Below are 67,965 nucleotides of genomic sequence, written 5' to 3'. Positions count from 1 at the left end.
TTTTGTACAAAGTATGCCTTGTGAGGTATCATTCTAAAAGTCTTGATCCGCTAGGCCAGGGGTTCTCAAACTGGGGGTCGTGACCCCTCAGGGGGTCACAAGGTTATTATGTGCGGAGTTGTGAGCTGTCACCTCTACCCCCAAATCCTGCTTCGCCTTCAGCATTTATAGTAGTGTTATATATAAAAAAATGTGTTTTTTACTTTATAAGGGGGTTGTACTCATAGGCTTGCTGTGTGAGTCATCAGTACAAAACTGAGAGAACCACAGAGCTAGACAGTAATATCTCATTGGATTGTATGTGCTATCGTTGTATGTGAAGTTATGTGGTTCAGCTGTGTATGTGTTACTGAAACATGTTGTGAGGTTGAAAACACCCACAAGCAGCCTTTCAGGTACAACAGTAAAAAGGCCAAACCATGTTAATGGCTCACTGAGGAAATGCACACAAGCACAAGGATTACCCCAGGAACTGTGTACAATAGAAAACCCTCAGTGATAGCACTACACAATGGGAACTATGTAGATTACAGCAAAAGAGCTTTCCAGAAAGTGAGAAGAAGGTATAAAAAAGGGGACAACGACATCATGATGGTACCTCACTCTCCCTACAACAACACACCTGGAAACACCTGAGAGGCAAGGACTGAACTGTAGGAAGTGATGGTTCCAGGTTAGAAGAATTTTTAGCCTCTGTATTAAAACCTGGGAAAGCCAAGGCAACTTGTGCTTTAAGAATCTGCCAGCCTGTTTATCACTCAGGATGAGAATTTGCTAATTCATATCCTACCTATGTAACGTGTTAAGCTCAGTTTGCAATTTTGTTTATTTACTAAGGTAATCTGCTTTGATCTGTTTGCTATCACTTAAAATCTATCTTTTGTAGTTAATAAACTTGATTTTGTTTTATCTATAACGAGTATGTGGAAATTATAACTTGGGGAAGAAAGCTGTTACATATCTTTCTGCACCTTGAGGGAGGGGGCAGAAAGATATGAGCTTACATGGTAGTTTTCTCTGCAGCGCAAGACTGTATAATGTTGGGTTTGCCTTTTAGAGGGGTGTTTGCACTTGAGTACTGGGCAATTCCTTAGCTGAGCCTTCCCATGCAGAGCTGATCTCAGCATGTGTGTGTAAAGCTACAGCAGGGTATGTCCCTACCTGTATGTGTGCTGGTAAAGTGCAGTCTGATGCCTTAGGGAGGGCTGGGCTGGTTGCCTCAGCAGTACAGTGTATAGGGAGCCCAGGCTGGTGGCTGAGGTGGGCTCAGTGGTAACCCAGTTCCAAATGGCACCCTGGGGGGAACCCGTCCCAGTGACAGCTTGTATTTTTGCTAGAGGGAGATAGTATGCTGTCCTGTTGCCCTTGTGTCTTTTGCTAAATTCTCTGTCTTCTCTTCTTAATATGCAGTTGCTGATTAGGATTGCTTCCTTTCTTAGGATGGCTGGAGAACCCTCTTCATAGCTGCTTGTTTCGTACAGCAAGGATGCCCATCAGATATGTCCCCTGTAGCTTTCTGTTCTAGTCCTCCAGAGACAGTGTCTTCCAGAGTTGACTTATTGAGCATCTGATAATGTTTTGATGCTTCTACTTGGGCTGAATATCTTCTGGCTCTCTTTCCTCTGTTGGTCACAAATCTCCAGTCCATTTCTCTGGTTTCTTCTCTCTCTGATTCCTTTTTCACCGAACCTTCACCTTGTGGCATCTCTGACAGCAGCTTCCAAATCTGGTTGTCCATGAAGTCTTTGTTTTCTCAGATCCTGCACAATGTTGAATCTTGTGCTTCCCCAGCCTACATATCTTCTCTTTCAATATGTCCACCAGCTTGTACTTCATAAACCTGAAATCACTTCTGTCTTCAAGCAGAACAGAAAACATGGCACACTCAAGGCAGGTCACAGCAGTTCTCTCATCATTCATATTTCTTACGTGATATAGAGCCATACCTAAAACAAGAATCACACTCTCTCTCTAAACTCCCACGGAAACTTGAATGTTTATCACTCCTGTTCACCTGGCAACCAATCTATATACCAAGACTTGCTTGTGTGCTCTACCCCCACATTAAGAGGAAGGGATTAACCACTCAGACTTCAAACAATGGTTCTTTTAAAAAACCCAAGGGTCCCAGCCACACAGGCCTCAGTGACACAAACAAACAGACCTGCCTCACCCGACCTGTCCAGGGGCTTACAACCCAGCTACACAAGCTTCACAGAGAACACCTCAACGCACAGGGGCTGCAGCTTCGCTCTCTGAAACGCTCCTTTGTTCCTTCTGTTTACCCTAAATGGTTTGTCTGTCACTGGAAGGAGGAGGGCTGGTAACGTAGGCCACAATTTTGGGGAAGAAAGAAGCTTTGAGTGAGGAAGTGGCATATCCCAGTTCCTTCCAAACAGTCCTCAGCAGCACGGATATGTCACATGGGGTTGTCACAGAGTCATCAAGCCGATGCTCTGGAACTGCTCCGTATGAAGCTAGCCAGGACTCTGGGGTAACATGCCTCCTCTCTCTGAGCATACTGTCGCCAGAGCAAGAAGCTTACGCCGCTTCGGCCTTCCGGAGTCTGACCTCAGAGCATTCAGCATCCCTATTCTCACTGTGCGCTTCCTCAGTGAATCTGCTTGTGTGGGGTTCCTGGGGAAGCCAAAGGGCCCTGCACCCCTATTCCGCAGTCAGCAATGACTCTCAACCAGCATCGTAAAACAGAAGGTTTATTAGTCAACCGGTACACAGCGTAGAACAGAATTTGTTAACACAGAAATCAGTGACTTTCAGTGAAGTCCATCTTGGCAGAATCCCGGGCCAGACGCCTTAGACTCCCCACTCCAGTCTCCCACAGCAGACTGCCCTGGATCCCTCTGCCTGGCCTCCAATATGCCCGTTGCTTCTTCTCTGGTCTTTGTCCTTCTTCCCCAGCAAAGTGTCATCTGGTTGTATCCCTCTCCTGGTTCTCAGGTTGTGAAGGGCGTTGTCCATCATCTACATGCAGGCAGCCGGACAGCCTCACCTAACCCTGAAGGCCTCAGCAAAAGTCACACACCCAATTCCTATCACTTAGGCATTGGCGCCATACACAGGGAAACTAAGGTATTCACAGTGTTAGTTTAGGACAGTAAGACTCAGATGCAACATAACAGGATGAAAAACCTCATTTCGTCACAGGAGTGACCCAAGATATATTTTGTCATGTACAGTTAGTCAAAACCTGGTTCCTTATTCTAGTGAAATTTACACAACAGAGCAGGGAGGAGGAAGCATGATATGAGGAAGCATGTTGTGCAGTGGTGGATTTAGAGTTAGTCGGGTCCTATGCACAGCTTCATTTGCGCGCACACACCCCCTTGGGATCCAGCCAAGAAAAAGAACACTATCTCTTATCTCCCCCTCATCCCACTTTTCATTCTTTTTTTCTTCCTCCTTCTCCTATATTATAAGTAATAGGAAGTAAATGAAATAAAGTGAGGTACTTTGATTGGGGCAGTGAGTTGGGGTATGGGAGGAGGGGTGAGGGGGGCAGGCTCTGAGAGGAAGTTTGGGTGCAGGGTGTGGGCTCTAGGCTGGAGCAGGGGGTTGGGTTATGGGAAGGAGTGAGGGGTACAGGGGCTGAGAGGAAGTTTGGGTGCGGGGTTTAGGCTCTGGGCTAGGCCAGATGGCTCAGGGATGGGAGGGGGACAGTGCTTACATTGAGCGGCGCGGCTCCCAAAGCGACCGGCACACACCACCCTCTGGCAGTGGCTCCTAGGCAGGGGGACAGGGAGTCTCCATGCACTGCTGACCACCGACGCAATCCCCGCAGCTCCCATTGGCCACAATTCCTGGCCAATAGGAGCTGCGGAGTTGGTGCTCGGGGTGGGGCAGCGCGTGGAGACAATCCCCCCCCCAGGGGCCACAGGGACATGCCAGCTGCTTCTGGGAGCAAAGCGGCACAGAGGGAGGGAGGCAGAGCGGGCAGGGAGCTGCCTTAGCCCTGCTGCTGGCATGTCTCTGCGTGCCCCTTGGGGGAGGGGGACAGCAGGTCTCCGTATACTGCTCAGGGCAGGGGCATCACATGGAGCCACCTCCTCCCCCACCAGAGGCGCACAGAGATGTGCCAGCAGCCGGCCACTTCTAGGAATGGCGTGGAGCCACCGGCCACAGCATGCAGGCAGCCTACCTGCCTAAGCCCTGCTGCGTCGCCGGCCGGGACTCAGGGGCAGGTTGTCAGATATTTGTCCTACATTTTGGGGGGACCCCAGTCGTTGGGGGCCCTGTGCCATTGCACAGTTTATTTCATGGTAAATCTGCTCCTGATGTTGTGCAGAAATATAGCTTCAAGTTGAGGAGTAACATGTCTCAGCTACTTAAGGACAGTCTAGTGGTTTCATGGATGTGTCACATGAAGACACGTGCAGCCACTTGAAACCCAGTTCCTTTTTCAAGGAGATTTTGGAAAAGGTAGGGTGGGGGCATGACACATGGCAGCATATTTCTCAGAAATAACCCCTTTGAGTCAGGGAGTGCCATAGGCCAGCTTCTTCAGATCAGAAGATTTGACATAGGCATGTGTCACTTGGGGTGACCCGAGACACATATTGTCACTTACAGCCAGGGGCGTGCCCAGGAATAAAAATTTGGCCTCTTTTGGAAAGGCACTTTCTGTGCCCTCCACGGCTGGAGGAGATGGCTCTTCCTTCCCCACCCCACATGGCAGGAAGAGCTGGCTCCCCCACCCAGCCACAGCTGGAGGAATGTCAGCCAGAGGAGCTGGTTCTCCCTGCCGCAGCCCCAGGGCCGGTGGAGCTGGTGCTCCTTTCCGCTCCCCATGGCCGGAGAAGCTGTAATTTCCTGCTGGCCAGGGGCCAGAGGAGCTCACTCTCCCCACCCCAGCCCTGGAGCAGTTCTGTGCCCCCACTGATTGGAGGGGCTGCTTCCTTCTGCCCTTGTGCACACCCCTGCTATTAGCCAGTTTAATACAGTTCCTTATTCACTGGTCATGCACTAAAGGGAAGTGGGCTGGGCACATGACATGTCACAATATACTGCTCTGGAATAAAACTTTGGCTCATAGAGTTCCATGGCCATGCTACTTCAGAACAGTCACAGAGACATGTTACTTGGGGAGACCTGAGACATATATTGCCACCCAGGGCCGTCCTTACCCGTACATACAGTACTCAGCACCAAACTGTCCCAAATTTTCTGGTGCCCTACGCAGCTGCTTGCTGCTCCACTGGCCAGCCTGATCTCCTGGCTGGCTGAGCCGCCCAGGAAAGCTTCCTCTGCCCCCGCCCCGCCTTTTCCTGCCCCTGCCCCTCCCCAGCCCCACCCCTGCTCCACCCCTTCCCCTGAGGACTGCAGCAGGGGTCAGGCCTGCCCTGCACTCACTGGGCATCAATAAGTGGAGTGACCTCACCCCAGCCCGCCACTGGTGAGTGCTGGGGAGTGCTTCCCTCCTTGCCCCACTAAGTCTCACGGCTGGGAGCTGGGAAAGCAGAGCAGAGCAGGCTGGGGCTGGGTCACTCCACTTCCTGCTGCCCCATGAGTGCGGGGTCAGGCCTGTCCTGCAATCACCGGGTGGCAGGAAGTGGAGTGACCTGGCTTCAACCCGCTCTGCCGGCTTGTGCTGGAGGGCGGTTCCCCTCTGCCCCCCAAGCCTGCTCCTTCCCCCCCTGCAAAGGCCTGGGACCAGCCCCGCCTCCCATGGGGGGGGGCTGTGTAGGGCACCAAAATCGCTAGGGACGGCTGTGTTGCCATGTATTGCCAGTTAAAACGCACTTCCTTTATTCAAGTGGCATTTACAAATTGGAAGTAGGGCAGGGGGTGTAACATGAGGCAGCATGTTGTTCAAGGCTAAAGCTTTGCATCATGGAATTCTGTGTCCCAGCTACATCGGTACAGTGTAATGGTTGCAGGGACTTGTCACTGGGGACAACCCAAGACATATTTTGTCAGTTACAATCAGTTTAATCTGGTTCCTTATTTGAATAATTATTCAATACATTATTAAATAATTGATTACTAATAAATAGTTATAAAATTCGATCAAATTTTATGGTGGAATATCTAAAAAAAATATTCTTACACTAATGAATTTTTTAAAAATTTGATCTTTGAATCAAGAACTGGGAATAAAGGACCAACTTCAGCCTTGTCCAGGGAGCAGGAGTGATGAGCGTGGGCAGAGCTGGGAAGCCCAGGACTGGAATATCAGGGAGGCTTCAGGGCAGGACTGAGGGACATTGGCAGAGCTGGGGCAGTGAGCAGCCATGCAATAGCAGCTGGTGCAATGGCAGAATTGTGAAATTAAAGGACTGGAATTCAAAGGGCTGGTCAGGATTAATATATTCAAGCAAAACCATGTAGGTAGGTGAAGTGGAAACATAAAAGATTTTACTGAAAGTGAAAAGAAAGGTTTGGGCACTGGAACCTCAGAAAAAAATGAATTCTAATGATAATTATACAGTACAGGGGAAGGAATTTCAGATACTTCAATAACTTTACATTTTAGAAGCATACAACCTATATACATGTCATGCTTCAAAACTACTCCATCATAACACAATAAGAATTTCCTTATAGCCAGACAATAGCACAGAGCCTTGTTTATTACAATGCCAACAGTAAAGCTGTGGGGAATTTTACAATACTGTGTGTGCTTGGGGAGCAGGCCAAAAACCTCCTCTGCCTGTCAAACAGAGGATATGTCTACACTGCAACATGAACCCAGGGTTAGTGGGATTTGAGTTAGCTGACCCTAGGTTAGAGGACCCAGGGCTTGAGTATCTGCCCTGATTGTTAACCCAGGCTTGAACTTGTGGTTCTGGCATACACACTGCAGCATACAGAGCTGAGTCAAACCAACCATATCCAACTCCCTAGTGCCCACATCAAATGTGGCCACTCTAACCCTTTGACTGTGGTGCACTGTAGGAGAACAACTATCCACCCTGCACATTACAGCCTGCCAAGGAGTCATTTTGGTCAGTGCACTTCCATGTACCAGAGCCAGGAACATGGATGAGGCACTTTTTGAAGACCTTCTCTTGCTGGCACTTTCAGTCCTGTGTCAGGAAATGGGCAGACCTTTCGTGACATACTGGTGGACAATTCAGAGACATTTTCTGAGCTTCCAAAGGCATCTTGATGGAGCTTCTAATGGAGCAGGAGGAAGAGAAGGAGTACCCATGCATGGCAAATAAACTAGCTGATGCTTCTCAGTATGCTCGGTACAGCTTCGGATGCCCCTTATGCAGACCGGAGCTCCTGGAGCAGAGCCACAAGCACAGACAAGTAGGATCACATCGTCATGCAGAACTGAGATGACCAGCAGTGGTTCCAGAACTTCCTCAAGAAAAAAGCTACATTTCTGGTGCTTTGAGAGCAGCTTGTCCTGATCCTCCAGCATAAAGACACATGCATGAGGCCGGTCCAGAAGCAGGTCTGCTGCCCCAGACCGTTACAGGTCTCTTGCAAACCAGTTTGATGCTGGAAAGTCAACTGTGGGTAAAGTGGTTGCAGTGATTTCTGAGGCAATCTGGTGTGTGGTTTACCCCAAAGTGGCCTGGGCCATTGATGGGACTCATGTGCCCATAGTTTGCCCTCCTCAAGAAGCACATAAACTGCACAGGATACTACTCCATTGTTATGCAGGCCCTTGTGGGCCACAGAGGGTGATTTATGAACATCAGCGTGGGTTGCACTGGGAAAGTACATGATCAGGAGTCTACATTCATGGACAACCTGGGACACTATTCCCACCAACTGATATCATAAACGGATTTACTGTCCCCACCATTATTCTGGGGGACCCTGCATACCTCCTTTTGCTTTGACTTATGACACCATATCCTGATCTCAGAGGCCCTGGCAAAAGAAAGTTTATTACACTCTCAGTAGATGCAGAATGGTGGCAGAATTTTTGGCACACTGAAATCCCACTTGAGATGTTTACAGACCCCTTTGGGTGCCAGCCAGTGTCATCAGTGCTGTCTGCATTACTGTGGCTTGCTGTGCTCCACAATCTTTGTGAAGCCTGAGGTGAGCCTCTTCCCACTGAATGGACTTACGACATGCAGGGGCTGCTGAATTGGTACATTCACCTAGAAAGTGCACCTTCCGCAACTGGACGCACATGGGCAACAGAAATCTGGGATGCTTTGTGCTCCCATGTTTTGGACTTACATGATCTAATCGTTTTTTAGGTTTAAGGGATGCGAGAACATATTTTTAGAACCAAAGGGGTGCAGGCTGCAGTAAGGTTAAGAACCACTGGTCTAATGGAAGATGGTGATTAATACCTTTATGAATGTGCTTGTGTCGGGGGAGGGAAGGGGAATAGGGCTCGTTGATTGCGGGGAGGATATGGTGCTTGGGGTGGGGGGTGGGATTTTAGTGCCATGCAATGTACTTATGAATGACATGACCATCTATGAAATAGGAAAGGGGAGTTATTCACAGTATGGATTGATGAAAGAAAGTGATTAAAGTATGAATTCCAATATTTTGAGGAATAGTCTTTGAATACTAATTCCTAATTGGCCCTGATCATGTGTTTACCTTTATTATCTTGAAGACATATCATATTCATATGATGTGAAGCTGTGACACCATCAGCTCAGGATTGAACAAAGACTGTGAATGGCTTGCCAATTACAGAACCAGTTTCTCCTCTCTTGGTTTTCACACCTCAACTGCTAGAACAGGGCCTCATCCTCCCTGATTGAACTGACCTCGTTATCTCTAGCTTGCTTGCTAGCACACATATATATACTTGCCCCTGGATATTTCCATTACATGCATCTGAGGAAGTGGGTATTCACCCACGAAAGCTCATGCTCCAAAACGTCTGTTAGTCTATAAGGTGCCACAGGATTCTTTGCTGCTGTGATAGAAATAAACTTCCTTGATGAAATAAAAAAATGTATAAACATGTATTAGAAAAGTACTGCATTCACCCATTCCCAGGCAGGCCAGCTGCTGTTACCATGCCAAAACATGAGTAACAACAGATCTTTACAGAAACAAAACAAAACAAAAAAACCCCCAAAATGCGTGAACAAGTGCAAACAGTGAAACCATGTACAAGACAGACAGAAATTCCCTACCATGGCATGTCCCCAGGCCACCTGTTCTTCTTTCCCTTCTTTTCCCATTCGTCATGCATGCAACACTGTAGGAGGGAGATGGAGACATCCACAGTGGCGGCGGTCAATATGGAGGGCTGCATGGGGTAAGGTTGCCCTGCCAGCCACTCACAGGGCCCAACTGCATGTGCCACCAGCCATAGAGTCTTCCAATCTACTTCCAGACTGCAGCAAAGGGTAGTACGCAGGGTACTCAGGCCTGTGGTGTGGGTAATGCAGCAGGAGCCGCAGTCACTAGTGACATGAGCCACTCAAACTGCACTTTCTGCTGAGCTCTGTCCTCCTTCCTTAGTCACCTTTCCTGTTGCAGAATCTGCAAAGCAAGTGCCAGCTCCCTCAAGCTGTGCAGCCAGCCTGAACCTTTCCTCTTGCCATATGGAATGCCTTTTCTCTACCTGTAAGCCCATCTGTCTTTGGTAGCAGACCTGCTTGTTGGCCCTCTCCAGAATTTCAGCTGTAAGTTTATCATGGAAATGCTTCCGTGAAGGTCTGTTGAGCCAGGCTTCTGCTGCAGTGTGGGTGAGCTGTACAGGTGCTGCAGCCTGCAGAGGTTGAGGGGCCTGGAACAGGACAAGACTGGTCGAGGAGGGTGTTAATTTTCTCAGATAGCTCACTGCAGGAACACAAAGAAAATCCTCATGGAATTTCAAGGACATAAAATGATACTTTTACAAACTGAACTTCAGTATATTGTGAGAAGGATGCTTCAGACCACTGAAGCTCCCTAGACACATGCTGGTTAATCACTTAGAAGGCATCCTCAGCTTTTGTCCCCTAACGCCCCTACTCTGCTTGCGCTACATTGATGACATCATCATCTGGACCTATGGAAAAGAAGCCCTTGAGAAATTCCACCAGGATTTCAACAGTTTCCATCCCACCATCAACCTCAGCCTGGACCAGTCCACACAGGAGATCCACTTCCTGGACACTACAGTGTGTCAAAGTTAGAATCAGGACCTACAATTTGTCAGACCACTCTGTTTTATTAGCGCAGCGGTCTGCCAATAACACGCAGATAATGTGAGTGGCCAATGCAAGACCCAAACAGTCTTATTTATACAGATAAAAGAGCAGGAATTAGACAAAGGGACAAAGGAAGGAAAACAGTAAAATTCACCAGGGGCATAGCATGCATATCCTATTTCCTTACTAACTCTTATCAATCTAAGGCTAATACTTCACCAATTGCCCTTAAATGGTGCAATTGTTCTATGTGAATGTCTGTATTCCTGACACCTGGATTGCAGCATTCCAACAGTTTTACTTAAAGGTACAGACAGCATTTCTTTAATCCTTTCTATTTTCACAATATAATTCATTCTACTTTCACAAGTGCTAATAAGCAATGGTCACATAAACACCACCCTATACCGGAAACCTACTGACCGCCTCCAGCTTTCATCCAGACCACATCACACAATCCATTGTCTACAGCCAAGCTCTAAGATACAACTGCATTTGCTCCAATCCCTCAGACAGAAACAAACACCTTCAAGATCTCTATCAAGCATTCTTAAAACTACAATACTCACCTGCTGAAGTGAAGAAACAGATTGACAGAGCCAGAAGAATACCCAGAAGTCATCTACTCCAGGACAGGCCCAACAAAGAAAGTAACAGACCACCACTAGCTGTCACCTACAGCCCCCAACTAAAACCTCTCCAGTGCATTATCAAGGATATACAACCTATCCTGAAGGACGATCCCTCACTCTCACAGATCTTGGGACACGGGCCAGTCCTTGCTTACAGACAGCTCCCCAACTTGAAGCAAATACTCACCAACAACCACACCACAAAAACTGGAACCTACCCTTGCAACAAAGCCCGTTGCCAACTCTGTCCACATATCTATTCAAGGGACACCATCATAGGACCTAATCACATCAGCCACACCATCAGAGGCTCGTTCACCTGCACATCTACCAATGTGATCTATGCCATCATGTGCCAGCAATGCCTCTCTGCCATGTACATTGGCCAAACCAGACAGTCTCTATGCAAAAGAATAAATGGAAACAAATCAGACATCAAGAAACCAGAAACCAGACATTCAAAAACCAGTAAGAGAACACTTCAACCTCCCTGGACACTCAATTACAGACCTAAAAGTCACAATTCTCCAACAAAAAAACTTCAAAAACAGACTCCAATGCGAAACTGCAGAATTGGAATTAATTTGCAAACTGGACACCATTAAATTAGGCTTGAACAAAGACAGAGTGGATGGGTCATTAAACAAAGTAAAAACTATTTCCGCATGCTAATTTTTCCCCTACTGTTACTCACATCTTCTTGTCAACTGTTTGAAGTGGGCCACCCTGATTATCACTACAAAAGTTTTTCTCTCTCCTGCTGATAATAGCCCACCTTAATTGATTAGTCTTGTTAGAGTTGGTATGGGAACACCCATTTTTTCATGTTCTCTGTGTATATACATCTTCCTACTGTATTTTCCATTGCATGCATCTGATGAAGTGGGTTTTAGCCCACGAAAGCTTATGCCCAAATAAATGTGTTAGTCTCTAAGAGCAGCAAAGAATCTTGTGGCACCTTATAGACTAACAGATGTCTGTTAGTCTATAAGGTGCCACAGGATTCTTTGCTGCTTTTACAGATCCATACTAACATGGCTACCCCTCTGATACTTAGTCTCTAAGGTGTCACAAGTACTCCTTGTTCTTTTAGTGAAAGAATTACAGGCACAATGGAGAATTAAAAATGGAAAGCTGATTTTTTTGATGTTAGAAAACTGCAAAACAACTTGGTTTTGGGGCAGGTCGGAGTGGAAGGCTGGCTGTGCTACAAAAGATTTTTCTACAATTTCAGGCCTTTCCAATTTTGGAGGACATAACAGTTCTTGTGGTGCCTGATTGGCAAAGGAGGTGTTATTCCAAGCTATTGGTGGGAAACCTGCAGTTTATGCAACAGAAGTATTAAAATGTATAGTAACTGAACAGCAAATTTATGAGTGGTGTGGATTGGTCAGCTACTGAGGTGGCCCTGGAAAATACGCCCTTCCCTGAAATATGACTACCTAACCGGAGTTCCTGCTTCAGGAAAACTTTACAGCTATCAGCACCCAGGAATGGGTCAGAATTCCTGAGGGAATCAACAGGATGCTTTGTTGGATTCCACATGGCATAGCCTGTTATGACAACATGCAAACATGAAGAAATTCACAGCCTTCCTCCTCCCCACCCCCAGAAAATTTCAGACCACAGTCATATTTGGGGGGGGGAAATTGTGATCAATGGACTGCACTGACTACAATGGACTAGATTTGTGAATGGAACACATTTCTCCAAACACTCACAGAGTTCACTGTTTCCAGGCAGCTCAATAGACTGTAGAATGGTTACAGAGTGGCGTACTTACTTGCATGGCAATGTAAGGTTATTGTTTTTAAGAAATAGGAATGGCCTAGCAAAAATCTGTGCCTTTCCAGTAAAAATACTTTAAAGTTGTTCTTTGCCGTTTGCAAGTCCTGGTTTGCATTTTGAACTCAATGTGGTGGCAGTGGTTGGGTGGAAGAGCCATACCGCTGGCATATAATCCACCACTAGCAGATACAGGCTGCTAGCTGGGGTTCTTATAACTTTTGCATTGGCCACATTACTGTATTAACAAACATTAAAATGGAGCCAGAAACTTCCTGGGGCTTAGGAACAGCTTCGGTCCCATGTGTATCTGCTGCAGGCTCCGCCGCGGTCTGCTCCTTGTGGAGTGCATCAGCCCATATGAGCACAGACCCAGAATGTATTGCTGCTGCTCCTGCTCCAAAGTCTGTTCTGGAACAGGTCTCAGCAACAGAGTGACTTCACTGTCCCCACTTGGAGATTGCTGCAGGTTCCCATCAGTCCCTATGGTGGATTCTGAAGACAGTGGGGCCCCATCCTGGCTGACCAGATCATCATGCACCACTGTTGGCTCAATCCTCAGCACAGTGCTCAGCAACCAGACTTCTCATAACACTCATGATTTTGGCCTGAGGTGTGGTTCTGTTCCTTGAGTTTCTGGTACTCACTCTTGAACTATTTAAGCCACTCCTTTGCACTGGGCACAGGTTGGGTAAATTTGCAAAGCTGCCAACTTCTTCACTATTTACTAATATGCGTAGTCATTCCTGGTATTCTTACTTAAGTCCACAGTTTTGCTGGCCTTGCATCAGAGATTTACCAAAATCAGGCTTTGTTCCCATGACCACAAAGCAGTATGCTTTCCAAAAGGCTTGTTCTGTTCAGTCATTATTGCAAGCACTGAAAGCTCTCTGATGGTGTGTTTGCAGCTCGGTGGTCAGAAGACAATGGAAGGGTTAACACTAACTAACTGAGTTGCTGCCGTACACCACGGGTGGTTGCTTCTGTTTTCAATAGAGTAGATTCAAGATTCTTGGGATAGAGAGGACAAAGGAAGTTGGCCCACGGGATTGTGGGATACTTTTTGGTGGACTCCTAGGTCCAGGTCAAGCGAGGCTATTCTGCACTGCAAAGCAATAGAGCTTGAACCCTCGGTTAAGACTTGACTTGTGCTCAGACCCTGCAGCCCCGCAGGCTTCTGGGGCCCTGGGTCTGAGCCCTGTGTTAGTGTCACGTGAATAGACAGAAGGAGTGTTAGGTTGGAGGCTGAGTCTGAGTCCAGCTTACATTGCAGTGTAGACATACCCAGAGAATGCTCTTCATTCTTCCTTTTAACACAAAAGGATACAATAACAAGTCAGATGACTCTTGTCTCATGATGTTTTTACAGCTTGTCATTGTGCTGCAATTCATGGCCACTCAGAACTTTGCAGCAGCAGCAGATCTTCCTCCTATAAGTGATCACTGGAGCTAAAGGAGAATCATCATTAGTTGTAAGAAGTATAGGGCCTCTGAGACATAGGTGAGCAGTTCTGATTCTATCCATTGTAAAGCAGTGTCACTCTCTCACACTAGAGTGTAATAATATATATATTTATTTTCCAATGTATAGGACATGTACCCATTGTATAGATGTGATGGATTTACAATTAAAAAAGATCAATTAATTAACCACACCTTGGCTACAATAGCTGCCATTTGACTAACACTCCCCTAATATTCAGCAGTCCTCAATCTTACCTTCCTCCCATCTTCCTTAGCAGATGCCTGAGTTAACAGACAGGCTTATAACCAAGCCCAGAAGTCAATATAGACTATGGCTGTTTCACTCTGGTAAAGGGATAGATGTCTAGGGTGTGGCCTCCCGTCACCTGTACTGATACAATTTTTCCCTACCCTTTTGGAAGTGGCCATCGTGGGGAGGTGTGAGCTGTTGGAATGGAAGCCCCAGCCTTGGTTTCTATTAGGCAGCCTGCTATCTCTCCACCACATAGTGGCCTGCCTTCAGGGAGTCTCCAGGATGCTTTTTTGCAATTATTCAGTCTTATCTGGCCATTTCCTATCTAAATATTACATGGCACTGATTTCTACCCAGAATCCTTTGCATTCACCTTTACTCACTGAAACCTCATTATTCTTTGGTCTCCCTTCTGTCCCCTCTTTCCAGGTTCTGTGTAATTAGCAACCAATCTTCTCCCGGATCCCGGACACCCCTTATCTACGTCTAGGAGGAGGAAAAAAATCCTTTGTTATTCTACAAAAACCCATATCTTTGACTTTGAAGCAGAAATGATAAAAGCCTGGGAATGAAAAACAATCAAAGATTAACACACACAAAGAGCGAAGTACTGAAGTGGAAAGAGCAAAATGATCCCCTTAGGACTGGATGAAACAACACCCTGCAGCTGGAAGAGAGGCCATGTTTGTACCGTACCTGGGGAGGTGGAGAAGTATAGAATGTCAGGGTTGGAAGTCATCTAGTCCTACCCCCTGCTCAAAGCAGGACTAATCCCCAGACAGATTTTTGCCCCAGATCCCTAAATGCTCCCCTCAAGGATTGAACTCACAGTCCTGGGTTAACTGTCTAATACTCAAACCACTGAGCTATCCCTCCCCATCACAAGGAAGGGGCCACTGATGAGATTTGGGGAGAGAAGAAGAGAAAGCGAGACAGCAGGAAGAGAAACTCAGAGAGACAGCGAGTCAGAAGCTGACAAAGAGAGAGAGAGGTGGGAAGAGACAGAGAAACTCATGCCAGCTCTACTCTATAGAGTTAGGTTGATACAAGGCAGCTTACATCAACCTGTGTAAGCATCTACAGTACAATGTCGCTCCCACTGATGTAACTCGCCCATTATGCCGACTTAATAACTCCACCTCCATGAGAGGCATAGCACATATGTCAACATAGTTGGGCAACAGTGTCAGTGCAGACACTGCGTTACTTACGTCGAGATTAGTGGTTTTCACTAGGTTTCCCACAATGCCGCACCATGACCACTCTGGTCAGCGTTTTGAACTCTGCTGCCCAGCGGCCAGGTACACAGGTACATGCCCCTCCCCTTTTAAAGGCCTACAAATTTTTGAAATTCTATTTCCTTTTGCTTGGTGTGAAGAGCTCACATAGCAACTGCCTAGGGTGACCAGACAGCAAATGTGAAAAATTGGGACAGGGTAGGGGGGTAATAGGAGCCTATATAAGAAAAAAGACCCATAAATCGGGACTAGTCCCTATAAAATCAGGACATCTGGTCACCCTACAACTGCCCAGCTGACTATGCTGGCTGCACACAGCAAACACGCTCCTGCCTGGCATACACAGGAGGTAGTGGATCTCCTGGGTCTGTGGGGAGAAGAGGCTGTGCAGACACAGCTCTGATTCAGGTGTAGAAACTTTGTCATCTACGAGCAGATCGCTCAGATCAGGTGGGAGAAGGGCTACAAGAGGAACACGCATCAATGCTGTGTGAAAGTCAAGGAGCTGCGGCAGGCATACCAGAAGGCAAAAGAGGCAAATGGCCACTCTGGTGCAGAGCTGCAGACATGCTACTTCTCCAAGGAGCTGCATGTCATTCTCAGGAGCAAACCCCCACCCCCCGCCCCCCAGGGTCCCGTGGATACTTCGGAGGAGCTGGAGTCACAGGCCACCACAGTGAACCCTGAGAACCAGGAGTTGAACAAGGAACAAGAGAAGGAGAATGGGGGAAAAGCAATGAGGGGATCCAGTAATGCTGTGATCCAGGACCCCTTTTGACTCGTGAGCAGCTGAGCGAGTCCCAGAAGTCCAGCGCTGGCAAGACTGATCCAGGGGAAGGAACCTCTGGTAAGTATGTGGTTTGCTTTGACATTGCAGGGACACATCTGTTCATTTATTCTTTTTTTTAGTCACGCTGCAAGAGGTAGTGAATAACCAGTAGAGGTAGAGTTGCTGTCTGCTTCTCAACAGTTAGGCAGAGGGAGCCCTGCAGAATGGTTTGTTTATGTACACTGGGATGTCCCGTGAATCCTCCATAGAGATCTTGAGGAAGCTTTCCTGGAGGTAGTCTGCAATCTCTGCTGATAGTTTCTGGGGAGGGCTGCCTTATTTCTTCCACTGCAGTAGGACATTTTCCCACACTACTTAGGAGTTACTTCAACAGGCACCACTTCAGAACACAGGCTAGCACCATTCAGACTCGGTCTCCAGCTGCATGTGTGCAGGAGCTGTTCCTTTTCAGCCTCCCTTACCCTCAGGAGTGAGATGTCAGCTAACATCACCACTGCCTGTGGAAAACAGTGCCAGTGTTCAGTTCAATTGCCTTATCTGCACATACTCATGCCTGTGAGTTCCCCCCATGTATTCTGCCAGCTCGCCCCCTCATCCCCGGGCTGTTGTTACTATGGCTGGGAATGCCGCCATGCTCTCTGAATTCCAAGCAGAAGTGAGAATGTAGTGCTTGTAACTTGGGTGATCAAGCAGAGTGAATGCACTCACAATAGTTCTTCTGTCCACTGTTTCTTTCACAGCTGCAAAAGTGGCCTTGAGGGTCTCTCCATCCACACCAGAAGAGTGGCTCAGCCAGAAAAGGACAAAGAAGACGACAAGAGAAGACATGTTCCAGGAGATCCTGTGAGCCTCCGTGCGTCGGATACTGAGCAGAGGGCTTGGAGGATGACACTCAAGGACACAATGGACAGGGATAGTGAGAACAGGAAAAACAGGCAGCAAGAGATGATAGCACTTCTCAGGGAGCAAACAGACATGCTGCAGTCTCTGACTGACCTTCAGGCTTAACAGATCTGTTCTCACCTCCCCATGCAGCCCACCGAGAACTGTATTCCGGGGCATCCCTACACACCCCTTCCTTTACTACGTGGCATCCGGGGCCAGTGCAGTACCCCTACCACTCCACCCTGGGGAAGAGTACAATCACAGCTGCAAATACACTGACCTGTGAGAGACACAGTTGGTGTATGTGTGTTTGTGAAATGGAAATGACTGTTCTTTCCCTTTCAGAGGTTCTTTTCCCTGTATTTATAAAGTTTTATTCAGTTATAAATATGTCTATTTTCACAGGTTTGGAATAAAAGTCTATTTATGGAAACTTAATTCATCTTTATTAGTTCACAACATATGCTGGCTGAGGCTGACATCATCCACAGATAATAGCAATGGGGGCAGTTGCAGTGTTATATTACTACACACAGAGCACTCATTACAAGGCTCATACCATGGTGGGGAAAAAAAACACAACAATGCTGGGTACAGCGCACTATAGCAACACACATTACTGTGTCTCATTGCTAAAATGGCCTTTCAAAGCCTCTCTGAGCTGTGTAGTTCCCTGTTCAGCTCTTCGTATAGCCCTGGTATCTGCTGCTCAAAATCAGCAGACAGCCATTCCACCTCCACCAGAAATGTCTCCCTCTTTGCTTAGCAGACATTATGAAGTGCACAGCAGGCAACTATGACCATGGGGATATTTTTTTCACTGAGGCCTTAACTTATGAGTAGACAGTGCCAGTGGCCTTTCAAATGGCCAAAGGCACATTCAAGTACCATTCTGCACCCGCTGAGCCTGTTGTTGAAGCACTCCTTGCTGCTGTCAAAGTGACAGGTGTACGGCTTCATGAGCTATGTAGGCTAGGTCTCTGAGGACTACTACTGATGATCCTTGCTGGGATTCTATACTATGAAGAACATTCAGCAAGTGACATTTAAATTAGAGATTAGGAAAACTTTATAACTCTAAGGATAGGTAAACACTGGAATAGGCTTCCAAGAGAGGTTGTGTTATTCCCATCACTGGAGGTTTTAAGAACAGTTTAGACAAACGCATGTCAGGGATGGTCTAGGTTTACTTGGTCCTGCCTCAACACAAGGGACTAGACTAGACAACCTCTCAAGGTCCCTTCCAGCCCTTCATTTCTATGATTTCTATGATTGTGCAAGAGACAGGTAGACAACTGGATGGTGTGCTGTCTTCCCAGAGCTAAGACACAAGACATCACTCTAAGATTGGATAAGCTTCTGAAGTCAATGGGCAAGGATTCACTGCTGATGGTTCATATCAGCTTTAATGATACTGTATTGCAGGATCTCTCTCAGACAATAGATGACTTCAAGGAACTTAGAAGCATGCTGAAGAAGAAGTGTGTCCAATGGATCTTCTCAGAGATCCTTCCTGTTCCATGAGCAAAGGAAGACAGAAGGCAGAAGATTCTGAAAGTGAACCATTCATTAATTAAGTGGTGTGTGTTTGAGGGTTTTGGTTTTGTGGAACACTGGTCCACCTTCAGTGGGGTGAGGGGCTGTAAAGGTCTCCATTTCAGTAGAAGGGAGATCAATCTTGGGGACATGCTGGCTAGCATAGTCAGGAGATGTTAAAGTAATAACGAAAGGGGAGGGTAAAAAGAGAGAAGAAATAAGCATTCAGCGCCAAAATCGAGATGTTGAGAACAAAATTAAACAAGGAACCAAAGGACATGAAGAGAAGAAATTCTTTAATTGCCTATATACTAATGCTAAGAGCCTTGTTAACAAACAAGGAATTGCAATTGCTCATTTGTAAGCATAAATTCGATCTAGTTGGTATTACTGAAACATGGTAGGATGAGTTACATGACTGGAATGTTAAAATCAATGGTTAAAACATATGGGAAGGATTAAGTGGGAAAAAGGGGTGAGGGAGTGTCATTCTGTGTCTAAAATGGCATTAACTGTTTCTGCGTCACTGACAACTTGGAAGAAAATGATCTTATGGATCAATGTCCTAATAGATAAAGCACAAGATGAGGTATTAATTGGTGCTATAGATTACCAAATCACAATAGGGAACAGGATGACTGGCTTCTTAAGCACCTCTCTATAATGTGCTGGAGAGGCAGGGGTGGGAGAAGCTGCATGATCATTGGGAACTTAATTTTGAGTGACATATACTGTCAGTACTAAAACATTCTTGGAATTTTAAAATATTTTAGAAGATAATTTCCTAATTCAAAAAGTGTTGCATCCAACATTGGGGAATTCTGTCTTAGACCTTATCTTAGCAGATAAAGAGGAACTGATTACAGAACTGAAAATCAATGGTAGCTTAGGTATAAATGACCACAACTTGTTCATGTATGGAAAGTGCAAACAGAGTGAAGTTCTAACTAGTAATATATATATACTTGCTGCTTTAAATGGGAAAATTTCACAACATTCAAAGCAATTATGAACCAAAACAACTGGAAGGAAGAATTTGAACAGGATAATGTGAATAATAATTGGGAAATGTTTAAGAACACTTTACGTGATGCTCAAAAAGCCACAATCCCACAATCAAGAAAGAAGGCCCTACTTGTTCAAAAATTGGCCTAATTTAGAGAAATATATATGATATATAAAATATATAAAATGGAATAAAGGGGAAGTAGATAGTAATGAATGTAAATCAGAAGCCAGGAACTGTAGAAAATTGATATGGGAAGTGAAGGAACACAAGGAAAAATCTATAGCCAGCAGAGGTAAGGACAATAAGGAGGAGGTTTTTAAGTATATTAGGAACAAAAGGAATCCTAACAATGATTTTGATAGATTACTGGCTGGAAATGGTAGAATGATCAGAAATGGCAAAATTGTTTAATAAATATTTTTGTTCTGTATTTCAGAAGAAAAACAGGTGATGTAATGTATCATATGATAATGACACTTGTGATGAAGTTCCTCCTCTTCCTTGGTGGGTCCTGTGCTTTCTGGCAGATTTGCTCACCTCAGAGAGTCACAGCATACATCTGTTTGTCTGCTTTTGCTAGAGCAGGAGTTGGCAACCTTTCAGAAGTGCTGTACCGAGTCTTCATTTATTCACTCTAATTTAAGGTTTCACTTGTCAGAAATACATTTTAATGTTTTTAGACGGTCTCTTTCTATAAGTCTATAATATATAACTAAACTATTGTTGAATGTAAAGTAAATAAGGTTTTTAAAATGTTTAAGAAGCTTCATTTAAAATTAAATTAAAATGCAGACCCCCCCAGACGGGTGGCCAGGACCCAGGCAGGGTGAGTGCCACTGAAAATCAGCTTGCGTGCTGCCTTCGGCACACGTGCCATAGGTTGTCTACCCCTGTGCTAGAGGCTCAAACGTGCCATTCCCTCAGCTAACCTCATCACTGGCCAGCATGGGGGAAATGGAGAACAATCTCCACAGTCTCTATTGTCCCACCTAGTGGGTCAGGGACAGGCCAGATCTCTTTCCAAATTTAGACCTTCCCTTCTGGTGTGTCTCACAGACCAGGTCAACTCCTTCTGTGTTAGATAGGGAGTTGAGAGAATAGGGGGAACCCATGTCTGCCCTCTACACCAGGTTCCAGCCCAGGGCCCTGTGGATAACAGCTGTCAACAACATCTCCTGTATCAGCTGCATGGCAGCTACAACTCTCTGGACTACTTCCACATGGCCTCCCCCCAGCACCTTCTTTATCATTACCACAGGACATTCCTCCTGAAGCCTGATAACACTTTTATTCCTGAGTCCTCCAGCAGCGTTCCTTCTCACTCCCTGCACACCCCCACTAACTGATGGGAGGTCCTTTTTTAAACCAGGTGTCCTGATTAGCCTGCCTGCCATAATTGTTTCCAGTAAGTTCTTAATTGGCTCCAGGTGTCTTAATTAGCTTGCCTGTCTTAATTGGTTTTAGCAGGTTCCTGATTGCTCTAGGGCAGCCCCTGCTCTGGTCACTCAGGGAATAGAAAACTATTCATCCAGTGGCCAGTATATTTGCCTTCTACCAGAATCCTGCACCAAACTGGTCTGGGTCTGTGACACACTCTTTCCAGTCCAATAATAACTCAGGAGGATGTTAAACAATAGCTACTAAAATTAGATGTTAAAATCAGTGAGTCTGGATAACTTGCATCCAAGAGTTTTAAAAGAGCTGGTTGAGGAAATAGTGGACCATTAATGTTACTTTTCAATAAATTTAAGAATATTGAGGAAGTTCCAGAACTCTGGAAGAAAGCTAATCTTATGCCTATATTTAAAAAGGATAAATGGGATGACCAATCAGTCTGACGCTAATCTTGCCAAGATAATGGAGCAGCTGATATGGAGCTTGACTAATAAAGAATTAAAGGAAGCCAATATAATTAATGCCAATCAACATGGGTTTATGGAAAATAGATCCTGTCAAATCAACTTATCTTTTTTTGATGAGGTTACTGGTTTACTGGATAAAGGTAATAGTGCTGATATAATATACTAAGACTTCTCAAAGGCATTTGGGACTATTTATACATGACATTTTGATTAAAAAACTAGAACGATACAAAATTAAAAACTGGCTAACTGATATATCTTAAAATGTGATTGTAAATGGGGAATTATCATAAGAACATAAGAACACAAGAATGGCCATCCCGGGTCAGACCAAAGGTCTTGTCTAGCCCAGTATCTGTCTACCGACAGTGGCCAATGCCAGATGCCCCAGAGGGAGTGAACCTAACAGGCAATGATCAAGTGATCTCTCTCCTGCCATCCATCTCCATCCTCTGACAAACAGAGGCTAGGGACACCATTCCTTACCCATCCTGGCTAATAACCATTTATGGACTTAACCACCATGAATTTATCCAGTTCTCTTTTAAACGCTGTAATAGTCCTAGCCTTCACAACCTCCTCAGGTAAGGAGTTCCACAAGTTGCCTGTGCGCTGCATGTAAGAACTTCCTTTTATTTGTTTTAAATCTGCTGCCTATTAATTTCATTTGGTGACCCCTAGTTCTTGTATTATGGGAATAAGTAAATAATTTTTCCTTATCCACTTTCTCCACATCACTCATGATATTATATAACTCTATCATATCCCCCCTTAGTCTCCTCTTTTCCAAGCTGAAGAGTCCTAGCATCTTTAATCTTTCCTCATATGGGACCCTCTCCAAACCCCTAATCATTTTAGTTGCCCTTTTCTGAACCTTTTCTACTGCCAGTATATCTTTTTTGAGGTGAGGAGACCACATCTGTACACAGTATTCGAGAGGTGGGCATACATGGATTTATATAAGGGCAATAATATAATCTCAGTCTTATTCTCTATCCCCTTTTTAATTATTCCTAACATCCTGTTTGCTTTTTTGACCGCCTCTGCACACTGCGTGGACATCTTCAGAGAACTATCCACGATGACTCCAAGATCTTTTTCCTGACTCGTTGTAGCTAAATTAGCTCCCATCATATTGTATGTATAGTTGGGGTTATTTTTTCCAGTGTGCATTACTTTACATTTATCCACATTAAATTTCATTTGCCATTTTGTTGCCCAGTCACTTAGTTTTGTGAGATCTTTTTGAAGTTCTTCACAGTCTGCTTTGGTCTTAACTATCTTGAGCAGTTTAGTATCATCTGAAAATTTTGCCACCTCACTGTTTACTCCTTTCTCCAGATCATTTATGAATAAATTGAATAGGATTGGTCCTAGGACTGACCTCTGGGGAACACCACTAGTTACCCCTCTCCATTCTGAGAATTTACCATTAATTCCTACCCTTTGTTCCCTGTCTTTTAACCAGTTCTCAATCCATGAAAGGACCTTCCCTTTTATCCCATGACAGCTTAATTTACATAACAGCCTTTGTTGATGGACCTTCTCAAAGGCTTTGTCATTGAGCAACTGTGTCTTTAGTGGGGTCCTGTAGGGATCAGTTCTTGACCGTACACTGTTTAATGTTTTTATCAATGACCTGGAAGAAAACATAAAATCATTGCTGATAAAGTTTTTAGATAACACAAAAATTGGGGTAGTGGTGAATGCTGAAGAGAACAGGTCACTGGTACAAATTGATCTGGATCTTGTGGTAAACTGGGTGCAAGCAAACATATGTTTTAATATGACTAACTGTAAATGTATACATCTAGAAATAAAGAATGTAGGCCATACTTACAGGATGGGGGACTCTTATCCTTGGAAACAGTGATTCTGAAAAAGATTTGGAGGTCATAGTGGATAATCAGCTGAACAAGAACGCTGTGTCCAAAAGATCTAATATGATCCTTGGATGCGTAAACTGGAATCTTTAGTAGAAGTAGAGAGATTATTTTACCTCTGTATTTGGCACTGGTGAGCCTGCTACTGGAATACTGTGTCCAGTTCTTCTGTCCACAATTCAAGAAAAGTGTTGATGAATTGGAGAGGGTTCAGAAAAGAGCTATGAGAATGATTAAAGGATTAGAAAATATGCCTTATAGTGGTAGGCTCACAGAGCTCAATCTATTTTACTTAACAAAGAGAGGGTGACTTGATTACAGTCTATAAGTAACTATGTGGAGAAAAAATATTTGATAACGGGCTCTTCTATCTAGAGAGAAAGGTATAAAATGAGGCAATGGCTGGAAGTTGAAATTAGAAAAATTCAGACTGGAAATAAGGCATGATTTTTTTAATAGTAAGGGTAATAAATCATTGGAACAATTTACCAAGGGTTGTGGTGGATTCTCCACCAGTAATTTTTAAATTTAGATTGGATTTTTTTTATTCAAAAGAAATTATTTTGGAGGAGAAATATTTATTATTCTTGGGCAGAAGGGCAAAGGACCAGATTCTCAAAGTTATTAGGTATCTGTCTCCAACTGAAATTATGCAGTGTTGCAGACCTGTTGGTCCCAGGGTCTGAGAGAGATAGGGGTAGGTGAGGTTATATCTTTTACTTGGTCAAGTTCTGTTGGTGGAAGGGACAAGCTTTTGAGCTACAAAGCGCTCTTCCTCAGGAAGAAGTGGAACTGAGGAAGAGTTTTGTGTAGCTCAAAAGCTTGTCTCTTCCGCCAACAGAAGTTGGTCCAGTAAAGCATGTGACCTCACCCACTTTTCTCTGTGTTGAAATTAATGGGAGTTAGGTGCCCAAATACCTTTGAGAATCTAGGTCAGAAATCTTAGTGCTAACATCTAACAAGGTACATGAGCCAAAGAGCCACTCTGAAGTAGTTACAAATGTGTTACATGCCTGCAAACTGGAACAAAAGACAGCAGAATCCTTGTTGAAAATGGAGAAAATAAATCCTCGTGACCTGATTGTCTCAGTCTGTAGGGATGGGAACCTGGCAGACAAGAGGAAGTGGTGCATATAGTGCTTCCTAATTTTCCTGGAAATGTGTAGTATTACAGAGAAACCAGAGAGGGTGAAATGCTTCACACTGCTCCAGGAATTGTGGACACTCACCAGGTGGTAGGCCAGGAGGCATTGAACACATACAGTATGCTCTGGTGGCTCTTCTCACAGCTGGGACCAGCCTTACTTCTGCTTTCACTATTTGTGGGAGTGGGACAGGAAACCATAGTGGCAGAAGCATAAAAAAAGAATCTCAGCAGGTGTCCGATTGTTGATCTCACACCAGCCATCCCTACAGTGCTCAATTTTTTGCCACCATTTGGTTGCTATGACAGTACTGTCTCCATGGCAACCCCTCAGCTGAGGCCTTCCCTGGGGATAAGGGTGGGGAAGGAGAGAGCATATATGAGAGAAAGGATGGGGGACACAAAGAGGGGGGATAGAGGAAGCTGAGAATCCATCCTTGATTACATTCGAGATCCAGCAGCTGAAGACAGCATATGGCCTGGGTCAGTCCCCTCCTTTCTCTTACACCACAGCATGACCCGGACATTTCATAAACAGGACAAGCGCTCTTGTTCAATCCTTCTTGTGGGCAGGGCTCCCAGGACAGTGACCTGGGGCTCTGGGTTCAGTCTTGAGGGTTTCCCTTTGTTGGACCGCCTTCTTCTCTCCTGGAAGTGGGGATAATATCTCCAAGGCCTGGCCTTCCTTCATCTTTAGGGAACAGTTGTAGAAAGAGAAAGGCAAGGAGGTGTCATGATGGGCTCCTTGTGCCTACAGTCTGGGGGGATGGGAGAGGAACTCCTGGAAGGAGAGCGCTGCAGGATCCTGTGGCTGGCTCTGCTGATGTGGAGGTATTGGCATAGGTACTGTTTTCCCCCTCTATCCAGATTTCCTGGAAGAGAGATGGCTGAGGCATGAAATGCATGGGCTATTTAGAGGTTGGAAACTGAGCTGGGGATAAGTGAGGATATAAGTCCTGAGAGGACCTCAGCATCACAGCTGATGGGCATGGGGGAGTCAGGGATTCCAGAGTGGGAGGAAAACGAGGAGAATATAGGGGGTGGGGGATTCTATATCAAAGGTAATTAATATAACAGCCAAAGAGAATGTCAAAGGAGGGGGCTGAGGATGAGGATTTCAGTGTGCATCAGTGGGGGAGAGGGGCGCAGTGTTCAATTATGGAGGGAATAAGGGGAATATCTTGAGTACACCATGGAATGGGGTACATCAGACAGAGAGAGGCATGAGAAAGCATGAAGAAAAGGAATGCACCAGAGAATGGATGCATCAGAGGAACAGCCTTGCTGGAGAGTCAATGCAGATTGGGAAGAGGTCAAAAGTGCATGGTGTGAGCAGATCAAGAGAGCATGAGAGAAAGGGTGAAGCAGGGAGGGAAGGGTATTAGGGGAATGTATCAGAGGAAGCCAGGTGAACACTAGTGGGAGATGAGGGGCATCAGATATGGCAGGGGGGATAGGATATTTATCAGGGAGCATTGCAGGAGAACCAGAGAGAGGAATATGGGTGCATTAATCTCTTCTATTCTCCCTCTCATCCCTCCATAACTTTGGCTTTCCTCTTTTGGCTTCAAAGATTTCTCCTGAAGTCTATAACAGCCTCATGCTCCCCTTCCTAGAAGCTGACCCTATACCCAGTCTTGTATGAGGGGAAGGTGTCCCCAACAGACCTTTGGTTTCTGTCTGTATAAAGTTACCCTGGCTGGGATTCCTCAGCCTCTCACACCTAAATCCAGCACAGATTGGAAAAGACTTCACATCAGCCGGTCATATGATATAAGAGAAAAGAAGAATGGAACTGGAGAGGCAGGAGCGAGGTCTGATGGCTCCCAGGGAACATGAGCACAGGTTTCTGCCAAGGGACTGGGGTATCTGACACTTAATTGTGTGTGGAGATGTGTGTGTATATCTCGGAAGCGCTTTCTAAACTAGGGAAACAAACAAGGGATCAAAGGTGCCCCTTCTCCCTCCCTGGCAGTGTTAAAAGCTAATGTCACATTGGAGCGAGTTGAGTTTAATGCTGGTGTAGCACTGGAAGGATGAGGCTGCTGGCCTATAAAGGGTTGTTGGTCCAGGGACAGGGTCATCTGAGTAAAGTGTTTTCAACAATTTTTGAAGTGGGTCTAGTGAGCAGCCAAAATTAGGGACAGAAAAGATTTAGAGCATTTGATCATATCTTCTCCATTCACCCCTCCCCTGGGATCAAGGCAGGATTTTTCTTTCCCTACAATCCTTTTTCTGGAGCTTTGTCTAGTTCTAGTTGTCAAAGAGGCTTCCAGACTAGGCTGCAGTCTAATAGATGCTCATCAGTAGGATACACTTCTTATATCTGTTCTCCTCTCCATTCCCCTCCCCAGTTTCAATCTATTACTCCTTGTTGTCGCCCATCATAACAGTATAAGGGCTATGACACACAGTTGAACAGTTCTGATTCCATGCAGTAAAAAACAGTAATACACACACGCTAGTCTGTTCATAACACTAGTTATATTGTGGGCAGTAGTCTCCAGTGTGCTATGCCAGTCAGTCTTTCCATCGGTTTCCTTCCCATCTATCTATATAGTCTGATTGTTATGTTAGTGGGCCCCAGACACCTAAACACCATAATAACTAGGCACAAATGTGAAGTATGTTTTTTATGGTTATTTCTTGCTTCTGCTGTGCCCACATATTGGCTGTAGAGTGGACAGGGTATGACACATTCATATTCCACTAATATAGCAAACTGTGCAAATCCCTGAGGTCCATTATCTCAAACTACACTTTCCAAGGTGAGAACTTATGTATAACCAGTTTCTTTAGTGTGTTAAGCTTAGTTTGCATGCTCTTTTTTATTTTCTTAGTAGTCTGTTTTGTCTGCTACCTCCTTAACTACTTAAAATACACTTGTTATAGTTAATACATTTATTTCTGGTTTACAATACAACCCAGTTTATGTGATTTCTAACCGGGGGCGGGGGACAAGAAGTTGTGTATACTCCCCTCCACATTGAGGGGTGGCAAATTTCATATAATTTTGCGTTTGGACTCCAAAGGGTATGGACATCTGGGTGCTGTGGCAAACTCCTTAAGCTGAGCCTTCCCAGAGCAGATCTGTCTCTCTGTGCAGCTGGGTATGGCCCTGCCTGTGTGCTTGGCTAGAAAAGGCCGGGGAGCCTAGCCCAGCAAGACCAGGTAAAAGGGGGCCCAGGCTGGCAGAATAGTCTAACTCAATGGTGTCCCAGCACATCAGGTGACATCCCAGGGGGTCCAACCCATCACAGGTTCCCTTCAACTTCCTGGAAAAAAACTTGGGAACAAACAAAGGAGATGGATAGGAGTCAGTGCCCTCATTGCCAAGAAGGCCAACAGCATATTGGGCTGTATTAGTAGGAGCATTGCCACCAGATCAAAGAAAGTGATTATTCCCCTCCATTTGGTACTGGCAAGGTCACACTTGGAATAATGCATCCAGTTTTGGGCCCCCCACTACAGAAAGGATGTTGAAAAATTGGAGAGAGTTCAGCGGAGGGCAGTGAAAATTATCAGGGGGCTGGGGGACATGACTTACGAGGAGAGGCTGAGGGAACTGGGATTGTTTAGTCTGCAGAAGAGAAGAATGAGGGGGGATTTGATAGCTGCTTTCAACTACTTGAAAGGGGGTTCCAAAGAGGATGGAGCTCGGCTGTTTTCACTGGTAGCAGATGACAAAACAAGGAGCAATGGTCTCAAGTTGCAGTGGGTGAGGTCTAGGTTGGATATTAGGAAACACTATTCACTAGGAGGGTGGTGAAGCACTGGAATGGGTTACCTAGGGAGGTGGTGGAATCTCCTTCCTTACAGGTTTTTAAGGTCAGGCTTGACAAAGCCCTGGCTAGGATAATTTAGTTGGAGTTGGTCCTGCTTTGAGCAGGTGGGTTGGACTAGATGACATCCTGAGGTCTCTTCCAATCCTAATCTTCTATGATTCTATGAGGGGTTTACCTGCCTGGGAAGTGGCCGTCTCTGCCCCTTCATCAGGTCGATCATTAGCATGTTCACAGACACCAAAATACTTGGAAGAAGCCCCTACCCCCTGCCACCTTAAAGAGACAGACTTAGTTTTCACAAATACAGCAAGAAAAACATTTTGAAAAAGTGGGGCCTGGATTGGGGTACCCTTGATCACCCCTCTTGCTGTTCCCAAGTTGTCAGCTGTATGGCTGCTCCCCTCAGAGAGGTCAGTTACACAGGTCCCTCTTAAAATCTGAGCCACAGGTGAGATGCTGGTATTACAGATGCAGATCCAGCAAATTTCTCCTGGACAAACCCTTCCCTGTAATGAGTGGGGAAACAATCCTGTACTCCCTTACATTCCTTCTTAACCTCGTTCTCTGGGCCCCCTGCCAGGGCACCCCTCCCCCTGTGCTCCCTGGAGAGAAATCTGTCCCCTGTCCAGCTGTGGGTTCACAGCTACCAACCACGACAGACTCTTCACTAGCAAGCCCTGTACACTCCTCTGTCTCTGAACTGAGTTGGCCTCCAGTTACAGAGCCCATGGAATCCTCACCTTGCCCCCCCTCAACAGTTTCTTGGTTCCCACCTTCCCCCTCCAAGGCTTCCCTTCCTCCAGGACACATTTCCCTATGCATCCTAGAGCAGGATTTATCCCTTGCTTAACTGCAACTTCCTGACAGCCAGCAACCTGGACAGTCTCCCTACTGTCAGGCAAAACATTCCCCTCACCTGAGGGAACAGCCACTGGACAGGAGCTGGCTCTACTCACCCCCACCCCTTGTGACAAATCTGTCTCTTATGCATCCTTTCATTTCCTTCTGCTTGCACCCTGTGCAGCTCCAACTTTTTGAGAACTTCACTTTCACTAATTTTCCTACCTTTCTGTCCCTACTTCTCTTTCCCGAAATAAGCAGACAGAAAACAACAAACCAGTAACCACTTTGTCTGTTCTTTAGCCGCCACACTTAAAACTCACTTAAAATCACCACCGGTGTTTCAGGGCAATAGGCTGTGCATACTATGCTACTCAACTACACCACTGTGACAGGTTGGACCCAAGCTGGCAGAATAGACTGACTCAGTGGCGTCTCAGCACACCAGGTGACATTCCAGGGTGTCCAACCCATCACAGAACCTTCCCCAGGATATTACACCAAAAAAGGGAGGAGGTATTGTCTTGTATATCAAAGATATATACACTTGGACTGAGGTTGAGATGGAAATAGGAGACAGACTTGTTAAGAATCTCTGGGTCAGGATAAAAGGGGCTAAAAAGGGGGGGATGATGTCATGGTAGAGGTCTACTAAAGACCACCTAACCAGGAAGAAGAGTAGATGAGACTTTATTTAATAAATAAATAGGACACTAACTAATAAGCACAGGACGTGGTGGTGATGGGGGACTTCAATTATCCAGACATCTGTTGGGAAAATAATGCAGCACTGCACAGATTATCCAACAAGTTCTTGGAAAGTATGGAGACAATTTTTTATTTCAGAGGTGGAGACAGCAACTAAGGGAGAGGCTGTTCTGGATTTGATTTTGACAAATAGGGAGGAACTGTTTGAGAATTTGAAAGTGGAAGGCAGCTTGGGTGTAAGTGATCATGAAATGATAAGAGTTCATGATTCTAAGGAAGGGTAGGAGGGAAAAGACTGGAATAAAGATAATTGATTTCAAGGAGGCCGACTTTAGCAAACTAATGTTGGTCAGTAAGATCCCCGGGAAGCAAATCTAAGGGGGAAAACAGTTCATAAGAACAGCCTTACTGGGTCAGACCAAAGGTCCATCTAGCCCAGTATCCTGTCTACTGACAGTGGCCAATGCCAGGTGCCCCAGAGGGAGTGGATCGAACAGGCAATGATCAAGTTATCTCTCTCCTGCCATCCATCTCCATCCTCTGACAAACAGAGGCTAGGGACACCATTCCTTACCCATCCTGGCTAATAGCCATTAATGGACTTAACTGGATACATTCATGGTGGTTCTCTTTTAAAGTTCAAGAGAGTTCATAGTTTTTCAGAGACATTGTTAAGGAAGGCACTATTCCACTGTGTAGGATAGATAGGCAGTCTGGTAATTGACCACCCTGGCTTAACCAGAAGATCTTTGATTATCTGCAATTCAAAAAAGGGTCCTACAAAAAGTGGAAACTAGGTCAAATTACAAAGGATTAATATAAACAAACACCACAAATATGTAGGGACAAAATTCAAAAGACCAAGACACAAAATGAGAAAAAACTAGCTAGGGACATAAAGGATAACAAGAAAACATTCTAAAATTAGATTAGAAACAAGAGGAAGACCAAAGACAGGGTAGGCCCGTTACTCAATGGGGTGGGAGGGAGAATAAGAGAATGTGGAAATGACAGACTTGTTGAAAGACATTTTTTGTTTTAGTTTTCACCAAAAAGTTTAGTAGCAATTGGACATCTAACAGTGAATTCCCGTGAAAATGAGGTAGGATCTGAGGTTAACATAGGGAAAGAACAAGTTAAAAATTATTTAGAAAATTAGATGTCTTCAAATCAGCAGGGCCTGGTGAAATACATGTTGTAATACTCAAGGAGCTCACTGAGGAGATATCTGAGCCATTAGGGATTATCTTCAAAAGGTCATGGAAGACAGGAGAGATTCCAGAGCACTGGAAGAGGGCAAATATAATGCCAATCTATAAAAGGGGAATAAGGACAACCCAGGGAATTACAGACCAGTCAGCTTAACTTCAGTACCCACAAAGATAATGGAGCAAATAATCAAGAAATCAATTTGCAAAGGTTTTTAAGAATAGGTTATGTAGTCCTGCCCTGAGTGCAGGAGACTGGACTAGATGAAAGTAGGTTTTAAAGAAATGGTTAGACAAACACCTGTCAGGAAATGTCTAGTTACTATGTAGTCCCACCTTAAGTGCAGGGTATTAGACCAGATGGCATCTCGAGATCCCTTTCCATCCTACACTTCTATGATTCTTCATGTCTGGTCATCCTGATAGAATGATTCTTCTGAGAGATTGAAGCAGGTGTCCATCAGGATATGTCTAAATATTTGTAGAAGCCACTTGTCTGTCCCATGAAGAACCTCTGCTTGATTAATGTGCTTAACTGCCCAATGAAACTTGTCTTCTTGGCCTGGCATAGGCTGCAGATCCTGTATCTGAGGGTGGTTGCAGACACTGTCTGTTGTGGACCTGATATTCTGGACAGAAAACATGCAGTGAGCATCAGGGAACCTTTTGGTGTTATACACCCAAGTGATGCTTCCCAATGTTCTTCAGAGGAGTTTTGGGACTGATAACAGAGACTTTTTGAAGGTTTGTAAATAAATGTCACAGAAGTTAGAGATAAAAAACACCTATTATTACCCAGAGAGCATATGTTCTTCTCCCCCTCCATGAAGCATTGCTTCACTTCCCTCAGCGGCTGCTTGAGCATCCTTCTCAAGGTTCAGCTAACACTCTTGAGCAACTCTTGCTGAGGCAAAAGAGAGAACCCACAAGCCACTTCCAGGAAGTGGGGCAGATTTCATCAGTTGCAACAGGGACGTTTCTACATCAGATCTCCTTCTCTCTTGCTCTCTTCTTTTCCGTGTCTTCAGTACTTATCTTATTTTTCTCCACCTCTTTTTCATTCTTTCTTTCCTACCCATCTTTCTTTTCTCTCTCTCTTGTTCATCTCTTCTTTTTCAGCATCTCTTAACTCAGTGGTCCCCAACCTTTTTGTGGCCAGTAGCCCATTCATGTTTTCAGAAGAGCATGGCGGACGCCAACAATTTTTCAAGGCTTATTTTGTATTTGTACATTAATACAAAAAATTATATTTAATATTACATATTAGATGAATCCATAAAATAAAAAGGGTAATTTTACATGTAAAAGGTATTAAATTATTCAGCAATTACTCTTTCACCTTACCTTGTGAATTTGCTCTTTTTTTACTACCTGTAAGAAAAATTAAGGAGCTTTTACAAAATAAATATCATAAACAGTTTTCATCTTATTTATTTTAAAAAAGTAAAACATTGTTGAACTGCTGGTCCAAATGTATTTATTATTCTTACTTTAACATAGAATGAAGCCTGCAGCCCCAGAGTTCTCTGTCCCCGGCAGGTGCAGGGCTGTGGTTTCTCTCCAGCTTAAGCTGTGGCCCCGCACCTGCCGGGGACCAAGAACACTGGCTCCTGCAGCCTGCAGCCCCGGAGAAGCCAGAGAGAAGCTGCAGCCCAGTGCCTGCCAGGGACAGAGAACGCCGGCGCCTGCAGCCCTGGATTATTCTGTCCCCAGCAGGCATGGGGCCCAGGCTTCTCTCCCCTGCCGGGCACTAGACAGGCCCTGCCCTGCCAGGGACAGAGAATACTGGTGAATGCAGCCTGCAGCCCTGGAGTTCTCTGTCCTCAGTAGGCACAGGGCTGTGGCTTCTCTCCAGTTTAAGCCACGGCCCCGCACCTGCCGGGGACCAAGAACACTGGCGCCCGCAGCCTGCAGCCCTGGAAAAGCCAGAGAGAAGCCGCAGCCCTGCGCCTGCCAGGGACAGAGAACACTGATGCCTGCAGCCTGCGGGCCCCGGAGTTCTCTGTCCCTGGCAGGTGCAGGGCTGCGGCTTCTCTCCTCTGCTGGGCACTAGGCTGGTGCACATAAATGCCCAGGCAGGCACCATGGTGCCCGCGGGCACCACGTTGGGGACCACTGTCTTAACTTGTCTCCCCTTTTTTCTGTTTCATTTACTCTTACTGTTCTTTCTGTCCCTTTCTCTTTGTATGTTTCTTCTTCCTTCATTCTTTTTTCCCTTCAGTCTCTCTCTCTTTGTTTCCAGTGTCTCCCTCCCAGTCACTGCGCACTCAAGTGAGGGAGATCTGCAAAGAGAGCAGGTAAACAGCAGAGAGAGAGAAAGGATGGTCCAATGGTTACAGTGCAAGCCTGTGACTTGTGGAAACCTGGGTTCAATTCACTGCTGTATCTCAGTTTTCCTGTGTGTCACTGGACAAATCACTTAGCCTCTCTGGGCCGTAGTTACTTATCTGTACCATGGGGATAATAGCACTGCTCTAGTTAACAGGGGGGTGGTGAGACAACATATATTAAAGATTGTGAGGTGCTCAGATGCTGTGGTAATGGGGGAGGGGGCATAGAATTGTGATGGGCGGACGTCAAACAGTAAATCCTGGAGCTCCACAAACAGTTTTACTTCCTCTCACCCTCCATATTCTTATCAGCCCCTGAAGCCCTAGCTGGAGTTAAGGCTCTCAGAGCTGCTATGTTCCCTGCTTGGCAGCTGGGAGCCCTGCCTACAGTTATCCTGTCTGCCCGAGTTGTCACTTAGCCGAGCTATACAGATTTAACTCCTTTAGCCTGCCCCCCATACATCTGCCTTTCCAGCTTCCTTAATCACCTTTGCTGGGGGATGAAAAAAGCAGGTTTCTGCCTCTCCTCCATTTTTATTCCCTACATTTTATTAGTTTGTTTTTGACAGAAGGGCCGACCAAAATTACCTCCCCACCCCCACCTTTCCCAAGGGACATCTGGTCCTTGTGGTTGGGAAAAGATGTTCCAGTCTTACCAATTTCATTCTCCTTCCCTCTCCTGATCTTGACTATGTTCTTATTGTTGCAAAATCTCCTTTTGTTGTCTGGTCTCCTTCCTCACATCTTCTTTGCTGCACAAGGACTGGCTCCTCTGTCACTTTTTCAGCAAGGTCATCCCTCTAACTGACCTTGTTGGAATGACTCATGCATTAGTACTCTAGGTGTGGGGAGGCCAGGATTGTGATAGCAGGGGGGCTGCATGGCAGGAGTGAGGGGCATTGGCAGAGCTGTGAAAATGAAATATCAGGCAGCTGCAGGGGACGATGGAAGAAGCATTGGTACAGCTTGGGAGGGGGATTGAGGGCAGAACTGGAATATCGGGGGGATGGACAAGACTCAGGTGCATCAGCAGAGCTTTGAGGACACCCAGGACTGGACTAGCAGGGTGTATTGCAGGCAGGATTGAGGTGCCTTAGCAGAGAGATGGCGAATGGAAGCAGTGAAGCAGAATGAGCCGCACTTTCCTTTTCTCATTTAGTAAGCAGCAATAATTCACCACGCTGATTCCACTCAACTCTCCATCCTCCTCTGAGATCCGTGTGTGGCATTACATCTCTCTGCCCTGTTCTGAGTTTCCTTTACCTAGCATGCTTCCCCTCCCCCAGAGTTCAGATGCAGGCCTGCAGGCTGCAGCAAGAACACTGTGCTTGTGCTGCTGAGGACGTGTGTGCCAGCACACAGCCTCAAAGCTCTATTTCCCCCTGCCAACACTGTCGCATCATCAGGAGGCAATGAGTCCGTAGGACAACTAAGGGCAGCACCCCATGCTCTCCCCTTTGACTCCCTTCTCTTAACCCCTCTGTAACCTTAAGACATCCTTCCTCTACAGCTCCTGGGCAAGCGTGGAGGGAATAGATCTAGAGATACTGATAGAATGATGGGAAGGAGAAGGGAGAGTGAGGCTGATGGGGACAGAGAAATAGTATCTGATAGGAAGATATAGAGACAGGTGAAAAGAGCATAGGGAGATGGAAGGAGACTTTTTGGAAAACAGAAAACGGAGTGACAGAAAATCAGGTGGAGAGAAAGGGGGGATGGAGGGAAGAGGAGAAGGATAGAGAACAGAAGGGAGACAGAACCCGAGGGTTGGTTGGAGAAAAACTGAGAGGGCAAGTTGTAGCTTTCACTTGCCTTAGCACATGGGGGTGAACATGAAACACCTTGCTAGGGGTCACCTCAACCAGCAAACTTGGCAAAGCTACAGCTTGTGCTATCTACACAGGGGTTTTAAAACATATTAGCTACTGCATTTTTTAGAAAGCTGTTCCTAGGGTGGACAAGCTCACTGGCTGAAGGGGAAAGGCACATTGAGGAAAAGGTACAGGAGCAGCAGGCCCTGCACAGACAAACTGTCTGAGTCCAGGGGTAATGGTAAAAAAGTGACATTGGTAAACTGTTCAGCTTCAGAAACCAAACTCCAACTTGTCAAGGAAACATTCTGTTTCTTGCCCCAAAACATAAGAATGTTTGATTGCTGACACTTCATTTTCTACAAAATAGGCGAAAATGACATAAAACTGTAAAAATATAAATGTCACCTGCTTTTAGCGGTCAGCAAATGTATCAAGCAGTAGCCCTGGATGGCTCCTTGTAGGTTTTTTACAGGCCACAATTTTCCCAATGATCTGTTGCTGAGTGTAACCAGATGGTAGATAATGTGCACATCAGTTGTGCAGCCAGGATTCACTTATCACAAGAGAGGAGTGAATAAACGCTTTATTCCTTAGGTTAGAAGTGATCAAATATCGTATTCCCCAAATGAGAAGTGAGTAAACTGTTTATCTGGATCTATCCTTGACTAGACTACTGTGTGGGACATTATCTGTGGTTCTTTCCATCTTGTTTTCAATTTTCCTTCTGTCTGTTGCCATGCTAACAGGCATGCAGCTCCACCAATGGTAGTACTAGTGCAGACCGGGCTGCATTTGCCAGCATTTAACCACTTCTGTCGTATAATCCTGCTCAGCACAAGCCTACACCTTAATTTCTTTATTTTAACATGCATCAGGGAATGGGCAGCATCCTGCTTGTCTGTATCATGGGAAAGGGGAATTGCACCCTACTTCCCCCATCCGGGATCAGCGTCTCCCTTCCTGTTCCCCTGCACTTGCTTTGTTTGCAGAGAGACAAGGGCCTGGCCAGGAGACTTGGCACAGGAATATAATTTTCCTCAAATAAAGTGCATGCAGAAGTACAGGTAGTTCCCATCTGTTAAAATAAACTAAATCGAGCTGGGAGAGGCACTGTCCTCAGCCAAAGCACCTTTCCTCCCGCAAAGAAATGGGTACAGCAGTTGTGAGAGCTTCGCCCACATATACCACCTCATCCCTGCTCTGGAGTGGTAAAAGGGGAGCTCTATTTCCATTGGTCATGTCAGTCCTTAGCCTCTCTGCTGAGAGTGACAACAACAGGGTCACCTATGCCCATTTGTGATGGTGGTTTTTGCAACATATACATCTGTCTCACCAAGAACTTTATGGAGAAACCTCTCATCTCATTAGAGAGAGCCCACCAAACATCCATTGGATGGGAACGAATTTTAGTGTCTAATTAAGGAATTCAGATTGAAATTAATTAGCACTTGCTGGTGTCCAGGGTTGGATTGGACAAAGTGCCTGTAGCAATGGGAGGACTCACCCTGTGGCATCTCCTGCTGGTCATCCAGGGAATTTACTTGTCCAGCCTTTGGAGCACCCTCTGCAGGCTGATGTCCTGCTTGTCGCTGGCCCCCATGTCTCTCCCAGACTCTGGTGCCTCTTTAGCTTGGATGCTGCCTCCTGGCAGTACCTCCACTCTCTGGGCTTCCCTTCCAGGGGAATCCCCACCCTCTGTCCTCACCTTGTCTCAGTGTTCACTGCCAGTCCTCATCTAGCCCACACACACTGGGGCAGACTGCAGTCTGTATCACTCATCATCAGCAAGGGGGATTTGAACCTGCTGCCTCTGTCTACCCCCAGGCTGCACCCTTGCAACCCCAGTACCTATTTGGCTTTAGACAAGGCCTGCAGCCTTGGGGTTTCCCAGGTGAGAGCTCCCCATCTTCCTTGCCCTATTCCCCAGCACTGCTCTACTCTGGTACCTTTCATTTCCCAGGCAGCCAGATCCTTCTCTCTCTCTACTGCTGGAGAGGGACGGCCTGAGTGCCTGGCTTGCAATCCTTTTATAGGGCCAGCTGCAACCTGATTGGAGCTTGGCCTCAGCTGTGGCTGTTTCCCCAGTCAGCTGAGGCTTGCTGCTATGCCCTGCCACAGTCCTCCCCCAGGGCTGTTTTAAGCCCTTCAGGGCAGGAGCAGGTGACCACCCCGCTACGGTGCCTTTGAGGTAAAAGATTTTGTATTCCAGTCCCAAAACTTGGTGAGCTATCCACTCCCCTCTGGCCTAGGGCTGTATTGGAACTGATGTTTTATAGGTGAAACGCTTTACTTAGATCTGTATAAAGATCACACAGGAAGTGAAGGTCTTGGCTCAAATTCAAATCCAGAACTCTACCTTGTGGGTGTTCACAGTTTTAACATGTCTGCGCCAGACTGGTTCATCACCTGTAATATCTCTGTGAATTCAGCTTCAGACCTTCTTGATATTCAAAATCATAGAAATGTAGAGATGAAAGGGACTTCAAGAGCTCATCTAGTCCAGCTCCCTGCACTGAGGCAGGAGCAAGTAAACCTAGACCACCCCTGACAGGTGTTTTTCCAACCTGTTCTTGCAAACCTCCAATTATGGGATTCCACAACCTCCCTTGAAAGCCTGATCCAGTGCTTAACTATCCTTACAGTTAAAAAGTTTTTCCTAATATCTAATTTAAATCCCCCTTGCTGCTGATTAAGTCCATTATTTCTTGTCCTACCTTCAGTGGACATGGAGAACAATTGATCACCATCCCTTTTGTAACAGCTTTTAACCTATTTGAATACTGCTGTCAAATTCTCTGTCAGTTTTCTTTTCTCAGGAGTATACTTATCCAGTTTTTTAAAACTTTTCCTTATAGGTCAACATTTCTAAACTTTTTATCATTTTTGTTGTTCTCCTCTGGACTCTCTCCGGTTTATCCACATCTTTCCTAAAGTGTGGCACCCAGAATTGTATACAGTACTCCAAGAAAGGCCTCACCAGTGCTGAATACAGCAGGACAATTACCTTCCGTGTCTTACATACAACACTGCTGTTAATACACCCCAGAATGATATTAGCCTTTTTCGCAGCTGCATCACATTGTTGACTCATATTCAATTTGTGAGCCACTATAACCTCCAGATCCTTTTTAGTAGTAATAGCACCTAGCCAGTTATACCCAATTTTGTAGCCGTGGATTTGATTTTTCCTTCCTAAGTGAAGTCCTTGCACTTGTCTTTATTGAATTTCATCTTGCTAATTTCAAATTTCTCTCTCCAATTTGTCAAGGCCATTTTGGATTCTAATCCTGCCCTCCAAAGTGCTAACTACCCACCCCAGCTTGATGTTATTCACAAGTTTTGTAAGTACATTCGCCACTCCATTATCCAAGACATTTATTAACATATTGAAGAGTAGCAGACTCAGGACTGACCTCTGTAGGACATCATTAGATATGCCTTCCCAGTTTGACAGCAAACCATGGATAATTACTCTTTGAATACAGTCTTTCACCAAGTTTTGCATCCATCATAGAGTAATTTCATCTAGACCACATTTCCCTAGTTTGCTTATGAGAATGTCATGTGGGATTGTGTAAAAAACTTTACTCAAATCAAGATATATCATGTCCACAGCTTTCCCCTATCCATTAGGCCAGTAACCCTGTCAAAAAAGGAAATTAGGTTGGCCTGGCCTAATTTCTTCTTCACTAATCCACGCTGGGTATTGCTTATCACTCTTTTATCCACTATGTGGTTACACATTCATTGTTTAATGATTTGTTCCAGTATTTTTTCAGGTATCAAAGTTAGGCTGACTAGTCTATAATTCTCCAGATCCTCTTTGTTCCCATTTCTAAAGATAGGTATTATGTTTGCTCTTCTCCAGTCCTCTGGGACCTCACCTGTCTTCTATTCTCAAAGTTAATCACAAATCTGATATTGCTTCAGTTAGATCCTTAAATACCTTAAATTGAATTTAATCAGATCCTGCTTACTTGAATACATCTAATTTATCTAAATATTCTCTAACCTCTTCCTTCTCTATTTAAACCTTTAATAATTTAAACCTTCAAAATAATTTAATCTTTAAAATATCTTTATATCTGTGCTACTGAAGGAGGTTCTGAACTCGTAGCCAGTTCTGCACTGTTCCCTACTGAACCTCCTGCTGGGACAGGAGCCCTGAACTCCCTATAGACAGGGCTGCATAGAGCAACTCTTGCTGGAGGTAGCTGGAAGACAGTAATGCAGACAGTGTTCCTGCACTTTTGTGTTCAGAAGTTTCTTTTGGGAGGGGCTAGGTTTGGCATGGCTGGAGCTGCACTCAGCCAGAGTTCCTGTATTGAAGTGTGGAGTAGCTAGGCCAGGGGTGGCCAACCTGAGCCTCAGAAGGAGTCAGAATTTACCAATGTACATTGCCAAAGAGCCACAGTAATACGTCAGCAGCTGACCCCCCATTGCCTCCCCCACCCCCCCGCTCCCAGCACCTGGCACCTACCGGCAGCCCTCCCCACACCTCCTGATCAGCTGTTTCATGGCATGCAGGATGCTCAGGGGCAGAGGGAGGAGCGAGGGCATGGCAGTCAGGGGCGGGCATGGGAAAGGGTATAGTGGGGGCAGGGCCTGTGGCAGAGCCAGGGGTTGAGCAGTGAGCACCCACTAGCACATTGGAAAGTTGGCACCTGTAGCTCCAGCCCTGGAGTCGATGCCATAGGTGCCAACTTCTCCTGGTGCTTGCCCCCCGCCCTGCCCCCATTCCAACCCTTTCCCCAAAGTCCCTGCCCAAACTCTGCCCCCTCCCTGCCCCTTTTGGACTCCTTCCTCAAATCCCTGACCCGACCTGCCTCTTCCCCTTTGCCTCCTCTGAGCGTGCTGCATTCCCACTCCTTGCCACTCTCTCCCAGAGTTCGTTAAGCCGCGAAACATCTGTTTTGTGGTGGCAAGCTGTGGGAGGAGAAGGGGGATGCGACATGCTCAGGGGAGGAGGTGGAGATGAGGTGAGGCAGAGGAGAGGGGAGGGGAGCTTGGCTGCCCGTGGGTGTAAAGCACCCACCAATTTTTCCCTGTGGGTGCTGCAGCCCCAGATCACCCACAGAGTCAGTGCCTATGGTCAGTGCCTATACAAGGAGCCGCATATTAACTTCTGAAGAGCTGCATGTGACTCCAGAGCCACAGGCTGGCCACCCTGAGCTAGGCGCTCCTTGCGCATTGTGCCCCAGGCCTATTTCCTAGCCTTTCTCCTGCTGAGAGACGCTAGGACTGGAATAGTTTTTAATCACCTGTAGCCAGTGATCCCTCCAGGTTCCTTACAGAGCCTTTTGCTGTAGCAGACTGGGACTATAGTAGATGTGATCTCTTCGTAGCTGACACGACTGTACTATTCTTTCTGGCATGCTCTGCTGGAAGATGCTGGGTCTGGAGTAGTCAGGAGCTCCCCACGGAGCTAGCATTCCTTCTACACTTTTTATAGCGCCTATTCCTCTGAAAGGCTGCAATTTCCAGAGCCAGTGCCCCTTTCCTGCTCACTAAAGTTTTATGTGACAATGATAAAGCTACTCTCACTCTCTGCTTCACTTTACCTTCCCCAGCCTCCAACCAGGTCTGTGCTACAGTTTTAAGGAAATATGTCCATAGCATCCCATACATAAGGTGCCTCCCAATGGGAAAGGCCAAGCTAGGGGTAGCTGTGACCTACCTTATTCTCTATGGTGACACTAAAGTTTACTTGTGTTCATTCTCTCTCACATGTTGCTGAAAAGGAACTAGATTTCTTGTGAAGCCTTGGTCAATACTGCTGAGCTACCTATCACATGCAGCTGAATTCTTATCTCTCCCGTCCAGTTCCTTGCTCCTTCCGGTTTCCGTAACCTCATTCCTGCCAAGGGAAGAATGCACCAAAATACAAATAGCTTTCCAAGTACCAAAAGCTTCTGTATATCTGTACTGTTTTGCCTTACTTTTTGTTCCTAAGAACTCTGTCCTTGGACAAACTGTACCGGACAAACAAAGGAAAACACCCAGACCCTCAAAACATTCACACAAAGCGGGTGCTACTATAAACAAATAATAATAAAATATAAAGATGCCATAGATAAACAAATACAGTCATGCAGACATGCATCCATGCACCCCCCAACACACACACACATGCTTACACACACAGAGAGATATCAATACAAATGGACATGCACACAAACAGAAAACACAAACATACACACATATGTAAACACACAAATACAGACATAGAGAATTAGGGGCACACATACACCAATATACACATATAGACATGTATGCACACATATACTGATACAGGCATATAGACACGTGCACAAACATATATAAGGATACAGGCATATCAACATGCACACACACATACACTGATACAGGCATATAGATATGTGTGCAAACATATACACTAGTACAGACATGTAGACATGCATTCTCACACACACACACACACACCCACACACACACACATACAGACATGTGCACACATAAAGACCAGCCTAGGCATATGACCAGGCTTACAAACAGATAAATAGAGGCATATAGACATGTATACACACTCATATGACAATACAGGCTTATAGACATGAATGTGCATACACACAAATACAGGGATGTACAAATGCACATGAATTCACACTTGGATAAACAAAGACACACCAATACTTGCATGCTGACATGCAAACACACACAGATTAGATAGACAAATATAGATATCACACCATCATATCCATGTGCAAACATAAGTACACACAGCCATTCACACACAGCTACATGGGCCTAATATGTGCACTCTCATTTGCAAAATGGCACGTCCACAGGGCCGTAGGCAGGCACGCACACAATTTAATGAGAATGGAGAGGATCTGTGAAGGACAGAGGACCAAAAAAGGCAAAAGAACAAAAGAAAAGCCACTCCAGGAGAGCTGGATTCATGCCGGGGGGAGGGGGGGAGAGCGAGGCTGAGAGCAAGATAGAGAGGTGCTTCTATGTGCAGAAAAAAAAAAGCAATATGAATGAGAAGAGAGAGAGAGAACGTGAGCAAACACGGTAAAGGGTGCGCTTCTCTCCATAAAGAAGAGAGGGAGACAAGGGAGACAAATTCCTGAGGGGTGGAGGAATTCCTGTTGTCTGAGAGGAAATACTCAGAGGGCTTAGCATCCCTCTTGACTGATGCTCTGCACGTACACACCCTCCTGGACTGCCCCCTCTTGCACTCTCAGACTGACACACAGGACTCCAAGGATGGAGACAAAAATTCTGTGCTTCTAAGGCCCGCCCCATCCAAACTGCTTCCTCACACAGAAAAAGGCCTTCAGCCTGCCACAGGCCAATGTCTGGCCAGGGGTTCATGAGGTGATCTCAAATTCTTGTGGTAGTGTTTTCACCTCTTGCATCAGAATATAACAGAACTGAGTCTCTGCACCCTATAGTTTGGTGCTTATCCTCAGTGCTGACACTGCAGGGATGAGGGGACGAGTTGCTGTGCTGTTAGAGAGGCCATCCCTTGGAGGACTTTCCTTCTGTCCCCTCTTGGAAGGGGTTGGTGGACCCCATTGCTGATGCCAGATGCCAGCGTTTTGGCAGGAGGACGAAAAGTGCAACAGCACTAGAGGGGCAGAGCACTGGGGGAGACATTTACCCAAGCTCCCTTTTGTGCCCTCCTTCTCACTGAGTGCCTGACGGTGACACCACAGGCTGGGAGGGGATGGAGCTGCAGAAGTGCCGGAGGGGCCCTCTGGAAAGGAGACAATATCCTGAGCTCCTTGCTGCCCCATCTCTGGTGGGTGCTGCCACCACGGACCAATCCTGGTGGGGGTTGGGTGCTTCAAGGAGCTGTTCTTCAGAGGTGGCATTAACCTGGGGTCCTTTCTCTCCGGTCTCTGGGGAGTACTTAGTGATGACACTTCATGGTAGCATGGGGGGGGCAGGGTGCTGCACACAGGGCCTCCTTCAGATCACCCCAATGTTGATTCTTCTTATAATAATACTAGGAGTGTCTCTGGAGCCTTCCACTGTAGAGGGCCAGGGGAGGGGGAGGTTACTGGAAGGTGTCAGAGGGAAGGCGTCACAAACTCTAACATTTCAGAGTGGCTTTGCTGTTATTAGCCTGCAGAGAGCCAGGCCCTCTTGACGGGAATAGGGGGACAGCTGAAATCATGCTATTTCTGGATGTCATCCACTCATCTGCAGCTAATTTTAGACTTCAGCAGTAAGGGGAGCAGGGCTGGGGCTTTTTCCCCCTCCAATTACTTTTGCTGCCCTAATCACGTAGGCTTAATGGGACTCCTCCCACTCCTCTGCCCCTCCCTCTCCCCCCCAACCCCCCACCTCCTCTCCTCTCCTCTCTCTGCAGCTGCTGCAAAAGGCAATGGGATCCAGGACAGGCAGCTGGGAGCAAAGTATGTCAATAGGCATGTCTGCACAGGCATGCCTGTGTGAGTGTATAGGTATAAGTGTTTCTGAGTCTGTATATATCTATGTATGCGTGAGAGCAATTTCCAGCTCACTAGAGTCGCTTGCCACCATACTGTGTCTTGCTGTCCCCATGCCCCCTGCACCTACAAGAAAGAGCTCCTTTAGTGCCTTTTAAGGCAGACACATGATTTCTAGCCACACAGGAAACCACAGGCTCATTTGTTTTCCTTCCCAAGAATATATTTTTCTAGTGAATTTCTGACTAACTTGTAGAGGAGAGAGAAGTCACATATTGCACGTTTCCCACTGGCACCCGCATTGTGCTGGAATGCCTGACCTTCAGGGCAGTCAGAGGAGAATTCAGTTCTTATGGACTTCGGGACTCTTCTCTGCTCTCATCCCCACAGCTCACCTGTTGGAACCCCTGGAATTGGTATCTTTGTATTGCAGTGAAGCCCCAGTCCAGATCAGGAACCTGGAGAAACAGTCCCTTATTAAAAGCTATTCCCTAGAATTGATCATTCTTTTTGTGGCTCCACTGCTTTTTAAAATGAACATAATTTGCCAGGTTGTTATCATCCAATATCCAAAGAGAGAAGAAGCAACTGATGTGTAAGCATAAACCTCCACCACAACAAGCTCTCCCAGCACCCCTCCCTTGTGCCCTGCAGTCCCCCTGCTATTCCAGACATAGATTCCACACACAGCTTTGCCAAAGCCCCTCAATCCTTTCCAGCAGTCCCCCTGCTACTCCTATCCTGAGGACTGAATTATGGAGTGCAATCCCTGCCACGAGTCACCTATTGCCTATGCCTATCATAACCTATCATGCTTATCTCTGTAATACCCTCTCATGCCATCTTTTCCACTGCCGATTTCCCCTTCCTCAGATGCATTATCTGCAGCTCTCCCTTTCCATCAGCCACTCTGTGCAACTGGTATGCTTTTCACAGCCTGACACCAACTGGAATTTAGCCTGATCAGCAGACCCGTAACTGGGCATTTTACAGCCTGGGACAAGCAAGCCTATTTGTGCCGATTACCGTTTTTTTTTCTGTTGTTTTTTTGGGTCACCATATTTCTGTAAAGTGGATATGTGGTGACGGACCCAGAGGCCCACAGGGAACCTAGGGACTCGTGGGAGACCTCAATGCTCAAGCCGGTAGGAAGCGACCCAAGGGAGGTGTGACAGACTGGTACCTTGCCCCCAGCAAGACTCAGTGTGTTGCGGTGGGACCCCCTACTAAGCCAGGGGCAAGGTCCTATGCCTCGGTTAGGGCCACTAGGTTGTATTGCCCTGCAACCCAGGGCAATTCTATAGACTCTGGCTACTACACTATATTACCCGGTAACAGGGCTGTCCTTAGGATTTATGGAGCCCTACACAGTATTATTAAACTGGTGCCCCTATGCCGAATGGCAGCCCAAGCTCACAGCCTGGTGGGGGAGGGGGAGGAGGGACTTGACAGCGAAGGATAATGAGATGCCCAGCCTGCCTCATGTTGGCGGAGAGTCACAGTTCCCCGCAGAGACTTCCATGCACTCTCCCTCATGCAGAATGGACATGAAGAAAGTACCTAATTAAAAGCACTACAATTTGGGAATAAAAAATGTCAGTCACAGGTTTTTTGATATGCCCTGAAGTTTGTCAGAGATTTATTTGCAAAAACTTCATAGTAAGGGTGAGTCAGCTGTCCTGCTGAATACAACATTACATATAATGGAATACATGATGCAGCTCTTCTCTGTTCTACATTTTCTTCATCAGTATTTTTAAGTTGAATTTATATTTTAAATGTACTCAAATCTTAAGCCAGCATTCCAGATTACTACATATTTAACTCACTGAAACAAAGACATTCTTTTAAATTAATCAGAGGGTATGTCTACATCTAAAATTTTGCAGCGCTGGTTGTTACAGCTGTATTAGTACAGCTGTATAGGGCCAGCGCTGCAGAGTGGCCACACTTACAGCAACCAGCGCTGCAGTGGTGTTAGATGTGGCCATACTGCAGCGCTGTTGGGCGGCTTCAAGGGGGGTTCGGGGAACGCGAGAGCAAACTGGGGAAGGAGACCAGCTTCGCCGCGGTTTGCTCTCGCGTTCCCCGAACCCCCCTGCAAACCGCAGGGAAGGAGACCTGCTTGCATGGAGGTTCGGGGAACGCGAGAGCAAACCGGGGAAGGAGTCCAGCTTTGCCGCGGTTTGCTCTCGCGTTCCCCGAACCCCCCTGCAAACCGCAGGGAAGGAGACCTGCTTGCACGGAGGTTCGGGGAACGCGAGAGCAAACCGGGGAAGGAGACCAGCTTTGCCGCGGTTTGCTCTCGCGTTCCCCGAACCCCCCTGCAAACCGCAGGGAAGGAGACCTGCTTGCTCGGGGATTCGGGGAACGCGAGAGCAAACCGCAGGGAAGGAGACCTGCTTGCACGGGGCTTCGGGGAACGTGAGAGCAAACCGGGGAAGGAGACCAGCTTTGCCGCGGTTTGCTCTCGCGTTCCCCGAACCCCCCTGCAAACCGCAGGGAAGAAGACCTGCTTGCACAGGGGTTCGGGGAACGCGAGAGCAAACCGGGGAAGGAGACCAGCTTCGCCGCGGTTTGCTCTCGCGTTCCCCGAACCACCCTGCAAACCGCAGGGAAGGAGACCTGCTTGCTCGGGGTTCGGGGAACGCGAGAGCAAACCGGGGAAGAAGACCAGCTTGATTACCAGAGGCTTCCTCAGGTATGCTGGGATACCTGCTTATTCCACGGAGGTCAAGAAAAGCGCTGGTAAGTGTCTACACTTGATTACAGCGCTGGATCCTCTACACCCGAGACAAAACGGGAGTACGGCCAGCGCTGCAAACAGGGAGTTGCAGCTCTGGTGATGCCCTGCAGATGTGTACACCTCCTAAGTTTCAGCGCTGTAACCCCCTCACCAGCGCTGCAACTTTGTGATGTAGACAAGCCCAGAGTGTGTGTTCATAACAATGTTCATTGCTTTTAGAAAAAGGGAACAGTAATTTATTTTGTGTGATCTCCATAACAAGAGACATGGTTATGAAATTTCACCAACTTTAAAAAAATATGTTTCCAAAGATTTTAGGTATAACAAGGATTTTGTCTTACTAAGGTACTGATTTTGCTGGAGGGTTCTTTTAAAACTAATTTGCCGGATAGTCAGAAGTAAAGAAAGGGAACTCTTTGTCCAGCTATCTGGAAGGGAAGGACTGTTGTCCCTTTAAGGGCTCTCTTCAGTGGGGAGTGGGGGGAGAGGTGGTGAAGGGATGGACAGAAAGGACAGGAAGACTTGGAAGTACTTTTTTTTTAACTATAGTAATTAAAATGTGTATTTTAGATAAGGGAGGTCTTTTGAAGGATTTATTTAAAAAACTATGTGTGAAGATCCACACATTTAAGGCTAAAGATGATTGCGCATCTAGAACTCTATGCAAGCATTTTTTAGAAATGTGATTTTATAATCTTCACCAGCTCACTAATGAAATATTTTTAAAGCAAATTTTAAACTAAGGTCCTGTAGACTGACATGTTCTGTGTAAATATTACATTAATGCACAACTGTTTTTGTCAGTAAAGTCAGAAACTGACAGTATAAAAATTTATTTGGGCATAAGCTTTCGTGGACATCTGATGAAATGGGTTCTAGTCCACAAAAGCTTATGCCCAAATAATTTGTTAGTCTTTGAGGTGACACAAGGACTCGTCCTTGTTTTTGCTGATACAGACTAACAGGACTACCACTCTGAAACCTGTCAGTATATACCTTGGGCTTGGCAAATGCCTGTTAAATGGCTTTATTACCCCTTGAATGTCTCTTTAACAGTTTCAATGTTGTGCTAATAGGTCTGGCAGGCTGGAGGTTTTTTCACTTTTAACTACTAGATTCCCTCCCAAGGAAGACTCACCAGGCTAGAGCAGTCATCTGTGGGAGCCTGCAGGAAGGGTCAGAACAGGGATAGGAAAACAAGAGGGTGGACACTAAAACCCAGTGGTGCCCCAAATTTTCAGGTGCCCTACGCAGCTGCCTATGTTGCCTATGCCTAAGGACGGCCCTGCCCGGTAACCAGAGACACAAACCCTCACACACCCCTTGCCACCATCAAACAAATGGCCTAGTGGAGAAGTTTAATGGAACTTTGGAGGCCATGATATATCAATTCATGAATGACCAACTCCAATGATTGGGACCTAGTGTTGCAGCAGTTGCTCTTTGCCTACAGGGCTGTACCACATCCCAGTTTGGGATTTTCACCCTTTGAACTCGTTTATGGCCACAACATTAAGGGGCCATTACAGCTGGTGAAACAGCAATGGGAGGGGGTTATATCTTCTCCAGGAACTAACATTTTGAACTTTGTAACCAACCTGCAAAACACCTTCAAAGACTCTCTAGCCCTTGCTCAAGAAAACCTACAGGATGCTCAACAAGAGCAAAAGGCCTGGTATGACAAACATGCCAGAGAGCGTTCCTTCAGAGTAGGGGACCAGGTCATGGTCTTGAAGGTGCTCCAGGCCCATAAGATGGAAGCATCGTGGGAAGGGCCATCTACGGTCCAAGAACACCTGGGAGCTGTTAATTATCTCATAGCATCCCCACCCTCAAACCTAAAGCCTAAAGTATACCATGTTAATTCTCTCAAGCCCTTCTACTCCAGAGAGTTAAAGGTTCTTCAGTTTACAGCCCAGGGAGGAGATGACGCTGAGTGGCCTCAAGGTGTCTACTATAAAGAAAAAAGTAACGGTGGCACGGAAGAGGTGAACCTCTCCATGACTCTTGGACGTATGCAATGACAGCAGATCAAGAAGCTGTGCTCTAGCTTTGCACCAATATTCTCAGCCATCCCAGGAAAGACTGAACAGGCATACCACTCCATTAACACAGGTAATGCTGGCTCAATTAGAGCCCAACCTTACTGGGTGGCTCCTCAAGCCAAAACTGCTATAAAACGAGAGATCCAGGACATGTTACAGATGGGTGTAATCCTGCCCTCTGAAAGTTCATGGGTATCTCCAGTGGTTCTAGTTCCCAAACCAGATGGGGAAATACTCTTTTGTATGGACTACCATAAGCTAAATGCTGTAACTCACCCAGACAACTATCCAATGCCATGCACAGATGAGCTATTGGAGAAACTGGGATATGCCCAGTTCATCTCTAACTTAGACTTAACCAAGAGGAACTGGCAAGTACTGCTAGATGAATCCACCAAGGAAAGATCAGCCTTCATCACCCATAAGGTGCTGTATGAATTTAATGTGCTCCCTTTACCCGCCACCTTCCAGAAACTTGTAGATAGTCTTCTAGCTGGATTGGGAGAATCTGCAGTTGCCTATTTTGATAATGTGGCCATGTGTTCTGATTCATGGGCAGAACACCTAGGGTATCTCCGGAAAGTCTTCAAGCACATAAGGGAGGCAGGACTAACTGCTAAGGCTAAAAAGTGTCAAATAGGTCTAAACAGAATGACGTACCTTGGAAACCAGATGGGTCAAGGAACTATCAACCCCCTACAGGCCAAAGTAAATGCTATCCAAAAGTGGCCTGTCCCAAAGTCAAAGAAACAGGTTCAATCCTTCTTAGGCTTGGCTGGATATTACAGGTGATTTGTACTGCACTACAGCCAAATCGCTGCCCCACTGACAGACATGACCAGAAAGACACAGCCAAATGCAGTTCAGTGGACTGATGAGTGTCAGAAGGCCTTTAACCAGCTAAAAGAGGCACTCATGTTTGACCTTGTACTCAGGGCCCCAGACTTTGACAAATCTTTCCTAGTTTAACCACAGATGTGTCCGAGCATGGTGTGGGAGCAGTCTTAATGCAGGAAAGACCAGATCAAAAATTCCATCCTGTCATATTTCTCAGGAAAAAACTGTCTGAGAGCGAAAGCCACTGGTCAATCACCGAAAAGGAATGTAACGTCATTTTGTATGCTCTGGAAAAGCTACGTCCATATGTTTGGGGATGGCATTTCCACCTGCCAACCAACCATGTTGCCTTAAAGTGGCTTCATATTGTCAAAAAAAAATAACAAAAAACTTCTTTGGTGGAGTTTAGCTCTCCAAAATTTTAATTTTAAAATACAACACAGTTCAGGGGCTTCTAACAAAGTGGCTGATGCTCTCTCCCAGGAAAGTTTCCCAGAATCAGCTGATTAAAATAGTCCTTGAAATATGAAAAATATTGTTAGTTTTTATATAATCAGTAGTATGGCTAGAGGTGTAGGTATCTTATTAACTCCGTTTTCTCCTAGAGTTTCAAAAAGAAATCACATCCAGTGTGGAACAGGCTGTCCAGCACCATCTGTGATTTGGGGCGTGTGCCATAAATATACACAGGGCAGCAATACAGAATTGCCTTACCTGTAAGGGGTTAATCAGTTCAGTTAACCTAGTTGGCACCTGACCAGAAGGACCAGTGGTGAAAGAAGATACATTCAAATCTGGGGGCAGGGGGAGGTTTCGTTTGTGCTCTCTTTGTTTGTTCCCTCTCTGGATGGAGAGAGGGACCAGGCAGGAAAAACATTTCCTGAAAACATACCTGAAATGGGCATCTAAGATTACAAAAATTGTAAGTAAGGCAAGAAAATGCATTAGATTATCTTTTGTTTTAGCTTGTAAATTTTCCCTCTGCTAAGAGGTAATTTCATTCCTGTTTTGTAACTGGGAAGCAGAGTCAGAGAGGAATCCTCTGTGTTTTAAATCTTCTTATTTACCCTGTAAAGTTATCTTCCATCCTGATTTTGCAGGTGTAATTCTTTTACTTTTTTTTTTAAATAAAATTCTTCTTTTAGGAACCTAATTAATTTCCAGTGTCCTAAAAACTAAGGGGTTTAGTCTGTGCTCACATTGTGACCAATTGGTTAGTATATTATTCTCAAGCCTCCCCAGAAAAGGGGGTGAAGAGGCTTGGGGGAATATTTTGGGGAAACAGGGCCTCCAGGTGACCCTTTTTCCTGAATTTTTATCTAAATCACTTGGTGGTGGCAGCAATATCATCCAAGGACAAGGAAAGGATCTGTGCCTTGGGGAAGTTTTAACCTAAGCTGGTAAAAATAAGCATGGGAGTCTTTCATGCAGGTCCCCACATCTGCACCCCAGAGTTCAGAGTGGGGAGGGAAGCCTGACAGTGGTTATAGTCCAAAATATGATTCTCTGTGGGGGAGGCTCCACATTTATCCTTTCCAGCTCACACTGATACATTGTACAAGACTCAAGTCTTTTCTCCTAACTCACCAGCATCACAAAGTTCACCTTGGATTTGAAAACCTGTGCCATGAGCACTGGGAATAATTAGAGTGGGGCCACAACCAAACACTCCATAGTTTGGAGATGCTCTACACAACTCCAAATTTCACAGCAAACCCCTATCTCCATATTGGGCTGATCACAATCCCAAGATCTCCATATCCTCCTGTTCTCCCATACCCTGCCTCTCTCCTCCCACCCACTCCCATGTAAGTGCTGGGAAATCCACAGTCTAAACCTAGATTTAGATAGAAAATCTGCAGCTTCAAATCCAGCTCTACCAGTAAAAATATTTCTGCCATAGAAACTTAGCTGGCAAGTCCATCGGGGATACATGAGGCAGAATCAGTTCTGGCTTGCAAATCCCATACCTTAATGGGCTCTTCAGGGCAAACAGGAGTAATAATTAGGCATAAGCCTAAAATACAAAGTGGGAATCCACAACGCCCAAAGACATGTGGAAAGCAGACTCACCATTTTGATTAGAGGGTTGGGGCAAAATTATGATCCAATTCCAAATACCTCCACAAGTCAGACGTGTTTGGACCTGCAGTTTCGGTATGAGCCTAAGTGACATCACTACACTGGCAAGAATTTTTTAGGCCTAAGAGACACAGGGGGTTAGGGTTAGGGTTATAGATATAGGGAATAAGGATGTTAAAGGCACTTTTCTATGTCCGCACTACTACATGTAGTGCGCAATAGATCCATCTGTCAATCTGTTCTCATCACTCTGTTATCTAAGCCCCTTGCATATATTATACATCCATTTCTGCATTACTGTCACATTTCCAATTCAGTAGGTGCTACCCCATATGATGAAGCTGTCTCTGCAATCTCTCTCCTTCCTCACCTCCATGTTACTCAGAAAATCTCTTCCTTCCTCAGCTCATTTCCTAGAATTTGAGTAAAACCTTTCTCGTGTTTCTATTTTGTCTGAAAAACAAATTCTTCAGTGAGTTGGACAGGGACAAATGAGATGGTTATGTGGTGCATTTGCCTCAGGCTATGATTTTGTGCCTTAATTTTGTTCAGGTCAACAACAGAGCACTGTGAGAGAAAGAGAGTGTGTGCAGGGGTCTCTGCTTTCCCTGCGAAATATAGTTCCATTGTTGAGGGAGGACATGGAAAGAGTGGAAAAGGGGAGGAAGAATAATGGAACTACACAACATGAGGAGAGGGGAAAGATCCTGATACCCAGACAACATGGTGATTAGAGACAAAGAGAGTGACAGAGCAGAGAAGCAGAAGAGAAGGGGAAGAGAGAATAATAGGTAAAAGGAAGAAAGAACAAAGGAAGGGAAGGACAGAGAATGTGGAAGAAGGATCAGGAAAAAACAAAAAGAAGAGTGAGCAGGAGGCAGTGGAGGAAAAGGACAAACAAAAGAGGATTGGAGGTGACATTGGAGAGGAGTGGAGGAGTGATAATAGAGAAGAGAAAGACATGCAGAGAAAGAGGATGGAAGTGAAAGAAGAATGAGAGTGAAAAGGATGCAGATAGAGTGAAACAGAGGGAGAGAGCTCCTCAGTTTACAGATGAAGGGAGTCAGCAAGATCCCTAATTCCAAAGAGCATTACCACTGTACTGACGCAGCATGTTCCTGTGATGAGGGAAAGGAGCACCCAGCAACATGTCAACAACCATGAGGTCTGCAGAGCCAATGCACAGGGCTGGCCAGGAAACCGCAGTCAAAGTGAGGCTGTTCTTAGAATGATGATGCTGGCCGCTCTCTGAATGCCACTCCCTGCTACGAGAGAGACGTGACATTGCCCAGAAGGTCATTTGAGGTCCTTCCTCTCCCCCCTCAATTCTTTAGGCCTCTTCTTCTTTGATTGCCCTAATTGGAAAAGGCTCCTTCTCAACATTTAGGGCACAAGCCTAATTTTTCCTGATTGATGTTGTCAGGGCAACCAGGCCTAGTAGCAAAAAGAGAAGGGGAGGCCTGGAAGCAGCAACTATGTGTTACAGGCTGATCTCTCTCTCTCTCTCCTGCTTCAAACCCTCTCTCTCCCTCCCTGTCTCCCTCCCTCCCCATTTATTTGCCTCCAGCAATCCATCTATCTAATCTATCTATCTATCACTCATAAAAAGTACTGCAGCATGCTCCAGGATTGGTCCACACCACTCCATCTCCCAACAGCAATGCTGTAATGTTTGGTTGTGATTACTGGAGAATACTGTCGTGTTATTTATATGAGGGACCCCTCTCTCTGGTATAGGTGTGAGGTTTTTGCTCTGTTTCTGCTATAGCCTCTCTTTGCTTCTTTCCATATCCTTTTCTATTTGTCCCTGCCTCTTTCTTTCCCTCTTTTAATGTAAAGCTATAAGAGAAGCACCTGTAAGTTGAAGGTGCTGATCAGCAGGGCAGTAACCAGGGCGAGGCGAGCAGGGCAGCCTTCCCGAGGCACAAAGCCGCAGGGGTGGAAAAACAGGGCGAGCGGTGATGCCAGGTGGGGCTGGTCCAAGTGGCCTGGCATGACTGCTTACCCAATGTCCCATTTTTACCACATATCCATAGCTACTTGCTGAAGTGGAACCTCAGTTATGGGGAGTGGCTGGAGAGGGGCATTGACCTGGTCTTGGAGTTTTCCCACTCTTTGGCACACCTCACAAGACCGGACATACATAGAAACATCCTTGCCCATTCCCTCCCAGTGGAATGACCTCCCCAAATGGTCTTTGGTTCCGTTCACCGCAGCATGGCCATTAGGATGATCATGGGATAAGCTCAAGAGATTTACCCAGTACTTAGCTGAACTAACAATTGTCTTTGAGGACGTCAGTCTTTCTGGTGCCCACCAGAAAGAGTTTCCTTGTATAAAAGTCCTTTTTCTACAACAAACCGGGATCGATTTAAAGAGTTGAGAGGCGGCAGGTTGCTCCATGCCACCGTCCAAGCTCCCTGGAGGCTTCTATCTGCTTCTGCTCTGCCTGGAACTGTTCCCTTGATGCTGGAGACATCAGTTCCTCACTGGATTTTGGACTTGGGCTTGGTCCCTCTGGAAGTGATGTAGGCAATGGGGTTGTTTCCATTGTCTGTGAACTGCTTTCAGCGGGTGCACTAGGTTGTATTTCAGGCTACGGCTGAGCCTCTTGTGCATGTTTAGCTGCTGCGGCCAGTATAGGCTTGGTGGTGCCCTCTGATGCTGGAGTTTCAGAGGGCGTTCCAGGTGCTGGATTCAATGCTGGCAATGGTTTTGGTGTTGGTTGCTTTGCCAGTTCCGGTTCTGGGACTGGTTCTGTCTGGGTCTCTGAAATGGGATCCACTATGGCTGTCGCATGGGGTCCGGTTCCACTACCTCAGTCTGGGTCTCTGGTAACACAGACGGGGCCCTTGTAGAAAGCTCGGCAACAGGGATAGGTGTGAAGGCTTGCTTAGCCTGGCTGCGGGTGACCATTCCCACCCTCTTGGCTAGTTTCACATGGTTGGCTAAGTCTTCTCCCAGCAGCATGGGAATGGGATAATCATCATAGTCTGCACAAATCCACATTCCTGACCAGCCTTTGTACTGGACAGGCAACTTGGCTGTAGGCAAGTCAAAAGAGTTTGACTTGAAGGGTTGAATCGTCACTTGGGCCTCTGGGTTGGTGAATTTGGGGTCCATTAAGGATTGGTAGATAGCTGACACCTGTGCTCCAGTCTCCCTTCACGATATAACCTTCTTCCCACCCACACTCACAGTTTCCTTTCACTCTGATGGTATCTGGGAGGCATCTGGGCCTGAGGATCTTTGGTGTGACCCCGGTGCAATGAGCACTAATCTGTTGGGGTTCTTGGGGCAGCTGGTCTTTACATGCCCCAGCTCATTACATTTAAAACATCGCCCAGATGACTGGTCCCTGGGGCAAGGTAAGTTGTTGGAGAATGGTGTGGTGGGACAATAAGGTGTCTGGGATATTCCTTGGGGTATAGGTGGGGCCTTGGGCTGCCCCAAGTTGTATGGTGTGGTCCCTTCTGGTATCCGCCCAAACTGCAACCAGGGTTGTTCCTCTCTGATACCTCCACCCATTTTGTTCCAATTTGCCCCACCTTTCTGATGGTCTGGGACTGCTCATACTGATCAGCATAAGAAGCAAGACTTTCTGCTGACAGGGGTGGCTCCAGGCACCAGCATGCCAAGCGCGTGCCTGGGGCGGCAAGATTTGGGGGGCGCTCTGCCAGTCGCTGCGAGGGCAGCAGGCAGGTTGCCTTCGGCGGCATCCCTGCGGAGGGTCTGCTGGTCCCGTGGCTTTGGCGGACCTCCCGCAGGCAGGCTGCTGAATCTGCGGGACCGGGGACTGCCCGCAGGCAAGCCGCCGAAGGCAGTCTCCTTGCCATGCTTGGAGCGGCAAAATACCTAGAGCCACCCCTGCCTGCTGAGTCCATTTTCTTATTCCATAAATACTGTTTTACATCATCATTGGTCATAGTCAGGAATTGCTTCTGTACAACCAAATCACACATTCCTTCAGAGCTAGTTACATCCCTTCCTTTGACCTATTTATCTAACAGATTCTTCATCTAGTTTACATAAGCCACATTACTTAGTCCAGCCCCTCTCTTAAGGGCTCTAAATTTTACTCTGTAAGTTTCAGGTGTAATTTGAAATTTTTTCAAAAACAAATTTACCATAGTCAGAATCATCCTCAATAGGCATCTTGTTGAATATGTATAGAGCTCTTCCAGTCAATTTTGCTACCAATATGGTCATCTTTTGGTCTTCAGGAATTGCATGGAGGGTGCACAGTCTCTCAAAGGTAATGAAATATTCAGCAATATCACTGGATTTATCATACTGTGGACATAGTCACTCCCAATTCTGGATTTTTGGGGAAGCGGAGCCAGCTGCTGAAGAGTTCCATCTTTTCAACTCCATAACAGTCAGTTCATGCTTCTGGGCTGCAGTTTGGGCCTCAATCTGGGCCTGTATTTCTTTGCCTTTTAACTCCATGGCTTTTTTATGCTCAGCCTCCTCCCTGGCTGCCTCTACCTCCATAGCTGTCTTGTGGGCAGCCTCCTCCCTGGCTGTTTCTGCCTCCATAGCCCTTCTGTGTGAAGTTGCCTCTGCTTCTTTGAGTTTCAACTGAAACTCCCAGTTCTTTGCCTTCTCTTCTGCTTCTAGTCTGACCATTTCTAGTTTAGTAGCTGCCTCACTGGTAGTCATATTTGCTAACCTTCCTGTCCTTACTGCAGCCTAGCCCAAGAGCTAGGGGAAAAAAAACAGTTTGTGAATTCCCCTGCTGTAACTTAACTACTCTGCCCTCGGGCAAAAGAAAAAAACCTCCAGCTGCTCTCAGCTAAAAAGTGTCCTAAGGGGAAAAAACAAAAACAAACAAAAAACAAAACAAACAAACAAAAAAACCCACCTCCCTGGTTTGCAAGCAGCCAAAAGGAAAAACTGTGTCCTTTAAAAATCCTGAGGTCTGTGCTACTAGTACAAAATGACCCCACCGTGCCGCCACAATGTCAGGGTCCCCCCCACTCCCATTCTGAACTCTGGGGTACAGATGTGGGGACCTGCATGAAAGACCCCCTAAGCTTATTTTTACCAGCTTAGATTAAAACTTCCCCAAGGCACAAATCCTTTCCTCGTCCTTTGACGGTATTGCTGCCTCTACCAAGTGATTTAGACAAAAATTCAGGAAAAAGGGCCCCTTGGAGTCCCTGTTTCCCCAAAATATTCCCCCAAGTCCCTTCACTTCCTTTCCTGGGGAGGCTTGAGAATAATATACTAACCAATTGGTTACAATATGAGCACAGACCAAACCCCTTAGTTTTTAGGACACTGAAAATTAATTAGGTTCCTAAAAGAAGAATTTTATTTAAAAAAAAAGTAAAAGATTCACACCCGCACAGTCATAACTTCACAGGGTAAATAAAAAGATTTAAAATACAGAGGATTCCCCTCTGACTCTGCTTCCCAGATACAAAACAGGAATGAAATTACCTCTTAGCTCAGCGAAAATTCAAAACCTAAAACAAAAGATAATTTAATGCATTTTCTTGCCTTACTTACAATTTTTGTAATCTTAGATGCTCATTTCAGGTATGTTTTCAGGAGATGTTTTTCCTGCCTGGTCCGTCTCTCCATCCAGAGAGGGAACAAACAAAGAGAGCACAAACAAAACTCTCTCCCTCCCCAGGTTTGAAAGTATCTTCTTTCCCCATTGGTCCTTCTGGTCAGGTGCCAACTAGGTTAATTGAACTGATTAACCCCTTACCGGTAACGCAGTTCAGTACAGCTGCCCTGTGTATATTTATGACAACCAAATTCTAAATCCAACGTATACACACTAGAGATGGCCTGCAAGCAAACCTCAGATCTGAACACACCACAACTATGGGAAAGTTCAAATTCTGATCCAAACTTTGCATTGTGCATCTGAATTTCATTCACAGAGCCTTTGATGCATTAACTACATCAACACCTATGCTAGTGACTATGGCAGGAGAGTTACTTAAATGGAATTAAAATTGTATCATTTAAAATCAGATAGGAAAAAGCAATGGAAAGCCATTAAACAACCTTTCTGGCAATGAGGAAACAAGTCATGGGCTACTGTTCTCCCTCCCCAACTCTGAATCTTTGCTACATTTTCAAATCAAAACATTTGAAGGTTCTGAACTAGATAGTGAACTTTATTGGTTTTCCGTGTTTTTGTTACATAGAATCATAGAAGATTAGGTTTAGAAGAGACTTCAGAAGGTCATCTAGTACAACCCCTGCTCAAAGTAAGACCAACACCAACTAAATCATCGCAGACATGGCTTTGTCAAGCTGGGTCTTAAAAACTTCCAAGGATGGAGATTCCACCACCGTCCTAGGTAACGCATTCCAGTGCTTCACCACCCTCCTAGTGAAATAGTGTTTCCTAATATCCAACCTAGACCTCACCCACTGCAACTTAAGACCATTGCTTCTTGTTTTGTCATCTGCCACCACTGAGAACAGCCCAGCTCCATCTTCTTTGGAACCCTCCTTCAGGTAGTTGAAGGCTGCTATCAAATCTCCCCTCTCTCTTCTCTTCTGCAGACTAAAAAAGCCAAGTTCCCTCAGCCTCTCCTCATAAGTCATCTGCCCCAGCCCCCTGATCATTTTTGTTTCCTCCTGCTGGACTCTCTCCAATTTGTCCACATTCTTTCTGAAGTGAGGGGCTCCAAACTGGACACAATGTGCCTCAGATGTGGCCTCATCAGTGCCAAATAATGGGGAATAATCAATCTGCCGGCAATGCTCCTACTAAGGCAGCCCAATATGCTGTTAGCCTTCTTGGCAACAAGGGCACACAGCTAACTCATATCCAGCTTCTCATTCACTGTAATCCCCAGGTCCTTTTCTGCAGAACTGCTGCTTAGCCCAGGGGTCAGCAACCTTTCAGAAGTGTGGTACCGAGTCTTCATTTATTCATTCTAATTTAAGGTTTCACTTGCCAGTAATACATTTTAATGTTTTTAGAAGGTCTCTTTCTATAAGTCTATAATATATAACTAAACTATTGTATGTAAAGTAAATAAGATTTTAAAAATGCTTAAGAAGCTTCATTTAAAATTAAATTAAAATGCAGAGCCCCCCGAACTGGTGGCCAGGATCCGGGCAGTGAGAGTGCCACTGAAAATCAGCTTGCGTGCAGCCTTCGGCACACGTGCCATAAGTTGCCTATCCCTGGCTTAGCCAGTCAGTCCCCAGCCTGTAGCGGTTCATGGGATTCTTCCTTCCTAAGTGCAGGACTCTGCACTTGTCCTTTTTGAACCTCATAAAATTTATTTTGGCTCCATCCTCAAATTTGTCTAGGTCACTCTGGACCTATCTCTACCTTCCAGTGTATCTACCTCTCTATCCAGTTATGTGCAAACTTTCTGAGGGTGCAATCTATTCCAATGTCCAGATCATTAATAAAGATGTTGAATATATTTTATTCTGGTTGAGATTGAAAGCCTATGTCTCCATCACTCTCCAATGAGAGCATGGCAGCCATTTTGTTATAGTTTGGTTTATGGAGGGGCTGCCAGAAGCATGGAGGGAAAGCCTCTCTGCATGGTTGGAAGGGCTGGAATTGTAACTAGTCATTTTAGTGCCCAGGGTGAGTAAGTATATTTGCGTCCCCTAGAAGCAATGTTTGAGGGCACACAACACCTCCCCCAGATTTCTGTTTTCCATTAAGCTAGGGTTACCAACTTTCTAATTGCAAAAAAACTGAACATCTTTGCTCTGCCACTTCCTCGGGGCCTCTCCCTTGCTCACCACTTCTCTGAGGCCCCTACCCACCCATGCAAGCCCCTCTACCTCAGTTGCTTGCTCTCCCCCACCACCACTCACTTTCACTGGGCTGGGGCAGGGGGTTGGAGTGGAGGAGGAGGTGAGGGCTCCAGGGTGAGGCCAGAAATGAGGGATTCAGGGTGTAGGAGGGGGCTCTGGGCTGGGGCAGGGAGTTGGGGTGTGGGAGGAGGTGAGGGCTGGGGATGTGGGCTCTGGGGTGGGCCTGGGGTCGAGGGGTTTGGAGTATGGGAGGGGGCTCAGGGCTAGGCCAGGGGGCTGGAGTGTAGGAGGGCGTGCGGGCTCTGGGAAGTGGTTCAGGGCTGGGACAGGGAGTTGGGTGTGGATATGGGGTCTGGGAGGGAGTTAGGGTGCGAGGGGGGGTTCTGACCTGGGGCAGGGGCATTGGGGTGCAGGCTTCAGCCAGGTGGCTCTTACCTGAGGCAGCTCCCAGTCATCGGTGCAGCAGAGCTAAGACAGGCTTCCTGCCTGCCCTGGCTCTGCATATGCTCCCATGCTCTCAAGCTGCTGCCATGTCTGGCCCCTAGGTGGATGCATGGCCAGGTGGCTCTGTGCAATGTGCGCTATCCATGCCCACAAGTGTCGCCCCTGCACCTCCCATTGTTCATGGTTCCCGGACAATGGGAGCTCTGGAGCTGATGCTGGAGGCAGGAGGCAGTGCATGGAGCTTCTCTGACTGTCCTTGCACCTAGGGGCTGCAGGGATATACCATTCGCTTCTGGGAGACTCGCGGAGCCAGGGCAGGCAGGACGCCTGCCTGAGCCCCACTGAGCCACTGACCGGACTTTTAATGGCCCAGTCAGCAGTGCTGACTGGAGCTGCCAGGGTCCCTTTTTGACCGAGTGTTCTGGTCAAAAACTAGACGCTTGGCAACCATACATTAAGCACAGAGGTCTTAGGCACACCCCACAGTTTGAAAACTGTCCCCTCCTGCCAGAAGCCAGTGGATCAGAAGCTGGTGAGAGCCACCCAGGCCACTCAGGCTCGTGACTCTCCATGCGGTGGGAGCCAAGGCGCTTGCTGGCAGGGTAGGTGGCACAGCTTCGAGCTGTGCTCCTGACATGCTCTTGCCTTTCCCCACAAGGAGCCCGACAGCGGCGTGACACCCCCTGGAGCTGGCCTCTGCCTGCGAAGCCCAGCTGCCATGAGATGCTCCCCATGGCACTCGTTCCCTGCTATGGTGCAGCAGCAGAGCCAGAAGCACCAGGGCAAGGGCATTCTATTGCAGATCCTCAGTTTATACAGCAGAGTCAGGCCTCAGCCTCTGCCCACAGGGTCTCTGGCTTCAGATGGAGAATGGGGTGTTGCGTTAAAAAAAAACACTCTCCAAATCCCATGCAGCTTTTGAGGTCTGTGTTTCCCTTCCACATGTCTTGATGCGGGAGAGGCCATACGGCCACAGTTACTGAGCACCTCTCTCTTATATTCTATCTATCTATCTATTTATCTATCTATCTATCTGCCATCTCTGAACACAGTACAAATTAATTATATATGGAGTCTTTTACACAAATTATTATTATTTTATTGCTATATATTTGCATGACAACAATAGCCTGCTAAATACTCATCTCCATAATCATGTCCTTTCCAAAATGCTGTCTGGAATTAAACAATACAAGCCATCAGAATTGGAACGGATGGGAAATCCCATTAGCTGCCCCCCTGAGTGATGTTTTCAGAGTTTGTAGTCTCTGTGAAACATAAAAAGGGCTCTGCTCAGACTCTCACACACAAATGCCTTTTAAGGGGAGAAGGAAAATGCCTTATCTAAATTTCCAGTGATGAAACATTGAAGTCACAAAATTGTGCAGGGTCACAAGACCATTTTTTTTTCTTATTACGGGATCTGGGCGGGGTCTTGTCTTGCTCAGTCCCTCCGTAATATCCTCACCTCCCAGCAGAAGCCGTAAATAGATTGCTCTAAGACAGCTCCTCAGCAGAGAGATACTGCAAATTGCACAGAGCAAAATATTACAGAAACAGTTCCAGATATTCTGTTGTGTAGGAAGCAAATACATGACATCTGAGAAATCTTCAACGACTTCATTAAGAAGGGTACAGTGAGTGTGTAGTGTCTTGACATTCTGAGGCATTTGCCAAGGACCATGGAGAGCAAAAAGGTAACCACAGCAGATCTTTTTCTCCTTGCCTTTATATTTTTAGTCTGCTTAGAAATGGTTTTGTTGTTCAGTGCCTGTCTTGGTTTGAACATGGCTGTGTGGGTTCATCCAGCATTTGTACATTCTGGGTTAGCGCTACCCAATTTATCTGACTTGTGAAACCCTTGGCCTGGCTTGCTGAAAATGTTTTGAATCATTGGGCATCCCTTGGCAGAAGGTGTCTTTATAGATAACATCACAGTGTTTTATTATTATTACTATCTCTTTTACTAATTTATTTGTGTGCCTTTTGAGCAGATGAAAGCTCTGTAATCAAACACTGAATGTGCACGAGGGTGAGTCTTTGCTATAATTATTTAAGGATGACTCTGAGAAAGTGTCAGCCACAGGGATGCACAGTAGGGGGGAGGGGAAGATGTTTATGTAGAGTTGTTGCAAGTCATGGCATTTGTTTGGGTACATTTCTGTGGTGGTAGTTTTTCAAAATATTGCTTTCCTTGTTATGTTTTATTTGGCATGAGATCTATTGTGCTGGATGAATGAGAGCCATTTGTCTTTAGGTTGACCAAGATGACAATGTGTTTGTGATAAGAAAAGGACAATTCCTCTTAAAGGTTTTTGAAGGCCACTTTTAAAGGAAAAATGATTAGACTTCAGATTTCAACCAAGAGAACATGGCAGGTTCACTCCCCCTCACGACACTCAACTAGAGAGCCATTGTGGGCAGCATTGTTGATGAGCATCCATGTGTGTTGTGTGCATTAATCTGTGAACTAATTAACTGTGTGTGTTTGAGAGCATCAAGGATAAAAGGCAGGAAATGATGGCTGCGGAAGAGACAGTGAGGGAGGGAGAGTGGCAGCAAATAACTGACAGATGCTGGTGCTCATTGAAGGATATCTGGGGGTTACTGCTTTCGTAGGTATATTCAAGTAGCCATCAGTTTATAAAACCAAGCCTTTCTTTCCCTTTTTTCTGGGAGAAGAGGAGTGTGAGGGAGTGAGAGAGGGAGCTCCGAACAAGCATCCCAGTCAAGGTCATTTAGAGGAGAGTAAAGAAGCTGCCCCAGATGAGATCAATGAGTGCTACTGTTCTGGGTTTCCATCCAGTGAAAAGAGAGAAAACTGGTCTCCCCTGATAATATGCATGCAGTCAGACACCATTGTCACCCATTGTGAGGGAGGGGGGGTATGGGTGGTGTTTTGAATTCCCCGCCAGTGTCTAAGCTTCAACCCTGTCAATGTGATTTGTGTAGATCCCACCTTGGTGTTTCAGAGCTCCATGGATATGCTGCTGGTTGGATATACATTAGATCATAGTCCTACTCACTACAGGGTTGGATGGGGTGAGACCATGTCATGTATACTTGAGTGTGAGACTGGCTGTGTAAAACAAAGAAATAGATTAGAAAAGGCAGGAAGAATGGACCCTGGCATAGAACATATGTATACCATGTGTACATATGTACACACCATACTATGTGTGTGTGTAGATTATGTAAGCAAAGTATGCCTATATTCTATCGTGCCCTGGTGGGTCCTGTGGAGCTGGAGACCAGGCCTGGACATTGAGTAAGCCATGGCAATACAGGATGCTCTTTTGGTTAAGGCACTGAACTGAAAAATGGGAGATCTGGGTTTTGTTCCCAGATGCATTGTGACCTGGGGCACTTACTTAGTCTTTCTGTACCTCAGTTCCTCATCTTCAATATGGAAGGAATAATAATAATTCCTACCTCACAGAGAAGTTGTGAGGATAAATCCATCAATATATGTGAGATATTTGGGCGCTAGCCTGTGCCACTTGAAAGCCTCTGCATCCAACAAGCTTCTAGGTGGCACTAATCTAGGCCTTTTCAGAACTCATTGACTCCAAGGGAATGAGAGAGCAGAGCTAAAACTGAGTCTTCTACATGACAGCGCAGAGGGAACCAGGGGTCTGACCTTGTAGCACTCCCAGTCTCTGCTGGATCCAGGCGAGGGTATCAGAAATTGGGAATGGAAATACTACACTGGTCTCCACAGTATTCCCAGTCCTCACTGGCCTTAGAGAGTGAAAACTAGGGCTGGGAATGCACATTGTTAACATCTTTGGAAGAGCTCCCAGCCTCTAGTGAATGAAAAACCAGGATAGGGTATTAGGGATGGAACTTCTGAAGTGTTGCCAACTCAAAGCATTCAAAAATTATGAGACAGCATTCCCAAATTGTGAGATTTTAAAACTATGATAAATGTTGCACCCTTTTTATTTGGCTTTTGGTTTCTGAGCCCTTAAAGTTCACATGGGTCATATCTTCCAGCTTTGATCAGAAGCCAGGGCTAGAGACATACTTTTTACTTTAATGAAAACTGAGATTCTGATATAATCACTTGACTCCAGGAGCTGGGGCCTTAAGAAATACATGAAATATTGAGAGCCTTGCAAAAAAAAAATCACAAGAGTTGGCAGTACTGCCTTCTACCCTGCCATACAGAGTTCTAACACCATCTGCCTTTGGTTCAGGAAGTAAAATCTCAGGATGGGGAAAGAAATCCAGGTCTCCTGTATGGCAGTGCAGAGAGCTAATCCCTCAGGGCACTAGATCTGGCCTCCACTATAATAAAGGTATTAATCCTAGGAGTACTGAGACTTATGTTTATTTAGTGGCCCCAGTCACATGACATGGGAAATGTTTACAAAACATGCCAGGGGTCAGAATCTACTTCTAAATGAAGCATGTCAAAAATAACAGCCACTAGCTAGTACAGCCAATTAAGAAATGCAGATAGAGGATGGAGACCAGGGTATATAACTGGAATCTCTGACAGGCAAGATAACCATCCTGCCTCTAATTCAATATCTGTCAATAACTGTGAACCTCAGTGGGTCTCAGAACTTCTTGTTCTCAGAACAGTTCCTCCTGCAATGGCTTGTTGAGCTGCTGATGTGGCTCCACCACTTCATGTTTGCTGCACCTGTTTTCCATTGTCAATGACTGGGTGAGCACAGGACCATTCTCAGTAGCATTCTGGGTATCCTCAAAACATGCAGCACAAGTGTCCTGCCTCGATTTGTTGAGATGTTTTCTGTTCCTACAGTAGGACTGGTTCTTGCAATGTCTGTGCCATATGATCCTTTCTCGGATAGTTTGCCGTTACCTTGGCAGGTTCCTAGCCAATTTTATTTTATTTCTGACCCCATGCAATCAGGGTGTGACACACATGGGTGTCCTGTCACAGGTCAGGGCTGAGTATACATGTGCTCCCATGATTAGCATTATCTCCAGTATTCCCGGCTCATGCTGGCCCAGGGGAATGAAAGATTGAGACTGGGGATGGAACCCTATTTTCCCAAGTGACCAATAGGGGGCACTAGACCTGGCTTCTGAGGAGCTCTTAGCTGGGATTGTTTGTGTTAAACAGAAAAACAATTTGTGTGGAAAATGTTAAAAAAATAGTTTAAATGAATGCTTTTTCCTTTTCTCTCTTCAGAAAATTACTTGTCCCCTTCTCTATGCCGTTTCCATTGCGGCCATTGGATCGCTCCAGTTTGGGTACAACACAGGTGTCATCAATGCACCTGAGAAGGTGAGAGAGAGCCCTCTGGGTTTCAAGGTATCTGGGTGGTCTCATCTCTTCTATAGAGCTCATTCTGCCTCAGAAGATGGTGCTGAGGATCAGCTTAGGGACAGGGAGAGAGGAAAGGTGATTGAGGAGCTAGTGCGTGAATGATGTTTCTCCTATTTGAAGTGCAAAGGAGGAGAGGGGACCTCCTTTTATTGCAGGGGAAGAGGAGGAAGGGGGTCACCTTTACATTGTGGTGAGGAGAGATGGAGTAAAGAGGGTCATTGTCCCACTTCAGGTACAGGGAGGATAAAGAAAGAGGGGTCAGTTTGCCATTTCAGGCAAGTAGGGAGTGATGTGGTCCTCCCATTTATGAGGTACAGTGGGAGTTGGAATGTGGATGGGGTCTCTGTTCCACCTAGACATCCAGAGGGAGAATTATGAAGGGATGCCATCTTGTTTGGGGCAGTTGGAAGCCTTGTCCCTGTTTGATTTGGATGTAAATAGAGGGAAAGCATGAAAGTGCGGTATCCCTGTCTTCCAAAGTACACAGGAATATGGGAGTTAAGTTACTCCCTTCATTTTGGGGGTGCAGAGGGAGGCTGGAGTGGAGTTTGTGCCTCCATTGTGAAGTAAAGGGGAAAGGAGAGGAAAGCCAACCTGGAACATTGGCATAGAGGAGACATTAGAACCAGGAAAGGAGAGGGACTGGGCACATGGAGAGTTTGGAGAGAATCTATAACCCTCCTGCCAATCTAGTTTTCTATCCAGATTCCACTGCTTTAAAAGAATTTACTTTGGGGAATATCCCCACCAAAATGATGTGTCCCTGCTGCCAGTCTGCAATCCTCCAAACCACAGAAATCTTCTCAGCATCCCTTATAGATTGGGATGAAGCACACTGGCAGGAGTCACAGAACAGCCCTTTCAGAGGTTGGAGGGGAAAACCAAGAGCTGAGAGAGGACTGCATGAGATTATAGTTTCCCCTGTTGATTCTGGGATTCATCTCTCAGGCTTTCATCTATCTATCTATCTATCTATCTATCTATCTATCTATCTATCTATCTATCTATCTATCTATCTATCTATCTATCTATCTATCTATCTATCTATCTCCATACACCACAGCTATCTAGCTATCTAGCTATCTAATCAAGTTTCATATTAAGCTCAAAGTGGGGGCTTAGTGTGGGATGTCACTGTCTGGGGAAATTCCGACCAAGTAATCTGCAAATTACACCACCAAGAAAAAAAAAAGAAAAATGTAGGTTTTTTTTTCTTGTGAACCAGATGAGCTAAATCCCATGCAAAAAAGTGAGTCATGTCTACCACATCCACCCTGTCTCTCGGAATACTGAAGTCATAACCAGAAAAGGGAGGGGGAAAGTGGGTGTGTGGCCAAACTAGTGCCTTGCTGCCACCTGCTGGGGGTACAGGATGTGAAACTCAGGCCCTGCAACACTTTGTAATCAGACAGGGTATCTATCTGAAAATTAGCAACAGGAAAAGTTCTCTTGCCTCCCATCTCATCCATCTTAGAAAGCAATGCAGGATAGTTCCCTACAGTGCTTCAGGATTTTATTCAGTCCCTTGGGGAAACTATTTCACAGTCTCATATACCCCTCACCGCTGGGGAATGTTTCCTGATACCAGAAATGTTCTAATTTGTGAGAGAACTTTTCCCTTTGCTCCTTTCAGTCCCATTGCTGCTATTTCTCCTCACTCAGACCTACTGTCCGTCTGAAGCACTCTCTTTGCAGTCTACATCCTTCTGCTACATACAGAGAGTTAGCCTTATCTCCTTAATCATCTCTTGCCCAATCTCATCAGACTAAGTAAATCAGTCTCTCCATCCTCTTAATCATGTCCTACTGCTGCTCTTCTCTGAGCTTCTTTCCCTCTGAAACTTTGAGTTCCTCTTCAGTTCTCCTGACCCACTTTAGCTTCTCTACTTCCAAATGTCTGAGGTCTCTCCCCACCTCAGTGACTTTGTGGCAAAAGAACCTCCTGACCTCATACAGAGCTCCCCCTCTCCCACAGTACATTATATTTGATTGTAACCCCTCTCTCCTCCAATTTTTTGGGGGTGTTTTCTCCCATGCAGATTATTCAGGCATTCTTCAATCAAACATTGGAGTTGCGGAGAGGAACCCCAACCTCCTCTGAGCTTCTGACCTCGCTGTGGTCCCTCTCCGTTGCCATCTTCTCCGTGGGAGGGATGATCGGCTCCTTCTCTGTTGGACTTTTCGTCAACCGATTTGGAAGGTACATTGGGAAGGGCGTCTAAGCCACCATGGAGTTTGTCTCTCAATTATGGGATATTGGAAGGATTAGGAGAAATTATTTCTCTCCAAAAAAATTGGACCAATGTAACAGAGGAGGAGGGTAGGCTGGGGAGAAGGGACTGATTCCTGCAAGGACAAGACAGTGGGAGAGAGAGAGGAAAAGAAGCAGACAAAGGGAATGAGGCACAAAGGGAAGGCTGAGTGGGGAAGCGTGCCCCAGGGAAGGGGGATCTGGCTGGGCATATTACTTCTGCAAGTTCCTCCCTATCATTGCCCATCAATAACCCCTGGCTTATGCTAATGTCTCTCTCCTGGGCAGGCGGAACTCCATGCTACTGGCGAACATCCTGGCCGCCGTGGGTGGCATCCTGATGGGCTTCTCCAAGATGGCAAAAGCTGTAGAGATGCTGATCCTTGGCCGCTTTATCATTGGCCTCTTTTGTGGCCTCAGCACTGGCTTTGTGCCCATGTACATTAGCGAGATCTCACCTACCGCCCTGCGTGGCGCCTTTGGCACCCTCAACCAGTTGGGCATCGTTGTGGGCATCTTGGTGGCACAGGTAAGCCTGATATTGACTTTCTCAATGGCTGGTGGGGTGGGCACTGAAGGTTTTATGGGCTAATAGACTGCTCCACGGGTATCGTTAGAGGGAGATGAGACCTCATGGACCATTCTGTAGTCGCCATGGGGAGGAATGGGTGGGTTGAATAGCTAGCTGACCATACTACTGTAATTATTGAGGGGGAGAAAGGGTAAAGACTTAATTTTCAACACAGGGGAATATCTCATAATATATATTTCTTTCTCTTCCTGTTCGCTGTATTAGATTTTCGGCTTGAAGGAAATCATG

The 67,965-nt window shown here is 46.0% G+C and overlaps 1 protein-coding gene and 1 long non-coding RNA gene across 4 annotated transcripts in view; one reads left to right on the top strand and one right to left on the bottom strand.

Moving 5' to 3' along the window:
* Nucleotides 1–8,841: 8,841 nt before the first annotated feature.
* On the bottom strand, nt 8,842–40,999 carry LOC115637138. Of its 3 annotated transcripts, XR_003997173.1 has the most exons (6): nt 40,935–40,999; nt 34,100–34,252; nt 32,458–32,484; nt 31,450–31,742; nt 14,599–14,711; nt 11,765–13,957 (listed from the first exon to the last, which is right to left on the bottom strand). It is a non-coding gene; the product is annotated as an uncharacterized LOC115637138 (long non-coding RNA). The 3 variants fall into 3 exon arrangements; XR_003997171.1 differs by lacking the exon at nt 31,450–31,742; XR_003997172.1 differs by lacking the exons at nt 11,765–13,957; nt 14,599–14,711; nt 31,450–31,742 and adding an exon at nt 8,842–9,738.
* A 20,036-nt stretch (nt 41,000–61,035) lies between these two features.
* Nucleotides 61,036–67,965, top strand: part of LOC115637132 (solute carrier family 2, facilitated glucose transporter member 3-like) — a 13,363-nt gene continuing 6,433 nt past the window's right edge. The window contains exons 1-5 of the mRNA XM_030538067.1: nt 61,036–61,286; nt 64,757–64,852; nt 66,934–67,094; nt 67,434–67,674; nt 67,942–67,965. The exon at nt 67,942–67,965 is cut by the window's right edge and continues 139 nt beyond it. Of these exons, the coding sequence (XP_030393927.1) occupies nt 61,272–61,286; nt 64,757–64,852; nt 66,934–67,094; nt 67,434–67,674; nt 67,942–67,965 (537 nt within the window). The 5' untranslated portion in view covers nt 61,036–61,271. The remainder of the gene's footprint in view (nt 61,287–64,756; nt 64,853–66,933; nt 67,095–67,433; nt 67,675–67,941) is intronic.

The sequence above is a fragment of the Gopherus evgoodei genome, chromosome 1, assembly GCF_007399415.2.
Source record: "Gopherus evgoodei ecotype Sinaloan lineage chromosome 1, rGopEvg1_v1.p, whole genome shotgun sequence".
Lineage (NCBI taxonomy): Eukaryota > Metazoa > Chordata > Testudines > Testudinidae > Gopherus > Gopherus evgoodei.
This window is presented reverse-complemented; position numbering and strand designations above follow the sequence as displayed.